The sequence below is a fragment of the Lepidochelys olivacea genome (assembly GCF_965140295.1).
Source record: "Lepidochelys olivacea isolate rLepOli2 genome assembly, chromosome: 14".
NCBI lineage: Eukaryota > Metazoa > Chordata > Testudines > Cheloniidae > Lepidochelys > Lepidochelys olivacea.
Window position 1 is genome coordinate 35,209,302 of NC_140424.1, and position 59,103 is coordinate 35,268,404.

At 47.8% G+C, this 59,103-nt stretch overlaps 2 protein-coding genes and 1 pseudogene across 6 annotated transcripts; all 3 read left to right on the forward strand.

Moving 5' to 3' along the window:
- Window positions 1–15,263: 15,263 nt before the first annotated feature.
- On the forward strand, window positions 15,264–16,219 carry LOC311530607 (olfactory receptor 14A16-like; annotated as a pseudogene). The gene has a single exon. The product of its transcript is annotated as an olfactory receptor 14A16-like (transcript).
- A 16,508-nt stretch (window positions 16,220–32,727) lies between these two features.
- On the forward strand, window positions 32,728–33,687 carry LOC311530599 (olfactory receptor 14A16-like; the record flags this gene model as incomplete). The annotated part of the gene is made up of 1 exon (XM_084647416.1): window positions 32,728–33,687. One exon carries the CDS (start codon window positions 32,728–32,730, stop codon window positions 33,685–33,687), a length of 960 nt encoding a protein of 319 aa, XP_084503542.1.
- An 861-nt stretch (window positions 33,688–34,548) lies between these two features.
- Window positions 34,549–57,136, forward strand: LOC311530608 (olfactory receptor 14A16-like). Of its 4 annotated transcripts, none has more exons than XM_084647427.1 (2): window positions 34,549–34,598; window positions 56,152–57,136. In XM_084647427.1, exon 2 carries the CDS (start codon window positions 56,179–56,181, stop codon window positions 57,130–57,132), a length of 954 nt encoding a protein of 317 aa, XP_084503553.1. In that variant the 5' UTR covers window positions 34,549–34,598; window positions 56,152–56,178; the 3' UTR covers window positions 57,133–57,136. The 4 variants fall into 4 exon arrangements, with proteins under 4 accessions (XP_084503553.1, XP_084503552.1, XP_084503550.1 ...); XM_084647426.1 differs by having other exon boundaries at window positions 34,588–34,602; XM_084647424.1 differs by lacking the exon at window positions 34,549–34,598 and adding an exon at window positions 36,898–37,371.
- The last annotated feature ends 1,967 nt before the right edge of the window (window positions 57,137–59,103 follow it).

A 59,103-nucleotide genomic window follows, 5' to 3' on the forward strand; every position in this document is an offset into this window, starting at 1 on the left:
CAATAGCCAGGAAGTCTCATCCTTTTCGAGCAATGGGGTCAGTCCCAAAGACCATCGGATACTCTGGACAATCAGCCCCCTCCTGTCTTCCCAGGCCACACTCCCACCCAGGCTAGAGAATGTACAGAAGCCAGGAGTGCGGACTTCTCCTGGGAAACCATTCCCCACATCAAAGTCACAAAGACCCTAGGCACAGGAAGACCAGGGCCCTCCTCGTTCCCCATTGATTTCCAGGCTCAGCAGCTCACAGGGTTTGGCCCAGCTCAGAGACTCTCAGCCTGGGGAACAGTGTCCCACAAGGGAAGGGCTGGGAGCCCCATTGCTGGACCCTTTCCAAACACACTGGAGATGGCTCTGGAGAAGCTCCTGCCCAGTCTAAGAGTGAGGGGCTCTTGGGGGCTGTTTGCAAATGAAATCCCCCTTTGGAGATATTCTCTCCCCCTGTTTCTGCCTCTCCCCACACAGACAGGGGAAGACACCAAGGAACCTGAATGCCACTCACTTGCTCTCAGTGATGGGATGATGGATGGCGGATGTTCAGGGTCAGCAGACGTCCCTCACCCTCCTCCTCACTCTCCAAGCCCAAGGCAGGCTGCAGAGGGTGGTGACCTCAGGAGTTACCCTGCCCAGCCAGCAGGCAGGGTGATGACACGAGGGCGATCGACTGGCTGTGAAAACAAGAGTCTGTCTGATTGCCAAGGGACGGAGAATCTCAGCCAGCAGCAGGGGGGTGCAGAACACTGCCCTAGAGCGGAGGTGACAGCGCCTCCAGTATCCTGACATCCCAGCACTTTACACACCTTCCTGGAGCCTCCCAACCTCGCTGGGCTGTAGCGATGGGACCCCAACCCTACTGATGGCAAACGGGCCTCAGCTGCGAGCACAGGGTCACACTGTGTGTCAGAGCCATGGATGGACCCCTTCACTAACCACTGCCGCACACTCCCTCCCACAGCTGGCAATTGCAACCAGGCCCTAATGTCTGGTCCCCCTGCCTTTGAGAGGGAGGGTCACTCCTGCTTCCATTGCTGCCTACTGAACTGTGGGACTTTGGGCAAGTTGATCCCCCTCTCTATGGCTCTCTGGGACTCACATCCCTGAATGGGCTTTAAAAAAGACAATGGTTAAAGTTTGGCCCCAACTAGTTCTTGTTTCTTGAGACGAGCCATTTTATGAAAGTTTAGAATTCTTGACATTCAACACCTGGAAACATCCCTTTCTCCTTTGCAGACGGCCTTAACATCCCTTATCTCACCCAGGCTCACTGCTGCCTGGAGTTAGAGAATTGACCTTATTCCCATTGGACCTACCCAAGGTGTCACACAGCAAAGTGGTGATGGAGCCAGAAAGAGAAGACAACAGTCCTGACTCTTGTTCTGACTAACAGACAACAACCCCCCAGAGGCAGGGATAGAGCCCAGGAAATCAGGTGTGAACATTTTCATCAAACCATTTTCTGTCAGAAAATCTATTCAGGCAAAACCACTTTGTTTCTTGAAATCATAACAAGTGGGATGAAAATTCTTTGCAAAAATGTTTGTTTGCAAAACAAGAGCATCTCCTGTCTGTCACAGTGCATTAAACTCTCTCGTCGTACACAAAGGGGAGACACTATGACCTAGAAAATTAGATGAGATGCTTCAGTCTGAGCTAAGTAGTTGCTGCTCTTCACAATTTCAAAAGAATAAAATACAAATCCAATTGAATATTAGGTCATAATCTGCTATGGCTCAGTGTGATAGGACACCCCCTAGTCTGTGTTAGAGAGCTTATTCCTTCACCCACTTACTTCCCTGGTCCTTCTCGCATGAACAGAGAGCAACAATACCCGAAGTCCGAAGGTGCAAACAATTCGATGTTTATTGGGGTGAACTTCCAGCAAGCTTAAATACAAGTTCCTTTTTCCTTATTTTCGAATCCCTACTTACTTCCTGTTTGCCCCTAATTTATATAGTAATATTCTTAGCTATACCTTAACCAATCATTCTACTGAAATTTAACTAACCAATCCTAACATACTGTAACATGATTAGCTAACCAATTATATCCCACCACAATAATTAGATTACACCCAGCAAAATTAATTATACAGCAGACAGAAACAATCACAGAACAAGACAGAGATTATACAGACAAACAATAGCAAAGTGGGAACTATAATGACAAAACAATACAGAAGTGAGGATTTCACATCCCAGCTATTGATAAGTGAGTTCTTGCCAGACAGGATGCTATCAAACTAAGTTTCCTTTTACATTTTCTAGGCACTTCCCTTTCTCTGGAGGTGATAGGAATACAATCCTGTCCTGATAGTGCCTGACACCCAATAGCACCTTATTTCAATGTGACTAGTTTGGAATGTGAGGATGTGACTGTTCGCTTCCTAGCTTATGGCTGCCTCTGCTGCTTAGCCAAAGGCCTTAGCCTAAGAACAGGGCCTCAGACTGTCACAGTAAGAGAAGGACCTTACACTGGCAGACAGTGATTTTGATTCTTTCTTTTATACCTCTAACTAGCCAAGTGATAAGAATACACCTAAATTCTTAAAGTACAGGCCTTTACAGATAGGCCTGAATATCTATATCCTAACAAGAATTATAACATTCATAAACCAGTCGGAGAACACTTCAATCTCTCTGGTCACGCAATCACAGACATGAAGGTCGCTATCTTAAAACAAAAAAACTTCAAATCCAGACTCCAGCGAGAAACTGCTGAATTGGAATTCATTTGCAAATTGGATACTATTAATTTAGGCTTAAATAGAGACTGGGAGTGGCTAAGTCATTATGCAAGGTAGCCTATTTCCTCTTGTTTTTTCCTACCCCCCCCCCCCCAGATGTTCTGGTTTAACTTGGATTTAAACTTGGAGAGTGGTCAGTTTGGATGAGCTATTACCAGCAGGAGAGTGAGTTTGTGTGTGTATGGGGGTGGGGGGATGTGAGAAAACCTGGATTTGTGCTGGAAATGGCCCACCTTAATTATGCACATTGTAGGGAGAATGGTCACTTTGGATGAGCTATTACCAGCAGGATAGTGAGTTTGTGTGTGTGGATTTTGGGAGGGGGGTGAGGGGGTGAGAGAACCTGGATTTGTGCAGGAAATGGCCCAACTTTATTATCATGCACATTGTGTAAAGAGTTGTCACTTTGGATGGGCTATCACCAGCAGGAGAGTGAATTTGTGTGGGGGGGTGGAGGGTGAGAAAACCTGGATTTGTGCTGGAAATGGCCCACCTGATGATCACTTTAGATAAGCTATTACCAGCAGGACAGTGGGGTGGGAGGAGGTATTTTTTCATATTCTCTGTGTATAAATAAAGTCTGCTGCAGTTTCCACGGCATGCATCCGATGAAGTGAGCTGTAGCTCACGAAAGCTCATGCTCAAATAAATTGGTTAGTCTCTAAGGTGCCACAAGTACTCCTTTTCTTACTGCTCCAAGTGACACTCTTCAGTGGATCCCCAGCATCCACCCATGGTGAGGTAGGTGGGAGAGGATTGTTATTCGTCCTTGACAGAAGGAGAAACGAAGGCTGAGAAAGGAGCAGGGACTTGTCTTAGCTGATGCAGCCAGTCAGTAGCAGCGTTGCTCTCAAATGAGCTACAGACCAAAAGTTGTTCCTAGTAATTATTCAGCAAGTATTTCAGAAGAATTGGAATGTTCAAGAGGATCATGAACTGCTCCGAGACAATGAATGGAGAGCAGCATCCACATTGGTCAGACATATAACTGGTTGTGACTTATTTGCTTGGTCATAAAAGAGAACAACAAAGACCAGAGTTGCCTCCCTGTCAATAGCCCCCTCCTCAGCCAATCAAGGTTGAGACTTTGAGGGGTGGGAGGCTAAGGGTTCTCCTCAAATAGCCCAAAGAATGACCCTGGTCACCACCGAGGGGATCACTCTCAGAGCACTATTCCAATCTCACCTCTCTGTGAGGGCCTCCCACAACCCCCCACAGCCCCCTCTGTGGAGAAGAGCAGAGGAAAAGGACAAAGGAAGCAAGAAGAGAAAGGTAGGAGGGAGAGAGGAAAAAGGAAAACAAAAAAGAGAAACCCCAATGTCCCCAGTAATTCTAAGGGACAAAGTCCTAGGTCGGGAATAAAATACTGCCCCCACAATCTAATGTTTTCCTTTCCTAAAAATCAGCCGGCACCTGGTGGATCAGACTGAACAGGTTCCAAACCTCTCTGAGGCTCTTACTTTCTCTACAGGAACGTCTGTTTTCGAGCAAAACCACTAAAAGAAAAGGAGAAAACTCCGAAGTGGATCCTCCTTTTGCTCACGTACGTGAAAGTGAATGCTTTCTCAGTCCTCCAGGAGAGACCTCGAGAAGGGGACATGCTGAAGCAAAGCCACAGGGATCTCCGAGCTTGCCCCTGTCCTGCACCCGTGTCCTGCCTGGCTGATGTCAAGATCTCTCTGTGAGGTCATCGCCTCCCCACCACCTTTGTCCAATAGGCTGAGGTCCTGCCAAAGGCCCTTGTGATGTCACTGCCACACACACTCCTCCCTTGCAGTGCTGACGTCCTGCCGCTGTCCAGCCACGTTGGATGTTTGAGCTGCTTCCCCTGGATCACCCCACGCAATGACTCTTCCTTGTGGGGATGACACCGACTACACAGTAGAACACAGAGGTTCTTCCCCAGGCTGCAATTAGGTTTTCACAAGTTAGTCGACTTTATGGCCAGAAGGAACCGTTAGAGCATTTAATCTGATCCCCTGCGTATCCTAAGGCCTCCTGTATGTCAGAAGAGCTGGGCTTTTCTTTTACTCAGACATTTTCCAGAAAGGCTTCTCGTCTTTATTCAAAGAGATCAAGAGATGGAGAAGCCATATTTTCTCTTGGTACTTTGTGCTAATGACGAACCACCCTCTTACAAATCTGGGTCTTATTGTCATTATACTTTTTCTGATTTCTGTTTCCATCCATGGGGTCTTGTCATGTCTTTCTCTGCTACATAAAAGAGCCCTTTTATACTCAACATTTTCTCTCCATGAAGTCAAGCAACTCACTTCTCATTCTTCTCTTGTATATACTAAACAGATTGAGGTTTTTCAATGTCTCATTATAGGGCATCATTCCCATCACTCAGTTATGAATCTTTTCTGTACCCTCTCCAATTGTTTTAACATAATATTCAAAATGTGGACACAAAAACTGGATTCAACTTTCCAACACCAGTCTCACCAATGCTGTTTCACTTCCCTTTCCATACTCACCACTCTATCCATCCAAGAATGGCTTTAACCTTTTTTAACACAGTTTCACACTGACAGACCATGCTGAGCAGCTCGTCCACTATGGCCCCAAAATCCTTTTCAGGGTCACGGCTTTCCAGTGGATTGTCCCCCATTCTGTAGCGTGCCGCCTGACTCCTTTGTTACTGGAGTTATGGGGTTGCATTTGGCTTTATTAAAACCTAATTATTTAGTAAGTATTTTAGAAGAACTAGCCCATTAGAGGGAGAATCATGAATTACTCCAAGACAATGAATGGAGAAAAGCGGCAAGAACAGTCAAATACATGTTTGGTTATGGCCTATTTCCTTGGTCTTAAAAGAAGGTAACAAGGACCTGAGCCTCTTCTCTCACAATAGCCCCCAGCTCCCCCAATCAGTATTGAGACTCTGAGAAGCGGAAAGCTGAGAGTTCTCACCACATGAGAGGGAGTCCCTCTTAGAGCACCATTCCAGCCACATGTCTTTGGGAGGGCCTCCCGCAATGAGAGTTGGAATGCAAACCTCCCCCCGCCCAGCCCCGTCCCCAACTCCACAACTCCACACGCACAGACAGATCCTGGTGGTGAAAGGAAAGCAGGGGAAAAGGACAAAGATGCAAGAGAAGACGAGAAAGGAGGGAGAGACAGGAAAAGGGAAAACAAAAAGGAGAAACCCCAGTGTCCCCAGTAATTCTAAGGGACAAAGTCCTAGGTCGGAAATAAAATGCTGCCCCCACAATCTAGTGTTTTTCTTTCCCAAAAATCAACCAGCATCTGATCGATCAGACTGAACAGGTTCCAAACCTCTCCGAGGCTCTTACCTTCTATACAGGGACGTCTGTTTTCGAGCAAAACCACTAAAAGAAAAGGAGAAAACTCCGAAGAGGGTCCTCCTTGCGCTCACGAATGTGAAAGTGAATGCTCTCTCAGTCCTCCAGGAGAGACCTCGAGAAGGAGACGTGCTGAAGCAAAGCCACAGGGATCTCCGAGGTGTCCCCTGTCCTGCACCCCTGTCCTGCCTGGCTGATGTCAAGATCTCTCTGTGAGGTCATCGCCTCCCCACCACCTTTGTCCAATCGGCTGAGGTCCTGCCAAAGGCCCTTGTGATGTCACTGCCACACCCACCCCTCCCTTGCAGTGCTGATGTCCTGTCCCTGTCCAGCCACATTGGATGTTTCAGCCTCTTCCCCTGGATCACCCCAAGCAATGAGCATTCATTGTGGGCTCAAGCCGAACACAGTAAAACATCAGAGGCTTCTCCCCATGCTATGCTCAGTTTTTCATAAATTAGCAGACTTTATAGACAGAAGAGACAATTGGAGCATGTCATCTGACCCCCTGCATATCACATGCTTTCGGTAGAGCACAGTAGCTAGTTTTTGACTACACACGTTCCAGAAAGTCATCTCATCTTCATTAGAAGACATCAAGAGTTGGGGAATTCCCACCACTTCCCTTTCTAGTTTGTTCCTTTGGTGATTCATCCTCACTGTTGAATATGCGTGCCCTCTTTCGAATATGAATTGGTCTCTTTTGAGTTTCCAGCCACTGGGTCTTGTTGTGCTTTTCTCTGCTAGATTAATGAGCCCTATCCTACCCGATATTTTCTCTCCATGAAGTCACTTCAACACTTCAGTGATGTCACCTCCCAATCTTTTTTATCATCTAAACAGGCTGAGCTCTTTCAATAGCTCACTAGCAGGCACTTTTCTCCAGCCCTCAAAATGTTTCATTGCTTTTTGCTGCCCCATCTCCAATATTTCAAAATCTTTTTTCAAAGATGGACACCAAAACTGGATGCAGTATTCCAAGATCAGTCTTCCTCATGGTGTGTCACCTCCCTGTGCTCCTCACTGCTCTTTTCATACATCTAATGATGGCTTTAGCCCTGTTTACTACAGCATCACCCGGGGTGCTCATGTTGAATGTCTTGCCTAGCATGGCCCTGAAATCCTCTTCAGTCAGTGCTTTCCTGGATACACTTCCCCATTCTGTAGCTGTGGCCTGCATGCTTTGTCGCTAGCTATAGGACTCTTTATTTGGTTCTTTTCCAACTTGTTTTCTTTGAATGGGTCCAACTTATCAAGGGATCTGATTGCTCTGTGTCACTGCCCTCTCCTCAACATTAATTACCACTCTGCTACTATTTTATCACCCACCAATGTTAGCAGAAGTGATTTTTTTATTTGGGTTGCAGTTCATTGATATTTATTTTCAAGAATTAATCTCTGAGAGCCTCTTCATATCCCTAGTGCCCAGAACCTGCTCCACACAGCACAGCGAAAAAAGGCCGCCCTGCCCAGCTGTGCCCTCGCGACTAAGCACAGAACAAACGTAGGAGCTTGTGTCATCCATAGCTTCTGAACAACATGTGGGGGTCATCAGCTTACAAAGACACTCTAGACCGATAGCGTAGACAGGTCCCAAATGTATCTAAGTGTCCTGCATTGAAAAACAGGAGAGAAAAAAACAGAACCTTGAGTAGCTTTATTTTATAGTGGTGGAAACTGAGGCACACAGAAGCAAAGAGATTCGCTCATGGTCAAAAAGCCAGGAATAGAAAATGGCAGATCTGTTGATAGTCAGTCCTGGGCCCTAGCTGTGTTTGTCCTGGCCTCTCTGCTTCAGCTCCAGTAACAACCCGAGCCGAGGTTTTCTTCTTCTCCGTGTCCTTTAACTTCATGTCACTGGAGAAGAAAGATTTTTTCTGACCAACTGGATCGAACGCATGGAGATGTCTTTCCAGAAGATGTGATCTGGCTCAGTCCCATGTAGTAGGTTTTCTGGAGGAAGCACTCGGTGCCATTCTTGGGCCTGTGTTACACAGAAGATGGACAGAATGGTCCTTTCGGACCTTAATTTTTTTCTTTTGCTAGGAGGATAACGCTGGACATTTTCTCTCATTCACTTTCCTTTGGAATAATTTCAATCCAGTCCAAAGGATTTCCTCTTCCATTGTGTCTTCAGCACCTTTCCTAGCAAACAGTTACCGTTCGAGCACAGGTTTCCAGTTTCAGGCTGTCCCAGGGTGAGATGGCCATGAAAGGGGGAGTAGCTCAACTGAACCTATCCCCCGGGGAAGGGAATAAGTGCAGGCAGTCACATGAGAAGGAGTAGCATGTAACTAGGATCCAGGCCTGCTGGGCGATATAAGGACAGCCTGTGCTCAGCCAGGAGAGAGACCGGCAATGGGAGCAGGCCTGGGAGGGGCTTGGATAGTCCTTTCAAGGCAGTTTGGGTATAGAGTAGGGGATGGAAGAGCCAAGCTGCTAGGGTTGGGAGCTGGGCCTCCTGGCAGTGTCCAGGAACGAAAGCATAGCATCTGCCAGGAAGGGAGTCCCCACAGAGGGACACCGTAATCTCCCAAGGAGGGAAAAGGCTCTCCCTGCCATTTCTTAACCTCATGGGGTGTTCTCCTGCTCCGCCAACCCCAGCCCTATTTCACCATCTCCAGGTGCCTGAGGGAGCATGAACCAGAGACCATCCTGCAGCTGGGACAGAGAGGTTCATGACCTACCTGCCCATGGTGACCATGGTGCAGGACAGCCCTCAGGACATGCGAATGCAGCTCCAGATCTGGGAGCAGCTTCCCTTTGCTGGCACAAGACCTTGCAGGTTGCGGGGGGTGAGACAGGCACTAACTTTTGGTAACCCTCAGTGGGATCAGAGGGTAATGGTTTGTAGAAAGTGGTGTTGGAGAGCTTTACAAAAACTAGGCAAGCCATTTACAACACACACTTTGCTTCTCTACAAAAGAAAAAGGACACTAAACGATCTAAACTACTACATGCCACAAAGGGCCACAACAGTGGTTCCCTTAACCCACCCAGCAATATTGTTAATCTATCCAACTATACTCTTAGCCCAGCAGAAGAATCTGTCCTATCTCGGGGCCTCTCCTTCTGCCCCTCCACCTCCACGAACACGATACCGTTCTGTGGTGACCTAGTATCCTATGTTCGACATCTCCGACTCAAGGAATATAACACACCTCTGAACAACATACTAACCCACAGAGACCTTCCTACCAGCACTACAAAAAGAAGGATTCTGGGTGGACTCCTCCTGAAGGTCGAAACAACAGACTGGACTTCTACCGAGAGTGCTTCTGCCAACGTGCATCGGCTGAAATTGTGCAAAAGCAACATCACTTACCCCATAACCTCAGCTGTGCAGAACACAATGCCATCCACAGCCTCAGAAACAGCTCAGACATCATAATCAAAAAGGCTGACGAAGGAGGTGCTGTCGTCATCATGAATAGGTCGGAATATGAACAAGAGGCTGCTGGGCAGCTCTCCAACACCACTTTCTGCAAGCCATTACCCTCTGATCCCACTGCGGGTTACCAAAAGAAACTACACCATCTGCTCAAGAAACTCCCTGAAAAAGCACAAGAACAAATCCGCACAGACACACCCCTAGAACACTGACCAGGGGTCTTCTGTCTGCTACCCAAGATCCATAAACCTGGAAATCCTGGACGCCCCATCATCTCAGGCATTGGCACCCTAACAGAAGGATTGTCTGCTTATGTAGACTCTGTCCTCAGGCCCTACGCTACCAGCACTCCCAACTATCTTCCAGACACCACTGACTTCCTGAGGAAACTACAATCCATCGGTGATCTTCCTGAAAACACCATCCTGGCCACTATGGATGTAGAAGCCCTCTACACCAACATTCCACACAAAGATGGACTACAAACCATCAGGAACAGTATCCCCGATAATGTCACGGCAAACCTGGTGGCTGAACTTTGTGACTTTGTCCTCACCCATAACTATTTCACATTTGGGGACAATGTATGTTAGGGGGCTTATTCCTTCACCCACTTACTTCCCTGGTCCTTCTCGCATGAACAGAGAGCAACAATACCCGAAGTCCAAAGGTGCAAACAATTCGATGTTTATTGGGTTGAACTTCCAGCAAGCATGATTCCAGTTTCCTTCCTTAGTATCCTCCTTCCCAGCTCTGACACCACAAAGCCTTACACCTGTGTCCCTGTTCCCATTCCTGCCCTTAGCCAAACATGATTCCAACTTCCTTACTCCCATTCCCTGTTCCCATTTCCCCCTTTAGCAAAACATGATTTCAATTTTCTTACCCCCATTCCCTGTTCCCATCTCCCCCTTTAGCAAAACATGATTCCAATTTTCTTACCCCCATTCCCTGTTTCCATCTCACACACCCACATGCCCACCCCCACCCACACCCAGTCACTTCCTCATTGACTACAGATTATATAGTAAAACTTGAGTTCTGCTTAGCTATACCTTAACCAATCATTTTCCTGAAATTTAACTAACCAATCCTAACATATTGTAACATGATTATGTAACCAATTATATCCCACCACCTTAATTAGTTTACACCCAGCAAAATTAATTATACAGCAGATAGGAACAATCACAGAACCAGACAGAGATTATACAGACAAACAACAGCAAAGTGGGAACTATAATGACAAGACAATACAGAAGTGAGGATTTCACATCCCAGCTATTGATAAGTGAGTTCTTGCCAGACAGGATGCTATCAAACTAAGTTTCCTTTTACATTTTCTAGGCACTTCCCTTTCTCTGGAGGTGATAGGAATACAATCCTGTCCTGATAGTGCCTAACAGCCCAATAGCACCTTATTTCAATGTGACTAGTTTGGAATGTGAGGATGTGACCGTTCGCTTCCCAGCTTATGGCTGCCTCTGCTGCTTAGCCAAAGGCCTGAGCCTAACTGTCACAAACTGTCACAGTAAGAGAAGGCCCTTACACTGGCAGACAGTGGTTTTGATTCTTTCTTTTATACCTCTATCACTAGCCAAGTGATAAGAATACACCTAAATTCTTAGAGTATAGGCCTTTACAGACAGGCCTGAATATCTATATCCTAACAATGTATACCTTCAAATCAGCGGCACTGCTATGGGTACCCACATGGCCCCACAGTATGCCAACATTTTTATGGCTGACTTAGAACAACGCTTCCTCAGCTCTCGTCCCCTAACGCCCCTACTCTACTTGCGCTACATTGATGACATCTTCAACATCTGGACCCATGGAAAAGAATCCCTTGAGGAATTCCACCATGATTTCAACAATTTCCATCCCACCATCAACCTCAGCCTGGACCAGTCCACACAAGAAATCCACTTCCTGACTCTACGGTGCTAATAAGCAACGGTCACATAAACACCACCCTATACTGGAAACATATTGACCGCTATACTATTGGCCTTGATAGAACTACCTGCCCATGGTGACCATGGTACAGGACAGCCCTCAGGACATACAAAGGCAGCTCCAGATCCGGGAGCAGCTTCCCTTTGCTGGCAGGAGACCTTGCAAGTTGAGGGGGGTGAGACGGGCACTAACATGGGCATGGAAATTTGGGGAACAGGACAGAGGCCGGGGCGGGGCATGGAGGGCAGGGACCTGGGAAGAAAGAGAGAAGATCAACTACTTTCTGAATGTGGGTCAGAATTATCTCCACTCTAGAGAGTGGGAAATTGAGGTGCCACGTGGGAGCGGGATTGACATTTGGCCGAGCTTCTGAAGAATCGCTACAGCCAAAATAGAAAAGCTATTAAGTATCAGAAGAAGATGAATCATGGAATTCAGAGTTCAGGGCTGACCAGCAAAGATGTCGTATATGTCATAAACCAGTCTGCGCTCTGCCACCTCCTTGGTCTTGGAGACAGGGGTCCATCCCTTGGACAGGGGTTAAAGAATCTTTCTCTCAGACACACAACTGTGAATAGTTTGGAAAACAAACCCTCCTTATAATGTTGTTCACTGGCCCTGCTAGAAACTCCACCCTCCAACCATTGTGAACCAGGACCAGGGACACCATTCCACTCTCCTGTCTACAGGTACCTGTGCACCCGCAGACATTGCAGCTGGCACATGCATTGGTGCAGGCTCTGTCACGGAGCTGGATGAATCACCCTGCTGGCCCACATACCCAGCATTCTCTCCCTGAGCAATCCGTCCCGCTGTCTGCTCCACCTCTCTTCATCCAGGAACCTCTAGAGCAGTCTCTCTTGATGGATTGTGTCCTTCTCCTCCTTGGCTCTTTTGGAAGCCAGGTGCTTTTGGCTTCTCTTTGCCTCTATTGGCAAACCTCCTGCACGGTCCTCATTCTTCTGGCCCACTGCTGGCCACTTGTAGCACCCGCAGTCCCACGCAGCAGTCTTGGCCCAGCAGGTGTGCAAGTGTCTTCCAGTGGAAGGAAACAGAGGCTATATTCATTGTACTGCCTGGGGTGGGGGGAAGAATCCCGCACTTTGCTTTCTGTCTGTCCACACTGTGGAATGCTTCTAGATCACTCTTTCATAAATTCTCGTGTACTCTCCATCTCACTTCCGTGCCTGGAAGATTCACAGAGGCACAAGCAACCTGTCTTCCGACAAAAAGAAAAGGAGTACTTGTGGCACCTTAGAGACTAACCAATTTATTTGAGCATGAGCTTTCGTGAGCTACAGCTCACTTCATCGGATTCATACCGTGGAAACTGCAGAATTATCAAATCACTTTTGATAAGCTACTACCAGCAGGAGAGCGAGTCCATGTGTGTATGGGGTGGGGGGGGGGGTGAGAAAACCAATTTTGCGAATACAGACTAACACGGCTGTTTCTCTGAAACCTGTCTTCCGACAGTGGCCAATGCCAGGTTCTCCAGAGGGAATGAACAGAACAGGTATTCATCAAGTGATCCATCTCCCGTTGACCATTTCCAGCTTCTGGCAAACAGAGGCTAAGGACACCATTCCTGCCCATACTGGTTAATAGCCATTGATGGACCTTTCCTTCATCAATTTCTAGAGTTATTTTTTGAACCCTGTTATAGTCTTGGCGTTCACAACATCCCCTGGCAAAGAGTTTCACGGGTTGACTGAGCATCAACCTCTTGTTTTATTTTAAATCAATTACAGATAATTAAGACGCTGGATCTGGCTGACGCAGAGTAGGCTGAAGTTGTGTTTTGGGGACCTTTACCAATCCTGGCTCTGACTTTGGGGAATCCCTTAATATTTTAGAACTATCAGAAAACCAAGTAATTTTCCAGGCATGTGATAGGATCACATCAAAGTACACGGAGGAGCTATTGAGGGCAATGGTGTGTGAACAGCACATCAGTGAGTGCAATGGTTTTATGAGATACCGGGGACAAGGGGAGGGTGACCTACAAAAGCTCTCTCTACCCAAACATTTGAAAAAGTCATCCAGAATTCATGCTTCAAAAAAAATTTCCAACTATCACCTTCCAGGAGCGGAAGGAAATCAGGACAAAAAGTAACAAACTTTTGAATTAGAATTCAGTCTTCTGCAGACTGCAGAGTGGATTCTCTCTAACCCTCCTCCCGAGCCCAGCAACAGAGATGCCAGGATGACACAGGGCAAAAGAATGTCTGCTACATGAAGCATCATCTAAAGTCACCTTCCAAGGAGTTCAAGAGAAACCAGGATAAAATCAAGGATTCAAAATTCCTATTGTTACTGCTAGGTGGGGTAATAATTTGCTACCCAAAGAATACATCTGAAGAATTAGATAAAAGTACCAATAGAACAAAAAGCTCTACTTGCAGAAATAGCCCCTCAGGCCTGCTAGGCTTGTTAGCCGTTAACAGTATGGAATGCTGTACCTTCAAGGGTTTCCCCCCTCTGTTTGGACTTGTGATGAGGAATACAAATCCCACACTGGGCAAGAAGGGGTTAAGGAACTGCTCTGGCCTCAGCCAGACCCACCCCAACACATCTGCAGGGTAGGCACAGACCGGAGGGAGGATTTAAAAGGGAGCAGAACAGCTCACTTGTGGGCAGACCTGGCAAGAGGAAGGTCCTTTATCTGGCAGATCCTGAGGGAAGGCTGGCTCTGTCCCTCAGCAACAGCCTGAAGGTCCCTCCCTGACATGGGCGGCGAGTTCTATGGGCCTGTGGAGCCCGGGCACCAGGAATATTCCTGTCCCAGGGGTCCGGCTCCACCAAAGTTTCCAACTTCCCCCCCCCAACACACACACTCCCCCCACACTTCCCCCGGCCCCACCTGCTGCCCCCGGGCAATTTAAAACAGCCCGGGGGCTCCCGCCGCCACCCACAGCGCAGCAGGGCTGAGCGGCTTCCTGCGCGCTCGTTGGAACTTTTGCACCGAGTTTTCAGTTTCTTTAAAAAAGAATCCCAAAATGTTTGAGGGAAACAGACAGGTTCTAAGATGTTGTTGCTGGCGGTATTGTTTAGCTGAAAAAACAATCTCCATTAAAAAGAACCCAGCTAAAAATTTCCAACCAGCAGTAAATGTTAAATAAACTGAGGAACATTAATAGTGCCTGACAAGAGCCTGATTTCAAACTCATTGATTCGATCTCATCTCTGTGATTTCTCTTTCAAGGGGATAGTTGTGTGGAGGTAACAATTGAATAAGCAGTAAAGTTGGCAGCACACAGAATGTTTTTTACAGAAGAGCCCCTTTAAACCCTGGGTTAGAGTTGAACCAAGCAGCCAAAGCCTGTCTATCCTGACCCCGTTCAAGGACACACGGGAGCTGATTGGGAGTAGAACCTAGAGTTCCTGGACTAGCTCCACACTGCTGCTGGCTGAGTATAAATGGTGTAAATGGGTGTACAGAACTTACACAGAAGACACGGGGCTGTGTTGGCATTTTATTCTATTAGATTCATGCCCAAGTGGTAAGCTTGGTGTTGGTCGCAATGGAGGAACCTTCTTTGCAAGACCTGTTAGATTTGGAGCGTGCTTTGTTCCATCCTTCATTCTGCATTTTATCAAGCCACACCTTGTGCCGAATCCTCAGATTGGGTAAAGTGATGAAGGAGGTTACACAAGTGTGATAATATTACTGATTGATTGTCAGAGGTGAGGAGCACTAACAACACCTAGTCATTGTAAGTGATGAGCTCTATGTACCTTTGACATTCCTAGAATGAGATATTAGGGAAAGGAGAAACAGGGCCATTCCCTCTGTCACTTTAGTCCTGATCATTGTCCTTCTCATTCCCTCCACAGCCATCACAGTGTACTGAGGAAGAAAATGTCCAACCAAACCTCCATGATCGAATCCTTTCTCCTGGGATTCTCTGATGTTCGGGAGCTGCAGATTTTACAAAGCAGTGGTGTTTCTACTGCTTTACCTGATATCCCTGCTGGGGAACCTTCTCATCATCACAGCCATAGCCCGCAACCACCACCTTCACAACCCCATGTACTTCTTCCTGATGAATCTGTCCATCCTAGACTGTGGTTCCATCTCTGTCACCATTCCCAAATCTATGGCCAATTCCCTCATGAACACAAAATCGATTTCTTATTCTGGATGAGAAACCCAAATCATTTTTTCTTATTCTTTGCTTCAGCAAATTTTCCCTTACTAACCATCATGCCGTACGATCAATACATTGCCATCTGCCAACCATTGCACTGGAGACAGTAATGAACAGAAGAGCTTTCGTACAAATGGCAGCCAGTGCCTGGATCAGTGTTATTCTCTACTCTGCAGTGCACACCGGGAACACGTTTGCAATATCCTTCTGTGGAGGCAACGTGGTGGACCAGTTCTTATGTGAAATCCCCCAGCTCCTCTACCTCGCCTGCTCTGACTTGTATCTCAGGGAAATTGTTGTTATTTCTTTTCATGTGCTTTTAGGTTTAATCTGCTTTGCTTTTATAATTGTGTTGTATGTTCAGATCTACAAAACAGTGCTGAAAATCCCTTCGGAGCAGGGCCAGCATAAAGCCCTCTCCACCTGCCTCCCTCACCTCACTGTGGTCTCCTTATTCCTTTTCACGGGCACCTTTGCCTTCCTGAGACCAACCTCCAACTTGACCTCAGATCTGAATCTCTTGGTGGCTGTTCTCTATTCTGGGTTGCCCCCAATGATGAATCCGATAATCTACAGCATGAGAAACAAGGAAATGAAAGGTGCACTGAGTAAACTGATAGGTTGGAGGTTATTCGGCAAGAATATAATGTCTATATTTCTCCACTGATCACAAGATCATTCTGTGTTTCTTTATAAATAGAATCATCTGATGACATTATTGCCTTCATGAGAACATACTTTGCAATCTTTTTATGCAGAATTGGGTATTTGCATTCATAAAAATCCAGACAAATTTAACCCAAGAAAATTGGAGTTACTCTAGGTTTACATCAATGTAATTAAGATTGGAATCTATCTATCTATGTACCGCTAGACATCACCATTCTATGTGATAATCAGTAGCCATAGCAAAGTTCCTAGTGGGTTCTCTGGCTCTTCTTTGTCAGGATAATAACTCTGATGGAGGTATCAACACATTTGTTCTTTGGTTTTTGTTTATTTGTCAGTTTTTTAGTTTAATTTTGTTGAGTTGTTTGTTGTTTTTATTTGTTTCTTTGTTCCAGGTGGGTTTGCAGGTGGGAAGGCCTGTTGAGACGGTGAGAGTTTAGCCTGACAGGATTTTCAATGTTTGCCTTCTCTTGAGAGTGTTCATATGTCATCTCTTTGATGGGATTTTCTGAGTGAGCTGAAGGTTTGCTCCCCACAATGATAAAAGGGTGCAAAAGAAGTTTCTGCATGGCTAAGTTCCTCCTGACTCGATTATGTATATACTGTTGGGATATTGTTGTATTATGAATGATGTGTTAGGGGAGAAAGAGCCTCAGGTAGCTGTCTTTTATTATTTTAACCTGAAGAAGAGCTCTGTGTAACTCAAAAGCTTGTCCCTCTCACCAACAGAAGATCTTCCAATTAAAGTTATTACCTCACCCATCTTCTCTGTGTAAGAGCTGTGCCATTCTTGCTATGGTGCAAAGACTGTTTTGAAGAGAAACTTTTTCCAATGTTTTCTAAAGAAAATCCAACTTGGGAGAATGAGGCCAAGTTTGGATCCCATTGAAGTCACTGAGGTTTAGCCCCTCACTTCAAAGAAATTAGGATTTGGCCAAGAGCCTGTCTACACAAGGATCCAGAATTGGCTGACAGACCCCTGGAGAAAGTGAGTGTGACAGAAATGTAAGGGTCTGATATCCCAGCTCATCTGAACCAGCACCAATGTAGAGTAAACACATTCACATCACCAATTTAATACTTCTGAGGTTCTGGCCCAAAGTCTCTGGGCTACACTCAGCAGCGACATGAACACTGGCGTAAGTTACTTGGTTGGGATCATTTTGTTCTAGCCTTGATGTAAGTGGAAAAGTGCCGTCACATGCACTTATCTGGTGTTCCATACGCTATCCCATGTAGATCTAATTCATTTCCAAGCTGAGAAAGGATCTCAGAAGTTGTTACTATTAGAATACCATCTTTGTGCATGGTTCTGTACACTACATATATGACGGACAAAAACAGATCATGTGATTAGATAGAGAGACAGACAGATAGGATCATTTATTCTCCTAACACACAACCTCATTTAGTTATAATGACAGATTTCTCTTTAATTGTGAATTATGTTAGCTAGCTAGCTAGATAACAAATCATGGATGAAAATTATTGTGCTTCTTCCTGTTAATGATCGTCTTTGTCCACTTCATGATTCTCTTATAAGTACTCATTATTAAACATTATTTAGCAAAGATTGTTTATGACTCTGTCTTACTCCATTGCTCATTTACAAAGAGCTCATCAAAAGTACTCGGTGTTTAGACTTCCAGGTGTTTTGACTGGATACATTTTAAACATGCTGGTTTTTGTTTCTCTGAATAAATGAACATATCACACATGGGTTCCTGAAAAACCAGGGCTCTAATTCTCAGCTGGTTTAAATTGTCATCGCTCTGTTGAAGTCAATAGATCTCTGAGAATTTACACCAGCTGAGGCTCTGGTCCAAACACATGAGTGGCCCCATTGAAGGTTTAAAGAAAAACTTATACTTAAGTCCCTGTTGGTTATGGGATAGGGCTATGGATACGGCTGACGGATAACCCCAAACGGGTGTCAGACCCTGACACTGTGCAAGGTACTCTCCTTTCCCAGTCAAATAAAGCCCTGCAATTGGTGCACTGGAATTATTCTCCCTTTCTGGGTTCTGGATGATTAACATGAAATAACAGTTTATCCCAAAGCCAGAATCTCTGGGTCTTCTTCTCCAGACTCACCAGTACAGTGTGCTGCTTCCTCACCAACCTCTCCCTCCTGGACGTCCTGCTCACCAGCATGGTCATCCCCATGGTGAGCAATCAGGAGACGAGTTCCTTCCCTAGCTACCATGCCCAGGCCTACTTCCACTGCCTGATGGACTGCATGGAGTTCTTCTTCTTTGATATCATGTCCTCAGACTTCGAAATGGCATCTCATACCTGCTGCAATACCTCACTATCATGAGCAATCGGATCTGCCTCTGCCTGATGGCTGCCTCATGGCGAGGGGTAACATTTGCAAAAGCACTTCTGTGACAAGTGCAACATGCCTTAGTCACTCAGGCCAGATTTTTAAAGGTATTTAGGTGCGTTGTGAGATCTTCAAAAACATCTTATCACTTAACACCCATTGATTTCTATAGGTATTAAGCATCTAGGTTCTTTAGGTAATCCTCCACAGGCACCTAAATATCGTTAAAAATATGGCCGTATTATATGTAGAAGTGCCAAAGTCATGTTTGAAAATAAAACTTTGGTACCTAAATAAGTGGGTGAGGGATGATAATTTTACCCAGTGGCTGTAAATGAAGGAGAATCTGTGTGTGTGTAAGTGTGTGTGTGTTTATATGAGAAGAAGAGGGAGAATGTCTAGCGAGACAAGGTAGAGCCAGGTCTACACTGGAAAAGTTTTGCTGATATAGCAATACAAACAAACTCTCCTACTGTAAATGGACTAGTAGTTTTGCTGCTATTACTTTCACTGGTTCTCTGAGGGTATGTCTACACTACGGAATTAGGTCGAATTTATAGAAGTCGGTTGTTTAGAAATCGGTTTTATATATTCGAGTGTGTGTCCCCCCACAGAAAATGCTCTAAGTGCATTAAGTGCATTAACTCGGCGGAGTGCTTCCACAGTACCGAGGCTAGAGTCGACTTCCGGAGCATTGCACTGTGGGTAGCTATCCCACAGTTCCCGCAGTCTCCGCTGCCCATTGGAATTCTGGGTTGAGATTCCAATGCCTGATGGGGCTAAAACATTGTTGTGGGTGGTTCTGGGTACGTATCGTCAGCCCCCGTTCCCTCCCTCCCTCCATGAAAGCAAGGGCAGACAATCGTTTCGCGCCTTTTTTCCTGAGTTACCTGTGCAGACGCCATACCACGGCAAGCATGGAGCCCGCTCAGGTAACCGTCACCCTATGTCTCCTGGGTGCTGGCAGACACGGTACGGCTTTGCTACACAGTAGCAGCAACCCCTTGCCTTGTGGCAGCAGACGGTACAGTACGACTGGTAGCCGTCATTGTCGTGTCTGAGGTGCTCCTGGCCACGTCGTCTGGGAGCACCTGGACAGACATGGACGCAGGGACTAAATTTGGAGTGACTTGACCAGGTCATTCTCTTTAGTCCTGCAGTCAGTCCTATTGAACCGTCTTATGGTGAGCAGGCAGGTGATATGGATTGCTAGCAGTCGTACTGCACCATTTTCTGCTGGGCAGGCAAGAGATGAGGATGGCTAGCAGTCCTTCTGCACCGTCTGCTGCCAGCCAAAGATGTAAAAGATAGATGGAGTGGATCAAAACAAGAAATAGACCAGATTTGTTTTGTACTCATTTGCCTCCTCCCCTGTCTAGGGGACTCATTCCTCTAGGTCACACTGCAGTCACTCACAGAGAAGGTGCAGCGAGGTAAATCTAGCCATGTATCAATCAGAGGCCAGGCTAACCTCCTTGTTCCAATAAGAACAATAATTTAGGTGCACCATTTCTTATTGGAACCCTCCGTGAAGTCCTGCCTGAAATACTCCTTGATGTAAAGACACCCCCTTTGTTGATTTTAGCTCCCTGAAGCCAACCCTGTAAGCTGTGTCGTCAGTCGCGCCTCCATCCGTCAGAGCAACGGCAGACAATCATTCCGCGCCTTTTTTCTGTGCGGACGCCATACCAAGGCAAGCAAGGAGACCGCTCAGCTCACTTTGGCAATTAGGAGCACATTAAACACCACACGCATTATCCAGCAGTATATGCAGCACCAGAACCTGGCAAAGCGATACCGGGCGAGGAGGCGACGTCAGCGCGGTCACGTGAGTGATCAGGACATGGACACAGATTTCTCTGAAAGCATGGGCCCTGCCAATGCATGCATCATGGTGCTAATGGGGCAGGTTCATGCTGTGGAACGCCGATTCTGGGCTCGGGAAACAAGCACAGGCTGGTGGGAGTGCATAGTGTTGCAGGTCTGGGACGATTCCCAGTGGCTGCGAAACTTTCGCATGTGTAAGGGCACTTGCTTTCCCCTGCCCTGAGGTGCATGAATACCAAGATGAGAGCAGCCCTCACAATTGAGAAGTGAGTGGCGATAGCCCTGTGGAAGCTTGCAACGCCAGACAGCTACCGGTCAGTTGGGAATCAATTTGGAGTGAGCAAATCTACTGTTGGGGCTGCTGTGATGCAAGTAGCCCACGCAATCAAAGATCTGCTGATATCAAATGTGCAGGTCATAGTGGATGGCTTTGCTGCAATGGGATTCCCTAACTGTGGTGGGGCCATAGACGGAACCCATATCCCTATCTTGGCACCGGAGCACCAAGCTGCCGAGTACATAAACCGCAAGGGGTACTTTTCAATAGTGCTGCAAGCTCTGGTGGATCACAAGGGACGTTTCACCAACATCAACGTGGGATGGCCGGGAAAGGTACATGACGCTCGCATCTTCAGGAATTCTGGTCTGTTTCAAAAGCTGCAGGAAGGGACTTTATTCCCAGACCAGAAAATATCTGTTGGGGATGTTGAAATGCCTATAGTTATCCTTGGGGACCCAGCTTACCCCTTAATGCCATGGCTCATGAAGCCGTACACAGGCAGCCTGGACAGTAGTCAGGAGCTGTTCAACTACAGGCTGAGCAAGTGCAGAATGGTGGTAGAATGTGCATTTGGACGTTTAAAGGCGCGCTGGCGCAGTTTACTGACTCGCTTAGACCTCAGCGAAACCAATATTTCCACTGTTATTACTGCTTGCTGTGTGCTCCACAATATCTGTGAGAGTAAGGGGGAGATGTTTATGGCGGGGTGGGAGGTTGAGGCAAATCGTCTGGCTACTGGTTACACGCAGCCAGACACCAGGGAGGTTAGAAGAGCACAGGAGGGCGCGGTACGCATCAGAGAAGCTTTGAAAACCAGTTTCATGACTGGCCAGGCTACAGTGTGAAAGTTCTGTTTGTTTCTCCTTGATGAAACCCCCCGCCCCTTGGTTCACTCTACTTCCCTGTAAGCTAACCACCCTCCCCTCCTCCCTTCAATCACTGCTTGCAGAGGCAATAAAGTCATTGTTGCTTCATATTCATGCATTCTTTATTCATTCATCACACAAATAGGGGGATGACTACCAAGGTAGTCCAGGAGGGGTGGTGGAGGAGGGAAGGAAAATGCCACACAGCACTTTAAGCACAGCACTTTAAAAGTTTACAACTTTAAAATTTATTGAATGACAGCCTTCTTTTTTTTGGGCAATCCTCTGTGGTGGAGTGGCTGGTTGGCCGGAGACCCCCCCACCGCGTTCTTGGGCGTCTGGGTGTGGAGGCTATGGAACTTGGGGAGGAGGGCGGTTGGTTACACAGGGGCTGTAGTGGCAGTCTGTGCTCCAGCTGCCTTTGCTGCAGCTCAGCCATACACTGGAGCATACTGGTTTGGTCCTCCAGCAGCCTCAGCATTGAATCCTGCCTCCTCTCATCACGCTGCCGCCACATTTGAGCTTCAGCCCTGTCTTCAGCCCGCCACTTACTCTCTTCAGCCCGCCACCTCTCCTCCCGGTCATTTTGTGCTTTCCTGCGCTCTGACATTATTTGCCTCCACGCATTCGTCTGTGCTATGTCAGTGTGGGAGGACAGCATGAGCTCGGAGAACATGTCATCGCGAGTGCGTTTTTTTTTCTTCCTAAGCTTCACTAGCCTCTGGGAAGGAGAAGATCCTGTGATCATTGAAACACATGCAGCTGATGGAGAAAAAAAAAGGGACAGCGGTATTTAAAAAGACACATTTTATAAAACAGTGGCTACACTCTTTCAGGGTAAACCTTGCTGTTAACATTACATACATAGCACATGTGCTTTCGTTACAAGGTCGCATTTTGCCTCCCCGCACCGCGTGGCTACCCCCTCAACCTTCCCCCCTCCCTGTGGCTAACAGCGGGGAACATTTCTGTTTAGCCACAGGCAAACAGCCCAGCAGGAATGGGCTCCTCTGAGTGTCCCCTGAAGAAAAGCACTCTATTTCAACCAGGTGACCATGAATTATATCTCACTCTCCTGAGGATAACACAAAGAGATAAAGAACGGATGTTGTTTGAATGCCAGCAAACATACACTGCAATGCTTTGTTGTACAATGATTCCCTAGTGCGTGTTACTGGCCTGGAGTGGTAAAGTGTCCTACCATGAAGGACGCAATAAGGCTGCCCTCCCCAGAAACCTTTTGCAAAGGCTTTGGGAGTACATCTTGGAGAACCGCAAATGCCAGGGCAAAGTAATCCTTTCACATGCTTTCTTTTAAACCATGTATAGTATTTTAAAAGGTACACTCACCAGAGGTCCCTTCTCCACCTGCTGGGTCCAGGAGGCAGCCTTGGGTGGGTTCGGGGGGTACTGGCTCCAGGTCCAGGGTGAGAAACAGTTCCTGGCTGTCGGGAAAACCGGTTTCTCCACTTGCTTGCTGTGAGATATCTACAACCTCCTCCTCATCATCATCTTCTTCGTCCCCAAAACCTGCTTCCGTATTGCCTCCATCTCCATAGCTCCCGGAGGACAAGACCGTCGAATTGTGTCCACAGTACCCCAAATTCGACCCGGCAAGGCCGATTTAAGCGCTAATCCACTTGTCAGGGGTGGAGTAAGGAAATCAATTTTAAGAGCCCTTTAAGTCGAAATAAAGAGCTTCATCGTGTGGACGGGTGCAGGTTTACATCGATTTAATGCTGCTAAATTCGACCTAAAGTCCTAGTGTAGACCAGGGCTGAGAGAAACAAGCCACACCGCAGTAGCATTTGTAAGCTGGTTTAACCATGTTTACACGAGGGGTTTTACCAGTATAGAAATGTTGCCCAAAAAATCGCACTTCCAAGCAGACATTGCTATGATGGTGAAAATTTCTAGTGTCGATTTGGCTTATGTGTTTCTTTTTGTGAGATTACATGATAAGTTCAATGTACTGAGACATTGCTTTCAGTGTGTGTTTGCTAGTCAAGTACACTGCTCACATGTGTGGTGTTGTCAGTGTACATTATTGTGAGTGTATACCTGAGCTGAAATCAAAGTGCATGTGAGTTTTCTGTTCGTGTGTGTCCATGAGAATGTACAATATCATGTGTTTATTATGAAAAATATTGCGTAACTTTTGTATGTGTTGTCAGTGCTTCTTCTGGTGTGCAAGTGTGCATTATTGTTGTGTTTGTGAATACACAATATTGTGTGTTTATTAGTGAAAAATATTGTGTGACTACATGAGAGTTATGACTGTGGATTATTGTGCGTGTGTTTCTACGGGTACATGATTGCATATTTATGGGAAAATATGATTTTGTGCGTGTGTGTTTGGAAGTGAACATTAATAAGGACTTACCGCTGAGCCTGGTATAAAGATCAAAAGCTGCTGTCTTCCTGCAGCTCCTAAGATAGTGAGATTTGAGTCTGTTCAAAGGTGATGCCTCAAAATGCATAATTTCCTCCCATTCCAAGTGCAGCTCATTTCAGGAGTCCTTCAACTTTTGTATTTGCTGTCTTGTTAATTTTAAAACAAAATTTGCAAGAATTATTTTGAGCCACATTTTCAAATGTCACTTTTATTCTGCATCCTGAAAGGACTCCAGAATGGTGCAAAAAATTCCATATTTGGGCTTTTATTTTCAAGGGAATCTAAAGAAGTTAGTGCAGTAGATAGGAGTTCGGAACTTGTTCCAGGCCCAGGTCCTCCAAGGTATTATGCACCCAGCTCTCATAACACTTGGTTTTTGGTTTTGCCACTGACATAGTTGGTGGCTCTGGGCAATAGCCAATACTTGGTGCTTCACAGCAGGTGAAAAATCAACTCATCCAGTGCTGAACATGAAATGTAACTTATTTTTTATGCCCAGAGGCAAGCTCAGAAGAACTCAGTTCCCATTCAGGCATCAAATTAAATGGTGCCCATGGATGAATTTAATCTGAGAACGACATCAGCCTCATGATAGCTTCAAATGGACGGAACTGTTATAATTCAACTCTATAGATGATGTGAAAGTAGAATGAAATATATTGAAATTATAATTCATTGAAGAAATGCTGCTTGAAGGGTTTGTTGAAATATAGTTGTCAGGAAGAGAAACATTAAAGAGTGTGAGACAATGGGTCCTCAAACTAATTAACTTAGAGCTCCTACTGAGGTAGGAGATTGATAAACGTTAATATGCAAATAAGATATGTACGTATATTTGTCAGTTTCTGCTTCCTTTTGTCTCTTATGTTAAATTGGCTTTGGCTTATCTGTTTAAATAAGTTAGCTTGAGCTTTTGCAAGAGACACACATATCTGGATGCATTGGCAAAGCGCTTTGCTAATAAACAGAGTGGTCTGACAAACCTTCTGAGTCTTGAATCTGAGTTTGACAATGATCAGGAAAAAAAGTTCCATTATTCACTGCTCTGTCTATCTAAAGTGTCTGTATGGCTGCCATGACTGCATTCCATCATGATGTTTTCCAATGTATAAATTGCAGGTTTCACCAAACAAAATTTTCACAGAAAGTCTTCACTTTCCTTGAACATTTTCTGTTTTTCATTTAAAGAAATGAAAACTGGAAAAACAAATAGCTTTGCCTTAAAATTGTATTTTTAATTTAATTTAATTTAGTTTAGTTTAATTTAATGTTTTTTGACAGTTTTCAGACAAAAAAGTTCAGATTTGAGAAATGTTGGGGATTTTATTTAACAAAAAAACCATAAAAGTTTCATGAGGAAACAAAGCTTCCAACCACCTCTGTTTTAATCATTAACTTTTTAATATATTTATCCTCACCCCAACCCTACAAGGCAGGGCAGTACTATTATATCAATGCTATAGATGAGAACTGTTGTCCGGACAGAATGACGTGCCCAAGATCACACAGGAAACTCATGGCAAAGCAGGTAGCTGAGCTGGGTCTCTCAGGTTCCAGGTTAGCATCCAAACCACCTGGACCTCAATTCCTGCTGTCACGCTGTCTGGAACGGCTCAGAACCATGAGTGCCAATCTCAGGTCAGACGGTCAGAACACAGGGCAGACACCCCAAACTGGTGGTATATTCGATAATTAGATTTCACCAAGCCAGTAATAAATGTGAACTCCTGGATGACTATATTAGTATTACCATGGAGTCACAGACAGTCCCCTAGGATCTCCAGCCAATCTTATCAATCAGATAAACTGGACTTTGTGATAAAAGGTTATTAAAACAAAGAATCACATTCTATTGGGTTACTCCCAACCCCAAAGGGTCAGTCACTTATCCCAGGTCAATGGATACTCTTGATCTCACAGCAAAGGCAATGCTGGCAGCAAATTTCTCTAGTAAACTAACTAAAGTTTTGTTAGCTAAGAAAAGAAATGAAAGTTATTGAGAGTTTAAAGCAGGTAAAATACATGAACAGGTTTGAACAGTCCAAGTTTGTCAGTCCAAAGTGACAGCAGAGATGTGGTATCTGCTAGTTTTCCATAAGTCTCTCAGGGTTACCCAAGATAACTTTGGGGATCTCTGTCTTGCATCTTTTCAGGTTTCAGAGTAGCAGCCGTGTTAGTCTGTATTCGCAAAAAGAAGAGGAGTACTGGTGGCACCTTAGAGACTAACCAATTTATTTGAGCATAAACTTTCGTGAGCTACAGCTCACTTCATCGGATGCATTTAGTGGAAAATACAGTGAGGACATATATATATACACACAGAGAACATGAGAAAAAAACCAAACCAAAAAACCAAACCTGTAAGGAAAGTGATCAATTAAGATGAGCTATTACCAGCAGGAGAGTGGGGTGGGGGGAGGGAGGGGGGAAACTTTTTGTAGTGATAATCAAGGTGAGCCATTTCCAGCAGTTAACAAGAAGGGGGAAAACTTTTTGTAGTGATAATCAAGGTGGGCCATCTCAAGCAGTTAACAGGAACAACTGAGGAACAGCGTGGCGGTGGGGGGGGGGGGAGGGAAGAAATAAACAAACATGGGGAAATAGTTTTACTTTGTGTAATGACCCATCCATTCTAAGTCTCTATTCAAGCCTAAGTTAATTGTATCCAGTTTGCAAATTAATTCCAATTCGGCAGTCTCTCGTTGGAGTCTGTTTTTGAAGTTTTTTTGTTGTAATATAGTGACTTTCATGTCTGTAATCGCATGACCAGAGAGATTGAAGTGTTCTCCAACTGGTTTATGAATGTTATAATTCTTGACACCTGATTTGTGTTCATTTATTCTTTTACGTAGAGACTGTCCAGTTTGACCAATGTACATGGCAGAGGGGCATTGCTGGCACATTGCTTGCATCTGGAATGTTCCCTGAAAGTGTCCAAACAGCTCAGAAAGACAGAACCATTCCCTGGATCCATTCTCACATCTGTCTTCCCCAGAAAGCAATCTGGCAAGTGTTTCCATCACAGCATGGGTTTTTCCTCTGATGACTAAACGCAGACTGGGTCTGTGGATTTCTCTTTGTCCAACACAATGACCCTTGCTTTGAAGGTAGCATGTTCTTCATTTACATTTCCAAGGCTCCAATTGCATTTGATGGGCAAACGTAATTACCGGGATACAGGCAATGTAAATTGCAATGTAACAGCATACAACAATCCTTCCTTAGTTTTCATGAAGTTCACACATCAGATAAATTCACACTTTTGATCTAGGGTTAATTAAGTAGAGGGATATACATAATTTAAAGGGATAGCATACAACGGGTTACAGATAAGTGAAGGCAATATCATTCCCATTTCCTTTGAAATAAATTAACACTTGAGTGAATTAGTACACTTAACATTTCTTTGATAGTCACACGTTAGTGATGGTAATATAGTATGTAGTCCTGTTTATTTGCCTGAGATAGAATTTTGGGTTTTGTTTGCCCACTTGAATTTTGAGGTTTTTAAAATAGAATTGTTTGTGTCTTATACCCTTATCAACATATGTGAACAAGGGGGGGGGGGGATGGGACACCTTTGTGTGTTGCTTCTGCCTACAGATGGGGGTTTTTCAATACAAAGAGGAAAGATAAGAAATAGGGTTCCAGTGTTGCTGGATATGGCGGGAGTTTGATATACGAGTGTATAATTGACGGCTGCCTGACTCCTCTCCCAAGACAAGGTCAAGTAACCAGTTGGGAGGGGCCAGGGAGATGGGGGGAAGCTGTAAGGAACACTAAAAACCAATGAAAAAGGTAACCTTGACCGGTGCATAACTTCACTCCCTACCCCTCCCATAGGGTACAAAAAGGGTGGTACCGAAGCCCCCACACTCAAGACCCTCCAAAACGGAATACGACCATAAATTGCAAGGGTGGTACCAGGGTTCAGGGTACCGGGGCATACACTACAGGTATAATTAAGCCCACTACAAAGGAGGAAGGAGAGGAAGCTCTGTTGGTGTAAAGAGCTGTGGTTATGCATTGTCAGCAGTTTGGACACTGGCTACCTGCTTTCTGTCTGCATAACAAGAACCAAGGGAGGGTAGGGGAAGCCCTAACAACACACAAATGAATTGGCCTATTGCTCTGACCTGAGCTGGCCTGTCAGTGTCACAATTGCTACGTGACCAGAGGGAGTGACATTATTCAGGTATGTCACCACAGGGATTAATAAACCCATGGCTGGCCTGGATCCGCCGACTCGAGCTCATGGGGCTTGGGCTCTGGGGCTGAAAAATTGCTGTGTAGACATTCGGACCCAGGCTGGAGCCCGAGCTCTAGGATCCTACACAGCAATTCTAAGCCCCACAGTCCAAGCTCTGCAACCCCGAGTCAGATGACCCAGGCTTGCCGAAGCCATGCCACAGGGCTTTTATCCCCGTGTAGACATACCTGAAGGCCCTGGGACTCATGACACCCGGGTTATTTTCCTCAGAGCTGCTGTGTGACCTCTGGCCAGTCACTTCCCCTCTCTGTACACTCTGAAAAATGAGGATGATGATACTGACCCGGCGTGATAAATCACTTTGAGATCTACAGCTAAGTTGTATTGTTATCTCGATCTACAGGGTAACCAGGCACAGAGCAGGGAAGAATACCTGAAGAATGCAGCTGGGTGGGAAATGGGTTTCCCATCCTGCAAGACTTTTCAAGATTTTGAGAGAGACAAAGATAGTGAGGTATCATTTTTTATTGGACCAACTTCTGTTGGTGGATGGGACAAGCTTTCGTGCTTCACAGAGCTCTTCCTCTGGTCTGGAGAAGAGAACCATAGTGTCCAAGATCAGTACAAGGTGGGACAGATTGTTATGCATAAGGGGATCACACATATCGTAGGAGACCACTTAACATGAAGTGGGCGATTAACACTCTGCAGAATAGGCAGCAGGGCCCATTGACTCCAAAGGAGCTACAGCCAATTTACACCTGCTGGGCGACCAATGTGAAATAAATATTTTTTAAAAGTCATGCAGCGTTGCATCGGCAGCCCATTGAGCTTTTTAGTTTAGTGCTGTCTGTAGTAAGAGAAAAATTAATGTAATGGCTGAGAAAGAAAGAAAGAAAGAAAGAAAGAAAGAAAGAAAGAAAGAAAGAAAGAAAGAAAGAAAGAAAGAAAGAAAGAAAGAAAGATTCTGGGCCATTCATCCCAACAGAAGTTGAAGATGATATACTTGAAAACTGTGCAACACTGAATTCCTCCAAAGTTCTATCCCTAGAGGGACTGAACCATTCTTCGCCACCAATAAAAGTTACACTTGTAATTAAACCCATGGGACAAAGAGCTAAGAAAGTGCAGACGGGTTCAGAACTTTTGAATCCGCTTCGGATCACATTGGCAGGCAAAAAATATGGATTTATAACTGTGTAATGGGCTAGATCCCCAGCTGATGTAAATTGACATCGCTCGACGGAAATCCAAGGCCCAGATTCCCAGTTGGCGTAAATAGGTCAAACTACCATGAACTCAATGGAAGTGTAACAATTTACACAAGCCCATGACCTGGACCTTAGTTTTTAGTCTTCACCTCTGGGTACCTCTTGGTGACTGACTTCAGTCAGACAAGGCAGCCTGAGCTGTGGGTTCCTTTAGCAGAGGCATCCCAAGAGCTGCTGATACAATGCAGGAGGAAAAAAAAGTCTCTGCTCCCCCAGAAGTGATTACGTGATGTTAATGAAGGAACAGGCTATTCCAGGCCAGCTGAGATTCTGGTGCGACAAGGCTCTTCGCTATTGTGGATCATGTGTCTCTGTTAGAAATTGCTGTTTTATCCCTTCCAACCCTGAGATTCTATGATTCATTCATTCTATGATTCATTCTACAAACACCTTGGGACATGCTTTGGGCCTCTGCCCTGCCTTGTTTTTAGCCAAGGGTCCTTCCAGGGATGTTGCCATCAAGTGAGATAAAGGGCGGGTACTGTTCTCCCTCTGTGGGGTTAGAGTTGGGCAGGTTGTCAGGGTGGTTTGCTCCAGAGGTGAGATCAGAGCTGGGCGTAAAGCCTTGGAGACCGGATTCAACTATTTAGCCCCAGAGTAGGGACATCCTGGGCTGTGACAATATCTGAACCCTGCACAAGACAGGATCAGCTCTAGAGCTGGGAGGAGTTTTCAGTCTCTGATCCCATTTAGTCCTTCGTCTCCCAGCCAAGCCTGTCCAAGGAGGGGAGCAGGGAGCGCCCCTCTGTGGAGTGGATCCCTGTCTACTAGGAACTGCAGAGAGACTCAGGAAATCCAGCGAAGGGACATGAAAACTGCTGCTGGATAATACAGTGATGGGGCATGAGAGAGAGATGACCAAAGAATCCTGGCACTGGAGGATCAAAAGCATCGCACTTTGGGAAAAAAATCCACAAAGACCAACAGACTACATTTTTGCTTTCAATTCTACATGTGAAGGTATTAATATACAGACAAATTTAATAATAGAGATATGAATTGCAATTGGAACTTTTAAAGACTTTTATTATCAAACAGCTAGAACCTGTCAGATTTCTTTTCAGCAGAATGTAAGAACCGAAATATAAGTTACAATTTGAACTCTTTAAGGAGTTAACTTTCAGTCTAGTCAGACATCTAGATCCAGTCAGAGAAAAAGAAGGTGGACAATGACTTTGCATCAGAAATCAGAAACGTTTGCAGGGTTTAGCAACCAACAACTAATTTCTTTTCAGCTAAGAACTACTACAAACTGGAAATTGCACATTGCAAACCAAAGAATATTGGGATTTGCAGATTTCAAAAAAACAAAACCAAATATCTGAGTATAGGGGATACTTTCCCTGAACATTTTTGTTTAGTTCAAAAACTCGTTTTCCTACAAAAAACTCATTTTCCTACTACTACAAAAAAAATCTAAATTTCCAAACATCTCTAATTTGGAATGGAACTTTAAACAAGGGAGGGGAACACTAATACTGTTCAATAATACCATAATTTCAAAACCATTTTTTCTCTTGAAACTGGGTTTGTTTCTGTGTCAAAGGGATAATTACTGGAAGGTCAAAATTGAATAAGCAGCAGAGCTGATAGCCACAGTTGATATGTTATGCACACCAGCACCTTTAGACTCAGAGTTGAACCACCAGTTAAAGCCAGTCTATTTCAATGTTGCCAAAGGACATACAGGAGGTAAATGGGACTAGAACCCATATTTCCAGGATTTCCTTGGAAGTTAACAAGATCGACACAGGACCAGGATTACAAAGGGTTTAAGCACCTAAAGAAGGAGAAAGGCGCCTTTGGGGATTTACAATAGCATCTGAGCAGGTTAGGTGCTATCTTTTAATCCTGACCCACAGATAACACAGAAGCTTGGCTGGAATCAGGGAACCCCGGTGGCGACTGTACGCCCTGTGTTATGCTGGGGTCAGACTAGAGGGTCTGAATGGCCCTTTTGGCGTTCTCACCTTTGTTTCTGTGCCCTTGCCTCTGAATCTCTGCTTCTGAGCTGTGCAGGACTCCAGGGCGTGAGTCCTGCTAGCCCTCAGGAAATAGATATGGATAAATCACCTTCCCACAGCATCAGTCCTTTAATGTCAGTGCAGCTCAATGCCAGCTACTCACAGCTCGTCTGCAGAGAGCAATCGGTTTGAGTCTAGTTCAATCGCAGAATGAGGCTGAAAGGATTCTCAGATACCTGTGCCATTAGCTTCTAGATTCTGCTATATAGATAGATAGTGACCAAAAAATCCTAGTGCTGGATGACTGAATGTGTCTTCCATTGGGAAAAAATCCACAAAGACTAGCACAGGAAGTTTGCTATGTCAATTAAATGTGTTAGGGAATCAACATACAGGGAAGAATTAAGATGATAAATATGAATTACAATACGAACTGGTTAAGACCTTTCCCATCAGTTTAATCAAATACCTACTGCTGACTGGAATTTTTCTCCCATCAGGAAAATTTTTACTTTTCACTGAACACCCTAAATCCATTTCTCCCCCCCCCCTCCCCCCCAGTTTTTGGCAACTGAAAACTTTCTGCTGAAAACTGATTTTTTTTATTCCAAAACCAATATAGTTTGTTTTTTTAAGTTTTCATTTTTTTTTATAAAACAATCCCAAAATGTTTGAGAAAAGCAGACAGATTCTGAGATGTGTTGTTATTTAGCTTAAAAACCAATCTCCATTAAAAAGAACACAGCTGAAAATTTCCAACGAGCCTCTATGCACAGAGTTTGGGGTGGAAAAATGACAGATGAGCTGCTATTTACGATGCTGGGTGAGTCAACATCATATTGCCCTGCAAAGTGAGAATCAGGCTGTGTTAGAATTTTAGTTTATCAGTTTCATACCCAAGTTGTGAGAATTGTTGGGTTTGGAGTGTGCTTTGTTCCATCCTTCATATTGCATTTTATCAAGCCACACCTTGGGCCAAATCCTCAGATAAGATAAAGTGACGAAGCTCCATTGACTTTAAAGGAGCTGACCTAATTTACACTAGTGTGGTAACATGACTCATTGATTGTGAGAGGCGAGGAGCACTAACAACACCTACTCATTGTAAGTGATGAGTTCTGTGCACCTTTGACATTCATTTAACTGGGATTTAACTGGGAATTGGTCCTGCTTCGAGCAGGGGGTTGGACTAGATGACCTTCTGGGGTCACTTCCAACCCTGATATTCTATGATTCTATGATTCTATGATTCATAGAATGAGATATTAGGGAAAGGGGAATCAGGGCCATTTCCTCTGTCGCTCTAATCCTGACCATTTTCTTTCTCATTCCCTCCACAGACATCGCACAGTGTAGTGCGGAAGAAAATGTCCAACCAAACTGCTGTGACCGAGTTCCTTCTCCTGGGATTCTCTGACATTCGGGAGCTGCAGATTTTACACTTTGTGGTGTTTCTACTGCTTTACCTGATATCCCTGCTGGGGAACCTTCTCATCATCACAGCCATAGCCCTTGACCGCCACCTTCACACTCCCATGTACTTCTTCCTGATGAATCTGTCCATCCTAGACCTCGGCTCCATCTCTGTCATCATCCCCAAATCCATGGCCAGTTCCCTCACGAACACCAGATTGATTTCTTATTCTGGATGTGTTGCCCAAGTCTTTCTCGTCATCTTCTTCGCTTCAGCAGATTTTGCCTTACTGACCAGCATGGCATACGACCGATACGTCGCCATCTGCCAACCACTGCACTATGAGACAGTGATGAACAGGACAGCATGTGTCCAAATGGCAGCCAGTGCCTGGATCATTGGAATTCTCTACTCTGCACTGCACACTGGGATCACGTTTAAAATCTCCTTCTGTGGAGGCAACGTGGTGGATCAGTTCTTCTGTGAAATCCCCCAGCTCCTCAATCTCGCCTGCTCTGACTTGTACCTCATTGAAGTTGGGTTTCTCATCTTTAGTTCATTCTTAGGCTTAAGCTGCTTTCTTTTCATAATTGTGTCATATGTTCAGATCTTCAAAGCAGTGCTGAGAATCCCCTCTAAGCAGGGTGAGCATAAAGCCTTCTCCACCTGCCTCCCTCACCTCACCGTGGTGTCCTTGTTCTTTAGTACTGCAACCTTTGCCTACCTGAAACCCACCTCCAGCTCAACCTCACGTCTGAATCTCATAGTGGCTGTTCTCTATTCTGTGCTGCCACCGATGATGAATCCGATCATCTACAGCATGAGAAACAAAGAGATCAAATGTGCACTGAGTAAACAGATAGGTTGGAGGTTATTCACTAAGAACAAAATGTCCATATGTCTCCTTCGGTAGCAATTTCATTCTGTATTTCTTTATAAATAAAATCTGATGACATTATTGCCTCCATGAGAAAATACTGTGCACTCTGTTTATGCGGAATTGGGTATTTGCACTAGTAAAGATAGAGACAAACATGACTCTGGAAAAAAAGGAGTTTCTATAGGTTTACACCAATGTAAATAAGATTGGAATATATCATATACTGCTACCGATCACCATACTACCTGAGACCCTTGCCTATAAAATCAGTAGCCATAGCAGAGTCCCTGGTGAGGTCTTTGGCTCTTCTTATATTTTGGGATAAAAACTCAGATGGAGGTATCGATGCATTTGTTCGTTGTGTTTTTTGTTTGTTTGTTTGTCAGATTTTTAGCTTATTTTTGCTTAACTGGTTGATTGGTGGTTTGGTTTGTTTGTTTGTTTTAGGAGGTTTTGGCGGTGGAAAGGCCTGAGAAGATGGTGAGTGTTTGGTGAGATGGGATTTTCAATGTTTGTCCCTTCTTGGGAGTATCCATATGTCATCTCTTTGATGGAGTTTTCTGAGCGAACTGAAGGTTTGCTCCCCACAATGACAAAAGAGTGCAAAAGAGGATTATACATGGCTTAGTTCCTACTGACATGATTATGTGTAGATTGTTGGGATATTATTGTATTATTAATTATATGTGTCATAAATATAAAGGGAAGGGTAACCACCTTTTTCTCCACAGTGCTGTAAAATCCCTCCTGGCCAGAAGCAAAACCCTTTCACCTGTAAAGGGTTAAGAAGCTAAGATAACCTCGCTGGCACCTGACCAAAATGACCAATGAGGAGACAAGATACTTTCAAAGCTGGAGGAGGAGGGGGAACAAAGGGTATGTCTGTCTGTGTGACGCTTTTGCCAGGAAGAGATCAGGAATGCAGCTCAGAACTCCTGTAAAAAGTTAGTAAGTAATCTAGCTAGAAATGCATTAGATTTCTTTTGTTTAATGGCTGGTAAAATAGCTGTGCTGAATGGAATGTATATTCCTGGTTTTGTATCTTTTTGTAACTTAAGGTTTTGCCTAGAGGGATGCGCTATGTTTTGAATCTGATTACCCTGTAAGGTATTTACCATCCTGATTTTTACAGAGGTCATTCTTTTACCTTTTCTTTCATTAAAATTCTTCTTTTAAGAACCTGATTGCTTTTTCTTTGTTCTTAAGATCCAAGGGTTTGTGTTCACCTGTACAAATTGGTGAGGATTTTGATCAAGCCTTTCCCAGGAAAGGGGGTGTAGGGCTTGGGGGGATATTTTGGGGGAAGACGTCTCCAAGTGGGCTCATTCGCTGTTCTTTGTGTAACACACTTGGTGGTGGCAGCATAGGGTGCAAGGACAAGGCAAAGTTTGTACCATGAGGAAGTTTTTAACCTAAGCTGGTAAGAATAAGCTTAGGGGGTCTTTCATGCAGGTCCCCACATCTGTACCCTAGAGTTCAGAGTGGGGAAGGAACCTTGACAATACGTTAGGCATCTTTTTATGATTTTAACCTAAATGAGTATAGCATCATAGAATATTAGGGTTGGAAGAGACCTCGGGAGGTCATCTAGTCCAATCCTCTGCTCAAAGCAGGACCAACGCCGACTAAATCACCCCAGTCAAGGTTTTGTCAAGCCAGGCCTTAAAAACCTCTAAGGATGGAGATTCCACCACCTCCCTAGGTAACCCTCCTAGTGAAATAGTGTTTCCTAATATCCCACCTAGACCTCCCCCACTGTAACTTGAGACCACTGCTCTTTGTTCTGTCATCTGCCACCACTGCTATCAAATCCCCCCTCTCTCTTCTCTTCTGCAGACTAAATAACCCCAGTTCCCTCAGTCTCTCCTCATAAGTCATGTGCCCCAGCCCACTAATCATTTTCGTTGCTCTCCACTGGACTCTCTCCAATTTGTCCACATCCGTTCTGTTGTGGGGATGTAAAAACAGTGTCATTCTTGCTATGGTGGAAAGACTGTTTTAAAGTAAGTGACATGAACACTGGTGTCTGGGGTCTTCTTGTCTTTTTGTCTGGGGTCATTTTGTTCTAGCCCTGGTGTAAGTGGACAAGTGCCATCATGTGCACTGATCTGGTGTTCCATACGCCTTCCCGTGTAGATGTACTCACACCTAAGCTGAGAAAGGATCTCAGAAGTTGGCCTGTTAGTAGTATTAGAATATCATCTTTGTGCATGGTTGAGTACACTTCGTATATGACAGACAAAAGCAGAGTATGTGATTAGCTAGAGAGACAGACAGACAGGACCATTCCTTGTCTTAACTCACAACCTCATTTAGTGATAATGATAGATTTCTATTTGATTGTGAATTACGTGAGCTAGCTAGCTAGTGTGACAAAGTTTCTCCTCTACCTTGGTGGGTCTTGCGCTTATTGGCGGATTTGTTCGCCTTGGAGCTTCACGGCAGCCCTCAGTTTGGCCATTTTCGTGAACCCACAGTCCAGGTCAACTCCTCCTGTGTCTGACCAGGAGTTGGCAGTTTGGCCATTTTCGTGAACCCACAGTCCAGGTCAACTCCTCCTGTGTCTGACCAGGAGTTGGGAGGTTTGGGGGGAACTCGGGCTCGCCCTCGACTCCGGATTCCAGCCCAGGGCCCTGTGGAATGCAGCTGTCTAGAGTGCCTCCTGGAACAGCTGTGCGACAGCTACAACTCCCTGGGCTACTTCCCCATGGCCTCCTCCCAACACCTTCTTTATCCTCACCATAGGACCTTCCTCCTGGTGTCTGATAATGCTTGTATTCCTCAGTCCTCCCACAGTCCACATTCTCACTCCTAGCGCCTCTTGCTCCCAGCTCCTTACACGTGCACCACAAACTGAAGTGAGCTCCTTTTTACACCCAGGTACCCTGATTAGCCTGCCTTAATTGATTCTAGCAGCTTCTTGATTAGAACACCTGCAGCCAATCAGCCTGTCTGTCTTAATTGTCTCCAGAAGGTTCCTGATTGTTCTGGACCCTTCCCTGTTAAGGAGCCGGAATCGTTCTTCACTCGCTCCTGAGCTATTTGCTTTCCTTTCTTTTCTAAGGCCCCCCGGCCCGGATTTTTCACACTTTTCCTTTTGCTTAGTTTCCCCCCCCGCGTTTGGGCCGGACGCTTTGTTTTTTTGGTTTCGTTTTTTCCCGTTTTTTTGAGCTGTGTCAGTGTGCTGGCCGGTCGCCAGCACCCCCCCCCCCCCCGGTGCCTGCTTTTGGACTTTGCTCCTTGCTTACTTGAAACCCCCGGAGGAGGGGGGGAGGACTGCCAACCTGCTGTCCGGGGAGGGGAGTGGACCCCCCCAGACCCAGCTGTTTTGTTTTTTGCCTGGACCTTTTCCGAGAGCCTTGGGACAGAGCCAACAGCTGTAGCAGACGCCAGAGGCCGGAGAACTCCCGGGCAGCTATGAATCATCGTGGAGAGAGGCCGTAAGACTGAGGGATTTCTTTTGAATTTCTACCCTCGGGGGGGGGAGTTGACTGCATTTCAGCTGCGCCTGCGGCGGCACAGGGGTGTAGCAGGGAGCTACCCCCAGATCCATCGGTGCCCCCAACCCCCCCACCACTATTACAACTATCACGGCCCCCGCTGCTTCGTCCCTGCTGGCAATCTGCCATCTGCCTTCGGATCCAGCTGTTTGCTTTGGACTTTGCCTTTTGGCCCAGGCATAATAACCAACCAAGCGAGACTCTTTGGACACTTGTGGTGGGTTGTCCTCCCCCCACCCCCCACCCCGGATTGTTTACCCCACAGCCTACCCCTACTACCGGACCCCGATTTTTGCCCCCCCCCCTCCCAGTGTCTCCCTGTCTCTCCCTGCTCACAATGGCAGAGAAGGAGGGACGCAAGGCCCCTCCACCGAAATTGGTTGCCCCTTCCCCATCTACCCTCCTGCCCACCCCTCAAGATTTCCCCACCGCCCACATTGTTAGAACCCCTGCCACCGCCCCCGCTGGGGCATCGGCAGTGGGAGGCACCGGGGCGATTACTACTGCTGCTCTGGTTCCTGCCCCACTAGATTCTAGGAACCCCCCCCCCAGTTAGACGGAAAAATCGAAGCGGGCCAAAAGGGAAGGGCCCCGCTAATGCCGCTGGACCCTCCGTGGCAGAGGCCGCCCCCACCACAGTGGCCTCGTCATCGATCGCGGCACCCCTCCCAGCTGTTCCCTCCACCAGCTCTGCGACCATCCCTCCCCCGGCCCCCAGGACGTATGCCCGGGTGGCGACAGGCCCCCCCTCACCTGCCGCCTCCTCATCTCGCCCTCCCACTGCCTCCGCTGCCATTACTAGTAGTCGGGGCCCTCTTCCCGCCCTGACCAGGAAGCACGGTGTCCGTTGCCTCCTAGTACCCGCCTCGCCCCACGTGGAGGCATACGTGCAGGCGTTGGCGAAAGTGGTAGGACCCATGGCCATTGTGGCGGCCTCCAAGATGTATGGGAAGGTCGTTCTCTTTCTGGCCTCGGAGACTGCCGCCCAGGAGGCGGTGGAGAAGGGCCTAGTGGTGGGGGGGGTGTTTCTCCCCCTAGAACCGCTAGAAGATCTGGGCGTTCGCTTCGTCCTCACCTCCGTTCCTCCCTTTTTACCTAATGTTGCCCTGTTACCTGCTCTTTCTGCCCTGGGGAAGCTTGTTTCTGTTATTAGCCCTCTCCCGTTAGGCTGCAAGGACCCCGCCCTCCGTCACGTCCTATCGTTCCGCCGGCAAGTGCAGATTTTACTGCCGGCGGGGGTGCGTGACGGAGAGGCGCTCGAGGGGTCCTTCCTAGTTCCCTACCAGGGAGCCCGCTATAGGGTCTTTTATTCCACCGGAGAGGCCCGGTGCTACCTCTGCCGCTCGGCAGGGCATGTCCGCAGGGACTGCCCTTTGGCCCGGGGGAGAGGGGCACCTGAGACCCCCGAGACCCGGCGGGATATCGGCCCTGTTGTTGCCGACACCCCTGGCCACCCGGCACCCGACACCACCCCCCCTCCCACCCGATCCACCGCTGCCCCCGTCCGGGCCCAAGAGGCACCCCTCCAACAACGCCCGGGCGACCACGGGAGTCCCACTCTTGCCGTAACCACCTCGGCAGAGCCTATGGAGGGGGGTGTGGCAAAGCTTTTACCGGGTGCAGGAGAGGGCTCGCCCCTAGGAGAACCCCCCGCCCCTAATGCTGCCTTACCGCTACCCCCCCAAACCCCTGAACCTCTGCCTCCGCGCCCCGCTCCGTCCCCTGCTACTCAACCCCCGGACGACGCCATGGAGGGCTGGACTGTAGTCCAGGGGAAGCGAGGCAAGCGGAGGGCTCGAGCTCCGCTGCATTCATCTGACGCGGAAGCCCCCCGGAAGACCAGGAAGGGAGGTACCGACCCTGAGCCTCCCGCCTCGGCCACGAGTGAGATCCATTCGCTGGTGTCGGGAGGTGAAGATAGACCAGCATTGGAGGGTGGAATCCCCCCTCCGCGGGGGACCCTCCCCTCCGAAGCCCCGGGGGAAGCCCCTTCTAACCAGATACCACCTGAACTCCCAACGAACCCCGATGTGACCGCCGAGGCGGGCCCTAGCGGAGAGGCCCCTGGGGTGGTGGGAGTTGGCCTCTCCTCTGTGTACGCAGAGATTGAAGCCCTGGATTTGACCCCGGTCACCCAGGGAGGGGATGATTTACTGCCGGCCGGCCTCGATTTGGGCAATCTCACCCCAGGCCCCCTCTCCCCCTGCCCTTTCCCCCTGACTGCCTTTCCGGGTGAGCACCCCACGGAAAGTGGTTTACCGCCTGGGGCCATGGCTGCCACGACCACCCCGGAGCCAGTACCTAGCATTCCTCGGAGCCCCCTCCCTTGCCCCTTCACCCCCGACCCTGCTCGGGAGGCGCCTTCTTTTCGCTGTGCGCCTCCTGAAGCCCAGGGCCTTACCTCTGCCCCTGCCCCCACCCCTATTCCGGTTCAGTCTCCCTCCTCCTGCAAAGCTACCGCCGCCCCTGGGGTTATTTCTTTTCCGCCTTTTGCAGATTCCCCCCAGGGAGCAGTCTTTATGTTTTCTAGTTGCGACTCCCCAGGAGTTGCACCTTTCCCCCTGCCATCCCCGTCCGCCCCAAGGCACGAGATGGAGTTAATAACCCCAGCCTGTCAGACACCCCGTCGGCGGTCCGCACCCTGCCTACCCGCCTTAGCGGACCACGAAGCTGCATCAAAAGCCCCACCAGGGACTGCTCTGGGAGTTGTAACCCTACCCCCCCATGAGCTGCAGCATGCATTACGGGAGTTCTTGAAACGATGCCGTGGTGCCCGCGATAGGGCACAGCTGGCTCTCCAGCAATGGGGGGACTTTGATCGACTCCTTCGGGCCGCGAGAGCCCTTATGAGGGAGGGTAGAGGGCAAGGGAAGGGCGGTGCCGCGGCCTACGAGCGGGCCCGCAGCTTCCGGAAAGAGTTACTTACTCACGGGATGGGACACGGGTTGCTACGCGACCCGCCGGGGGCCATGAGTACCCCCACCCCTGAGAACTCCCCACCCCCCCAGCCCTCCGCATGACACCTCTCATCATTGTAACCCTGAACACCAGGGGCTGTAGGATGGCTCTCCGCAGGTCCCAGGTGCTCTCCTACCTTCGGGAGGGGAGGTACTCTGTGGTTTTCCTGCAGGAGACCCACACGGACCCAACCGCCGAGGATAGGTGGCGGCTGGAATGGGGGGACGGGGTATACTTTAGCCACTGCACGGCTTGGCAAGCTGGAGTGGCGACCCTGTTCTCCCCCACCCTGCGGCCCGAGGTGCTCGGAGTCACTGAGGCCGTGCCGGGCCACTTGTTGCACCTCCGAGTTCGTTTGGAGGGGCTCGTGGTCAATTTTGTTAATATCTATGCCCCGCAAGTGAGCTCACAGCGGCCGCAATTTTACCAGCAGGTGTCCGAATTTCTCGACACCCTGGATTCACACGAGTGCCTGATCCTGGGAGGGGACTTTAACACCACCCTCGAGGAACGGGACCGCTCGGGGGCCGAGCCGAGCCCGGCCGCCGCGACCATTCTTCGAGACATAGTCGACTATCACTCCCTAGTGGACGTCTGGCGTGACCATCACCCAGATGATACTTCCACGTTCACCTTCGTTCGGGTGGAGGCCCGTCGGTCGCACCGCTCTCGGTTAGACCGTATTTATCTATCCCGTCTCCATCTTTCACAGGCCCACTCCTCCACCATTCGGCCGGCCCCTTTTTCCGACCATCATTTGGTTGCCGTCACGGTCTCCCTCCGTGCAGAGGGACCGGGGCCGGCTTACTGGCACTTTAATAACAGCCTGTTGGAGGACGAGAGCTTTGTGATGTCCTTCCGGGAGTTTTGGCTGGCCTGGCGAGAGCAGTGGCGTGCCTTTCCCTCGGTGCGGCGATGGTGGGATTTAGGGAAGGTGCGCGCCAAGCTCTTCTGCCGCAACTACACTCGGGGCACCAGCCGACGGAGAAATGCGGCGATAGAGCAGTTGGAACGGGAGGTCTTAGAGCTGGAGAGGCGCCTGGCCGCCAGCCCCGGGGACCCGTCCCTCTGCGGAGCGTGCCGGGAGAAGCGGGAGGAACTTCGAGCCCTCGAGGACCACCGGGCCCGAGGTGCCTTTGTCCGGTCCCGCATCCGCCTCCTTCAGGAGATGGATCGCGGCTCCCGCTTCTTGTACGCCCTGGAGAAAACGAGGGGGGCCAAAAAACACGTCACCTGCCTTCTAGCGGAAGACGGCACCCCCCTCACGGATCCGGAGGAGATGTGTGGGAGGGCCCGTGACTTCTACGCAAACCTTTTCTCCCCGGATCCGACCGATCCTGGCGCTTGCGGGGTGCTCTGGGAGGAACTCCCCACGGTCAGCGTGGGCGACCGAGACCGGCTAGAGCTGCCTCTCACCCTGGCCGAGTTCTCGGAAGCCCTCCGTCGCATGCCCACCAATAAATCTCCGGGCATGGACGGGCTGACCGTGGAGTTTTACCGCGCGTTCTGGGACATCCTTGGCCCAGACCTAGTCACTGTCTGGGCTGAGTCCTTGCAGGGCGGGGTCCTCCCTCTCTCGTGCAGACGAGCGGTGCTCGCCTTGCTGCCGAAGAAGGGGGACCTCCGCGACTTACGAAACTGGCGTCCCCTCTCACTCCTTAGCACGGATTATAAAATCGTAGCGAAAGCAATCTCGCTGCGGCTAGGGTCCGTGATGGCGGACGTGATTCACCCAGACCAGACCTATACTGTCCCGGGTCGCAGCATTTTTGACAACCTCTTTTTAGTCCGAGACCTTTTGGAACTCGGGCGGAGAGACGGTCTGTCGTTCGCCCTCCTGTCTCTCGATCAAGAGAAGGCGTTCGATAGGGTAGATCATGGGTACCTCCTGAGCACCCTGCGAGCGTTTGGATTCGGACCTCAGTTTGTGAGTTTTCTCCGGGTGCTGTACGCCTCCGCGGAGTGTCTGGTTAGGCTCAACTGGACCCTGACCGAACCGGTCAGCTTCGGGCGAGGGGTGCGGCAGGGGTGTCCCCTCTCAGGCCAGCTGTACGCTCTGGCGATCGAGCCTTTCCTCTGTCTCCTCCGCAGGAGGTTGACGGGGTTGGTGCTGCGGGAGCCGGAGCTGCGGCTGGTCCTGTCGGCGTACGCCGATGACGTCCTCCTCGTGGTCCAGGACCCGGGCGACTTGGCGCGAGTGGAGGCATGCCAAGCCATCTTTTCGGCAGCCTCCTCCGCCCGAGTCAACTGGGTCAAGAGCTCTGGCTTGGCGGTGGGGGGCTGGCGGCAGGTAAGCCCCCTCCCACCCGCGCTTCAGACCATCCGGTGGAGTGCCGGCCCTCTGCTCTATCTCGGCGTTTACCTTTCTGCCACGCACCCTTCTCCGCCGGAGAACTGGCAAAATTTGGAAGGCGGCGTGATTGAGCGGATCAGGAAATGGACGAGGCTACTCCGATGTCTCTCCCTTCGGGGGAGAGCACTGGTGCTTAACCAACTAGTCCTGTCCACGCTCTGGTACCGGCTCAACACCCTAGCCCCGGCCCCGGGTTTCCTGTCCCACCTCCGGAGATTGATTCTGGAGTTCTTTTGGTCAGGATTGCACTGGGCCCCTGTTGGAGTTCTCCACTTGCCCCTGAAGGAAGGAGGGCAGGGCCTGAAGTGTCTGTACACTCAGGTCCGCGTTTTCCGCCTCCAGGCCCTGCAGAGGCTCCTTTATAGTGCAGGTAGTTCGCCGTGGAGCATATTGGCGCATGCCTTTTTACGCCGCTTCCATGGGCTCCGCTATGACCGACAGCTCTTTTATCTTTGTCCGAGAGGTTTTCCGCGAGACCTCTCCGGGCTGCCGGATTTCTACCAGGACCTCCTCCGGGCCTGGAAACTGTTTTCAACGACCAGGTCCGTGGCGGCCATCGTGGGGGCAGATCTCCTCACGGAACCCCTGCTACACAACCCCCAACTTTGTGTGCAGGCGGCGGAGTCCCGCACGGTGCGCCAGAGGTTGGTCCTGGCGGGAGTTACGAGGGTCGGGGACCTCCTGGACTACGACCGGGGGGACTGGCTGGATCCCCTGACGCTCGCTCGACGCATGGGGCTCTCCAGCCTTCGCACCCCCCGGCGCGTGCTTCAGGAGGTGGAGGCCGCTCTGACCCCCGCCGCTCGGGCTTATGTTAGCCGAGCCTTGTGCGAGGGCGCGCCCCGCCCATCCCTTACCCCAGGCCCGCCGGACCTTTCCATCGGGCCCCTACTCTGTCGATCCCAACACACCCCTCATCCTTTCACTGCGAGCCGGCTGCATGAACTGCAACCGGTCGGTTTTCAAGTTGCATCACGGAAATATTTATATACACTCACGCTCCATACCCTTCATGCCCGCACCCTGGTGTCCCGCCCCGATACAAAGTGGCGAGATCTCTTACCACCTTTGGAGGGTGAGCAACCTCGGTGGGCCAGCCTGTACTCCACCTTGGTCCCGAGGCCCGTCGGGGACATCAGTTGGCGGCTCCTTCACGGGGCTGTGAGCACGGGCGTGTTTTTGACACGTTTTACCTCCCTTCCGGAGACTTGCCCTTTTTGCAACGTGAGGGAAACCCTGGCGCACGTCTATTTAGAGTGTGCCAGATTGCAGCCTCTTTTTCGGCTCCTCACAAATATTCTTTTGCGCTTTTGGCTTCATTTTTCTCCCCACCTCTTTATCTATACACTCCCCATCCGTGGCCCCACCAAGTCGCGGGATCTCCTGGTTAGCCTCCTCCTAGCCTTGGCTAAAACAGCCATTTATAAGACCAGAGAGCGGAGGTTGGCTCATGAGGCGTCCTGCGATTGTGAGGCCGTTTTCCGACTCTCAGTACATTCACGTATCCGGGCGGAGTTCCTCTGGGCAGCGTCCACCGACTCCCTTGACACCTTCGAGGAGCGGTGGGCGCTGTCCGGGGTTCTCTGCTCGGTGACCCCGTCCGGTTCCCTCCGTCTGACCCTCTGATTGAGGGAAAGAGCGAGAGCCGCCAGTCACAGCCGTTAGTTGCTGTGAATACCATCATTATTGTCTTCTAGGAGGGGTCCTATAATACATGGGTGTACCCCCCTCCCTCCCAACCACCCACCCCGCAGCCGTGCCCATCTTGTCGGGCACTCTCAGGAGAGGGAGGGTCGGTGACCCTGGGCGCGGCACTAGGTAACTCGAGAGGGTGGAAGACCACGAGTGTCGAGGAAGCCCCCCCGCTCTAGGCCACCAGGTAACTCAGGAGGGTGGAAGACCACGAGTGTCGAGGAAGCCCCCCCGCTCTGGGCCTGGGCTAACCTGAACACCTCTCCCTCCTGAAAGCTGTTGTGTTATACCTTTTGATTGCGTTGTTTTGTTGCTAAGTTTTTTTTTTATTCTTTTGTATTCTTTGTAACTGTTACGAATAAATTTCCTTTCTGTTTAAAAAAAAAAAAAAAAAAAACCTTCCCTGTTACCTTACCCAGAGGAAAGGGACCTACTTAACCTGGGACTAATATATCTGCCTTCTACTACTCTCCTGTAACCATCTGGCCTGACCCTGTCACACTAGATAATGAATAATCTATGGAAATTATTGTGCAAATTATTGTGCTTCTTTTCCTGTTAATGAATGTCCAGATCATGATTTTCTTATAAGTACTCCTTATTACACATTATTTCGCAAATATTTTGTATGACTATATCTTACTCCATCGCTCATTTACAAACAGCTCATCCTAATGCACTTAGTGTTTGAACTTTGAGCTGTTTTGACCGGATACATTTTTAACATACTCTGGTTTGCTTGGAAGTATCACAGACAGGTTGGAAGAGACCTCAGGAGGCCATCTAGTCCAATCCCCTGCTCAAAGCAGGACCAACACCAACTAAATCATCCCAGACAAGGCTGAGTCAAGCCGGGCCTCAGGCCAGTGCTCAGCTGATTTAAATTGGCATAGCTCTATTGAAGTCAATAGATCTCTGAGAATTTACACCAGCTGAGGATCTGCTCCAAACACTCATGATTATGAATTTAAAACTCATTTCCTTTGAATATTCTGTACAATGGTCCTGATTCCGCAGCCACTTCAGCACGTTCTTATCTTCAACCATATGAGTGGCCCCATTGAAGGTTTAAAGGTAAACTCATGTTTAAGTCCCTGTTGAATATGGGTTAGGGATATGGATAGGGCTTAAGGATAACCCCAAACTGGTGTCAGACCCTGACACTCTTTCCATTTCTCTCCTTTCCAGTCAAATAAAGCCCTGCAATTGGTGCATTGGAATTACTCTCCCCGTCTGGCTTCTTTCAAAAATTAGGATTGTGGGACCTGACGTGTCAGTGACTTTCGGCACCACACCGATGAATGGAGTAGAGAGAGAGAGAGCAACATTGACAAGGACTTGCACAGAGAAAGGATGCTGTGCCACTGTCCATGTCGTCAGTGTTAGGGGTATTCTGATGTGAGGCTCCCACAGTCACTCCAGTTGAAGCTGTTCCAGTCTGGAAAAATAATTAAAGAGTTATTGGAGCAGGGGGTCTGGACACGGGGTCTCCCAGGTGAGTGCTTTGACCACCAGGCTACAGGGTAATTCTCATATGCTCTCTCTCCCTCTCTGACCAATGATTCTTTAATGATTTAATCCAAAGTGGAACAGCTTGAACAGGAGAGGTTGAGGGAGCCCCACGTCGGAATATCCCACAGCCCAGTGATTAGGACACTCACCCAAAAGGTGGCAGATCCCCTTTCAAATCCCTTCTCCTCCTCAGGCAGAGGGGGACTTGAACTGGGGGTTTCCCCATGGCCAGGTAAGTACCCTAACCACTGGGCTAACAGTTAAACAGGAGGGCCTTCTCCTTCTCACACAAAACACCGGAGGGGCCTGACCCAAGGAGAGGGTTCCCAGGTATGCATCACAAGCAGGGATAGGCGCCACCCAACAGTTCGACATAGGCAACTATCTCTGTGAGGGGGCGGAGCGTGGCACACCCGAGTCTAGTCATCATCTCCCAGTGGTCAGGTTAGGCACCTCCCCACCGCATGCTGGCAACTGTGGATCCCATTTAGGTGTTTACCTCTCCCCATTCATTGAACAGGGAGCCTGGGCTCCAAATACAGGCTTTAGGAATCATGGGGATTTTCTAAGTGCCTAAATGTTAGGTGCTGCAATGCTCATCGTTAGAATACCTAAAAGCAAGATTTTTAAAGGTATTTAGGTGCCTGGTGGGATTTTCAAAAGCATTTAGGTACCTAAATCCAATTGAAATCAAAGGGTGTTTTGAAAGTCCTACTAGATGCTTAAATACCTTAAAAAAATCAGGCCCTAATTCCTTCTGTGAATCTAGCCCTGAGTGTCTGATAGTCCCGAAGAGGCTTTAACAATATCATCCCAGAAGACTGAAGACAGATCCAAAAACCATATTTTTGAGCCCTTCCTAACACTGAAGGGCTTTGTAAACTGCAGCCGTATCCAGACACGGGTTCTACAAATGGCCCTGTCCCTTTAAAATGAGCCAGACACAGACCCCAGGACCAAAGACTCATGAGTTTGAGGTTTTAAAATATAAGGCTGCTCCCATCTCAGCTGAGATAGGGACCACCTCACCTCTAGATCATGCAGAACAATCTGGTCCCAGCAGGGTACACGAGAAAGGCTGATAGTCATTGGATAGCTGACAGGCAGTGGTAGCTGGGTAGCTTTGAAAATGAGGCCTCTTTGAAAATGCCAGCTGAGGGCTTTGTCAAGTGGAAAATGATCTATTGTCAGATTTTACAAATGGCCCCTCTCTTCATCATTGGCCAGACAGAAACATCCATCCCTGAGCTGTGCAGTGTTCAACATCCAGCCTTGCCTTCATCACTGCCTAGGGGTGCACAGGGACCATTTCCCCGCTAGGCCGCGAGTGACTATGTTGGCATAAGCATCGAAGTTTGTGCCTTGTGATGGCTTCATGGTGGCCTTAAGAAATGGACTGGGGGTCTTTGTGCGGTTTCTAGAAGACATGCCTCCAACACACAAACGTAGGCATCACTGGAAATAGATTTGCACTCTTGTGCTCCATTACTATAGAGAGGTTCAGAAGTATGCAGAAAGGAATCTTCTGTCCTATATAGCAAGGGTCCCTCCAGGGCAGGGGAGAAGCACACGAGCGGGAAGTGGGGAGTGAGGGAAAATCGCACAGCTGCCACCTGGGCTTCTATATGTACTACTAAAAAATGTCAGACTTCAGAACCTTGGGCTAATCATCTGGCCGGTTAGGGTTAGGGTGGTGCAAAGAAAATTAGGATACAAGGGGACAAGACAGAAATCTCTGTATATTAAGTCTGGGATATTCAAAAGGGTTTAAGGACATTAGTTGCCTTTGTGCAGTCAATGGGAGTTGGGCATGTAATTCCCTGAAGCCACTCTGAAAATCTCTGTCACCGCTCATGGCCCGCAGTGAAAGTTCACTGTACGGTTCCAGATTCTGCAGCACCCACAGCCCCTTGTGTCTGCTCTAATTGCACAGGATGCTGGAGAGTCGGTCACTGGTTCCTCCAGAGGGCCAAGCCCATTCCTGGGGTCTCTCCAGGGAAATCAGTGATTTTGCACCCAGGATACAATGATAGGTTTCAGAGTAACAGCCATGTTAGTCTGTATTTGCAAAAAGAAAAGGAGTACTTGTGGCACCTTAGAGACTAACCAATTTATTTGAGCATGAGCTTTCGTGAGCTACAGCTCACTTCATTGGATGCATACCGTGGAAACTGCAGCAGACATTATATACACACAGAGATCATGAAACAATGGGTCCCTTCTGCTGAGCTGTTTTCTACTCTCTCCCCTGCTAATGCCCCCTGGGGATAATCACAGCTCTGTGCTCCTCACAGGGGTTTCCTAGGGGATGCCCCACTTGGTCTGAATGCTTTGGTTGCTCTCAGTAACTGAATCCCTGGGCTGATGTTATGTCCCTGGCACACCGTGCTGTGTGCACCACGCTGTGGCAGGGTCTGGGAATAGATTGTGCCCCAATAAGGCAACTTGAGAGAGCAGGACTGTCCCTCGCCTTCGGCCCCTGAACATTTGAGAGGAGCTGAGGTCTCAGTTCACACCCCATTTCCACGTGGATGCTACAAACATTGTCGAGCAGGATGGGGCAGGCTGGCTTGGGAGATAAGAGATGAAGTTGCTGCTTTCACCTCTAAGTCACCTGTCCAAACCCAGCCCCAATGAACAGGAGCCGAGGGCTAAATACGCAAAAGCATTTCGGTGCCCAAGTCCAAAATTTACATCCTCAAAAGCTCTGCGCAGCGACTGCCTAACCCTGTAAGCACCTACATTTCCCTGGAAAAGGTCCACTGTGGTCGCTATTGCAGAGGGATGCAGATGGTGGTGTATCAGTTGTAGAAACCCAAGGTTTGCTCCAATAGACTCTTTTGCAAATGATAGGGGTAATGTTTCTGAAGTTCAGGTGAAGCCCAGGCCTTAAAACTTGAGAAGATAGACACAGGGCTAGGATTATAAAGGGATTTAGGCACCTACCTTTTCTAATAGGTGCCCAGTGGGATTTACAAGAGCACCTAAGCAGGTTAGGTGCCTCACTCCCATTGAACGTCCATGGGATTTAGCCACCTGGGCTTACTTAGGAGCTTTGATTAATTTCCGTAGGTGCCTGTCTCCATCGGTAGGTGCCTAAATGCCTTGAGCAGTGCAAGACGGTATATTCCTGAGGTACAAGGCTGGGAGCTGGGGGGATCTGGCTGGTGCCTTTCTTTGTGTGATTCACAAGTGGCTCTGGGAGCATTCATGCAATCTAGCTGGGTGTGGGGCTTCACATGCTTCTGGACTGAGTGATAGCACCTGGACGGGTTTGCTGTTAGTCGCTAGCAGAGCACAGTGAAAGACACACCAGGCTAGTGAATTCAGGAGCCACAGCCATCCCACAGCCCCAGGTTGCAGCCCGGGGAACACCATCACACACTCCCTCTCTGCCTAGGCACACAGCATGATGGGAATGCTTTGCCCGAATGATGACTTTTGGCTGGTGTTGGATCACAAGACACTTTGTTATTGGGGCAGGGGTAATAAAGGGTTGTGTATCCTTCTTGTGTGAATCAAAGGCAGCAGAACTGTGCTTGACATGCCCTGACTGAGGAACTCACCCTCAAGTTAACTGCACTTGCTAAGCAGGGGACATGGGTGCCAAAGGCCAGTGGAGTTGTGGGTGGCTGGCTGGCTGGGTGGGGCGGAGCGGAAGAGGCCAGAGCAAATGCCTGGACAGCGGAGAGAGCAAGGTGCCTTTCTTTCCGTCCACCAGGGTGGGCGGTGAACTCCACAGATGCACCTCTGAACTCTGGGTCTTTGCTAACCAAGGACAACAGCTGTGAGTGGGGTGCGGTGAAGGGAAGGGCACGTTACAGGAACTTTTGGTTGCTGGACTTAAGAACCTGAGGCAAAAGGACACTGCCCAACATACTCTGGGGTGGGTGTTTTGCTCATGGTTTATGTTATGAATCCTGCTTGCAGTGTTTTCCCAAATGAATGGCAGCTTACTTTCCCCCTGTTTATTAAAAGTTTCTTTTCTACTTTCGGACTCTGTGCTTGTGAGAGGGGAAGTGTTACCTCTAGAGGTGCCCAACGGGAGATGTGTAATTGTCCCAGGTTACTAGTTGGGGACTCAAGTCGGTGTTGTGTTGCATTGTTGAAAAGGACCCCCTAGATATTGAACCCGGCCCTTGTTGCTGCCGACTCCAACTGGCAGAAGGGTTACACAGGTTTCTTAAAAGTGAAGGGGCAGGTTCTCAGTTGGTCTAAATCATTATAGCTGGGTAGGTGCGACCACGCGGTGCTGCTGGCTGGGAGAGCAGCCTGAGGCAGAAGCCTCCAGCTGTCATGATATTCCAGGCAGGACTGAATCTCCATGAGATGAAACTTAAAGAAGAGAATGACCTGGAGTCTCTGGCTCACATTCAGTGCTCTAAGAGGATGAGCGCCATGTCTGTCCAGGCGCCCCGATCGATCTCACCGAGGTCTGCCAGGAGCACCCAGGAGACGTACGCCGGCTATCAGCCCTACTGCACCGTCTGCCGTGAAGGCAAGGGGCTGCTGCTGTGTAGCAATTCAGTACCGCGTCTGCCAGCAGCACCCAGGAGATGTACGGTGAGCTGAGCAGGCTCCAGGCTTGCCGTGGTATGGCATCTGCACGGGTAACCCAGAGAAAAAGGCGCGAAATGATTCTCTGCCGTTGCTTTCACAGAAGGAGGGATGGAGGGAAGGGGGGTCCTGACGACATGTACCCAGAATCACGTGCGACAATGTTTTTGCCCCATCAGGCATTGGGAGCTTAACCCAGAATTCCAATGGGCAGCGGAAACTGCGGGAACTGTGGGATAGCTACTCAAAGTGCACCGCTCTGTAAGTCGACGCAAGCCACAGTATTGAGGACGCACTCTGCCGACTTAATGCGCTTAGTGGGGATATACGCGATCGATTGAATAAAATCAGTTTCTAAAAATTGACTTCTATAAAATCGACCTTATTTCGTAGTGTAGGCATACCCTAAGAAAGTTAAGCATCTAACTTCCATTGTGCAGACAATGGGCATTGGGCACCTGTTTCCCTGAAACCACTCTGAAAATCCCTGTCATAGCTCGCATCCTCGAGCAAGTGTCCACTGTATTGTTCCAGATTCTGCAGCACCCACACCCCCTTGCTTCTGCTCTAATTACACAGGATGCTGCAGAGTCGGTTACAGGTCCCCCCAGAGGGCCAAGCCCATTCCTGGGGCCTCTCCATGGAAATCAACAATTAGTACCCGGGATACATGGTGCCCACTCTATTGAGCTGTTTTCTACTCACTAGATATTACCTCACTCATCTTGTCTCTCTGTTCCCGGAAAAGCCATCTTTAGAGAGCAGGACAGTCCCTGGTCTTCGCTTCCAGCACTGGACATATGAAAGGAGAGGAGGTCTCAGTTCACACCGCATGTCCACATGAATGCTATAGCCATCTCGGCGCAGGATGGGACATGCTGGCTTGGGAAATAACAGATGAAGCAGCTGCTTTCATGTCTAGGTCACCTATTCAACCCAGCCCCAGTGAGCAGTGCCCCAATGTCCTCTCCTTCTGAGCTCTGTGAAAAATTGGTTTTGTGCCTCATTTCCTTGGACACGTCATGAAAGCACTCACCAAACATCTCATCCATCCAAACTAGAATGTGTTAATCCCCTGTGAGCAGCCTCAGCAGAGACCATGGACCAGCGCGGACTTGAAGAGATCATCTCAAAATGGGAGAGGGTAGATCGGGCTCCCAGTCCCCTTCACTACATGGTCTCGCCATGGAGATTGCGATAGCCATCAAAGGAGCCAATTGTTGCCAGTCAAAGTAAAGGTGGATTCTGTAGGGATGGGCTTTAGTGTGGAACCAGAACCTCAGATCCTAAGCCCCTTCGCCTGAGTGTTGGGGAAGTGAGGATCCCAAGAAAGAGCCCAGTGTCTGAGCTGGGCCCATCTCAAATTAATTTGCAATTTCCTGATAGAAATAGTCTTTTTCTGTCAGTCACACAACCCTCAGCTCTGACATAGCAGGGAAGGCCTGGTCCTGATCCCACTGCCGTCACTAGCAATGCTCCCACTGACTTCAGCAGTTCCAGGGGTTGATCATAGAGGTGCACGCCGTGTGTTAATTAGAGCAAATTTCTTCAATGAAATTTCTTCACTTCACAGGTTTTTGTTTCATTTTCTCCCATTCCATGGAGAGGTGGCCACATCAAGCAAAGGACATTTGTATGGATGGAAATGTAGGTGGGGAAGGAAATGAAGTGACCTAGTCCAGGGTTGCACAGTTAGGAACGGAGAGAGCTACAAACATGGGCTGGGGCTTCCAAGCTGACTTACCCTAGTTCAAACAGAGAGACTTTAATGGCATCCCTGTGTGTTCCCACACTGGTCATTGGTGCGGATACGCTCCCCCCATGCAAACCAGGAGTGATTCCACTGGACTCAGGGAGACTCATTCTGCTCGCCTTCAGCCTGGTGTAAATAAAGAGTAACTCTAGTCGAGTAAATGGAGTTGTTTCTCCTCTTACTCACCCAGTGAGTAACTCAATAGAGTTAGGCCATGTCAACACTATGGACCTTACAGCTTTTACCTTTACTGCCGTGTCTACCCTTCGGATCTTTCTTCCCTTATCGCTTGGGTCGGTCAAACTTTTGTCGGTCGGGGTGGTTTTTTCACATCCCGACCGACAAAACTGGTAGTGTAGACAAAGCATAAGGTGGGGGTTTTTGGTTAACTTATTGTTAGTTATGTTAATTGAAGGATGAATTCACAGCCGTCAATCTCAATGAGGTCTGTGATCGATCCCATCATTCGTACCTCGCAGTTTAACAGTACAAGGCAACAGAAGGAAACTGGAAGTTATGGAGGGGCTTATAACTCCAGAAGCCCTTGGTCAAATGACAACAAATTTGGAACTCGAATGCTACCCCGTGCCTGCCTGAGGCACCCAAATTTCAAAGCTATCCAAGTAACCATTCAGCTTCTAGTGCACTTCCAGAAACTGAGCTTTAAACCATACAAAATGTCGGGAATGGAAATCCGCTAGCCCTCCTTCTGTATTGGCACAAGAGCACAATCAAACACGCAGACTTTCTTAAATTCCATTCTCATTTTGGGTCCCCCAAGATTTAGTTGGGGCCATGCACTACCTTGGGTAAAATGAGACAGATTGAGACCAGTTTGACCTGCATCACATCAATAGTTTGATCTCTAGCTTTGAGCAAAATAAACAAACCTAGAAACTTGTAACTGGGCTCATATCTCCACAACCCTTCACTCAAATGACCCCACATTTAAGTCACTAATCCAACCCTGCACCCTCCTAAGGCACATTAAATTTCAAAAGAATCTGACTAAGCTTATCTTCTGTTTTTTCCTTTTTCTTTTTTTTTTAAGAAAGGAGGACCTTTAAACAGAAGTCATGATGCAACCTTAACTAGAAGGGCATTGCTGTGATGGTAATAATATTCATCAGTTCATTTACTGGTTGGGTACCCATCTTGCAGGTTTCTATGAACCCTGCTATTGGAATATTCCAGGAGCATTGAGATGGGATTGTGAAGTTCAGCAATGAGAATCTCAGAGACAGGAACAAACAAAAAACTCGACATCATGGCACAGATATTTAGCTCATGTAACCTGGCCGAGTTCCATAGCACTCTGTCAATTTACATTCGCTGAGGAACTGGTCTAATTGACTTCAGTGGGGCTGGGGCTGATTTACACAACAGCTGTTTGGGGATCTGGACCCTCTGAGTCCAACGCAGCTAGAGGTGATTTACAGAAACTGGGGCATTGACCCATTCACTCCAGTGGAGCTACCCTGATTTGAACTTGCTGAGGATCAGAACCATTGATTCCAATAGGTCTCGGGCTGATTTCTACTCTCTGGCTCTTTGTATTTCATCAGTTTCTCTGACATGAATGTCTCGTGTAAATTACACATTTTTAAACAGTGCATCTGCAGCCAAAGGAGCCTTTTATTTTAATGTTGTCTGCCGGAAGGAAAAAAATGTTACTACTGAGAAAGAAAGAAAGAAAGAAAGAAAGAAAGAAAGAAAGAAAGAAAGAAAGAAAGAAAGAAAGAAAGGAAAAGACCTGGGCTATTCATCCCAATAAAAGTTGAAGATCAGATGCCCACGCTACTCTGAAGTCAATGGAAGTGTATCAATTTACACCAGCTCAGGACCTGGTCCTTAGTTTTTAGTGTTTGTCTCTTAGTGAGGAACTTCAAGCAGCCAGGGCAGCCTGAGCTGTCTGTTCCTCTGGTGGCTGCATCCCAAGAGCTGCTGGTGCAATGCAGGAGAAAAACACCTCTGCTCCCCTAGAGGTGACTACGTGGAGTTAATGAAGGAACAGGCTATTCCAGGCCATCTGAGACTCTGATGCCAAGCGGTTCTTAGCTATTGTAGATCCCATGTCTGTGCTACAAATATATGTTTTATTTTGCCATCCTGTGGGGACCCCCTTTGTGATCCAGCCCTGCCTTGTTTTTAGCTAAAGGTCCTTCAAGAGATGCTCTCATCATGTGAGATGCAGGGCAGGTGCTGTTCCCCCTCTGGGGGGTTAGGGTCAGCTAGGGCAGGTTGTCAGGATGGTTTGCTCCTGAGGTGAGAGCAGAGCTGGGCTCACAGCCCTGGAGATCAGATTCAGCTATTTAGCCCCAGAGCAGGGATATCTTGGGCTGTGCCCTTGTTTGAAGCTGGCACAAACCAGGATCAGCTCGAGAGCTGGGACTGACTTTCAGTCCCTGATCCCATTTAGTCCATCACTTTCACCCAAGCCTGCCCTAGGAGGGAAGCAGGGAGCGCCCATCTGTGCTAGGAACTGCAGAGAGACCCCCTGCAACTCAGGACATCCAGCGAAGGGATGCGACAACAGCTGGTGGATACTACAGTGATGGGGGCATGAGAGAGAGAGAGAGAACCAAACAATCCTGGCAGTGGGTGAATAGATAGATAGATAATGACCAATGATTCCTAACACAGTCGGATCAAATGCAACGCAAATTGGAATAAAGACCAACAAAGTAAGTTTTCTATTTCAATTAAATATGTTAGAGTATTAATATATGGGGCAAATATAATATCAGAAATATGAATTGCAATTAGAACTCTTTAAGACTTTTACTATCAAATTATGCAGATATGTAGAGATGATCAGATTTTTTTTTCCACCAGAAAAAATTGATTTTTCATTGAGGTTGTGAGAACCAAACAGCTTCAGCCTAAAACTGTTGGAACCTGAAAATTTTTAGGCATAATCAAAAAAAGTTTTCATTTTTATGGATATCAGAGACTTTCCATGAAAATATATTCAACTGAAAATTGAATTTTCCTTTGAAGTAAAGTAGAAATTGTCTGACTACTCCTACCTGGAAACTTAGCTTTTTGGCAGGGTGGGGAACATGAATATTGTCCAATAACACCATAATTTCCAACCCCATTCCCTCTATTGCAACCGTGTTTGTCTGTTTCAAAGGGGTAGCTGCAGGATGGTAAAACTGAGTAAGTAGCAAAGTTGGTAGCCCAGAGAATGTGTTTTAAACATACTAACCTCTCTAAACTAAAGCCCTGAGAGTCGAAGCTCCCAGACAAAGGCTGTCTCTCTTTATCCTACCCAAGGACAGGCAGGAGGTTGATGGAACTAGAACCCAGATCTCCACTTCTACCATCATAGCCTCTGTCCCACACTGCTGCCTGCTAAACAAAAATACTGTCAACATGTGCACAGAACATGCACACAGGAAGACACAATCCATCCCCAAAAGAGTTCACATTCAAAGTACACGAGACAGACAAAGGGAAGGGGAGGAAAGAGAGGCAGCGGTGACTGCTCCATGGTCACAAAGTGACAGAGGGAAGACTAGAACCGAAGTCTCCTGACTCACACAGCACAGAAATAAAGTCACAGGGGGGAACCACACAACCTAGCAATGCGACCAGCCCAGCATCACCCAGCAATGGGAGTGCAGCTGGGATCTGGTGCCATAAATCAACGTGTAAGTAGGCATCAGGCGGTATGTGGGATGTTGGGGTGGAATCATCACAGAAAAGCTGCCATGTGGGAAGCTGGGTGATTCTGTGCTGTATTTCTCAGTTAAGTGGGAATCAGACTGTGCTGGCATTTTAGTAGTTGAGTTGGCCAAGTTGTGAGCCTGCTGTCTGTAGCAATAGGGGCATAATTTTGGCTCAGATTGTTGGATTTGGGTTGTACTTTGTTCCATCTTTCATCCTGCATTTGATCAAGCCACATCTTGGGCCAGATCCTCAGATGGTGTAAAACTGACCCAGCTCCAGTGACTTTAAGGGAGCGATGCCAATTTACACTCCTGTGATAACGCACCAGAGTAGTGCTCTGGTTGTGAGCGGTGAGGAGCCCTCACTACTCCAGTCAATGGAAGTGACAAGTGCTGTGTCCCTTTGACATTCACACCATGAGAAATCATGGAGAGGGGAATCAGTCACTCCCTCTCTCACTATACCCCTGACCATTGCTCTTGTCCTTTCCTCCACAGCCATCACACCATGAACTAAGAAAGAAAATGTCCAACCAAACCACCGTGACCGAGTTCCTTCTCCTGGGATTCTCTGATGTTCGAGAGCTGCAGATTTTGCACTTCATGGTGTTTCTAGTGCTTTACCTGGCAGCCCTGACAGGGAATCTTCTCATCATCATAGCCATAGCTCTTGACCACCACCTTCACACCCCCATGTACTTCTTCCTGATGAGTTTGTCCATCCTAGACCTCGGCTCCATCTCTGTCACCATCCCCAAATCTATGGCCAATTCCCTTATGAACACCAGGTCCATTTCCTATGCTGGATGTGTCACCCAAGTCTTTTTCCTCATCTTCTTTGCTGGAGCCAACTTCGCCTTACTCACCATCATGGCATATGATCGATACGTTGCCATCTGCAAACCACTGAACTATAAGACTATAGTGAACAGGACAGCTTGTGTCCAAATGGCAGCCAGTGCCGGGATCAGTGTAATTCTCTATTCTTCATTGCATACCGGGAACACGTTTTTGATAACCTTCTGTGGAGGCAACATGGTGGATCAGTTCTTCTGTGAAATCCCCCAGCTACTCAAGCTCGCCTGCTCTAACTCGTACCTCAGTGAAGTTGGGGTTATTGAATTTGGTGTGTGTTTAACCCTAAGTTGCTTTGTTTTTATAATTGTGACATATGTTCAGATCTTCACCACGGTATTGAGAATCCCCTCTGAGCAGGGCCGACATAAAACCTTCTCCACATGCCTTCCTCACCTCATTGTAATTTCCATGTTTCTTTCCACTGTTGTCTTTGCCCACATGAAACCCATCTCCAGCTCTCCGTCAGCTCTGGATCTCGTGGTGGCTGTTCTCTATTCCGTGCTGCCGCCAGTGATGAATCCGATCATCTACAGCATAAGGAACAAGGAAATCAAAGCTTCCCTGAGGAAACTGACTGGGTGGAGGTTATTCAACAAGAATAAAATGTCTGCGTTTCTCTGATGAACATGGTTTTATCTGTGTTTTTTTAGCAAATACAATCAACTGATGACATTACTGTCCCCATAAGAATATGGCGTGTGATTTTTTTATGCAAAATGCTGTATGTATAGTGGTAAATCCACACTAACTCCACTAAGTCAGTGGAGTTCTTCCAGGTTTATACCGGTATAAGTAAGATGAAAATCTATCTATCTCATGCTTTTATACTGCCACCCCTCACCATGTTATCTGAGTACCTTCCACATTAAATCAGTAGCCATTAGAAAGTACCCAGTGGACTTCATGGTGTCTCTGGTTCTTCTCCTTTTTGGGGGTCAAAACTTTGCTTGGGGTATGATGGCTTTTGGGTTTCTGTTTGCTGGTGTGACAGAGTGGGATATGGCAGCATCAGATCATGAACTCTGTGTTTTGCTATCTGGGTAAATATTGACATGGTGACTGCAGAAGTCTGGGCTTGCTCAATAGCAGTCTATCGCTCTTTGTTCATGGCAGCTCTCCTCCTACCTGAGAAAGGTGCCTGTTACTTTGCTGAAGGACTATCACTCAGACAAATCAAGACTGAAGTCTGGGGCCTTTGACTTTTGTTGCCTTTCACCTACAGGCCCTGCTGCATGGAACAAGTCTTTTGCTGTATAGGGAGTCTGGAAGTGATGGGGGGGAGAGGGGGAGCATGGCTGGTGGGTCTGGAAGTCTTAATTTTAGCACATGACAAAGAGACAAGGTACCTATTTAAGTGCAGAGTCCTACCCTGTGTCAGGTGCCAGCCATAATCCCATGTAAGAAGGACTTGCAGGAGTTTGTTCTATTTAATCTAATCTATCTATCTATCGTAGGATTCCACACTGTCACCCATCACCATGCTATCTGAGCACCTTCCACGTAAAATCAGGAGCCATAGCAAAGCCCCTAGTAGACCCTGAGGAGCCAGAGACTCCATTCCTTTTTTTGTTCTTCCCCTCAGGATAAAAATATGATTGTGGTATCAGTGCAGTTGTTTGGTTCTTGCTTCTTTCTCAGATTTTTTAAATTTTATTTTAGGGGTTTTTTTTGTTTTCTTTTTACTGGTGGATTGTTTTGTTTCTTTATGAGGTGGGAGTGCCTAGGGACAGGAGCGCTAGAAGCTCCCTAGAAGTCGGGGGGGGGGGCACCGACACCTGAACCAAGGCCCCACCCCCACACGGCCTCTTCCCCTGAGGCCCCACCCTCATGCTGCCTCTTCCCCCCAAGGCCCTTCCCCACACTTGCTCCTCTCTGCCCCCTCCCCGCCATCGCTCACCCTTAAGGCCAGTAAAAAGTGGGAGAACATAGCCCTCCCACTTTTAAAAGTGATGGGGCCATGGCCCCCTGGCCCCCCCCCCCCCATCTCCATTCTGGTTCCTCTGCCTGGGGAGATGCTGAGTGTTTGGGTAGACAGTATTGTCAGTGTTTTCTCATTTATTGGGCGTGCCCATATGTCATCTCCTTGCTGGGGTTTTCCGAGCAATGGGTGAAGTAACATCTTGTATTGGCCCAATTTCTGTTGTTGGGAGAGACAAATTTCCAAGCTTACACAGAGCTCTTCTTCGGGTCTGGGGAAGGTGTTCAGAATGTCACAGCTAAATACAAGTTTCAGAGCGGTAGCCGTATTAGTCTGTATCAGCTCGTTTTAAATTTTCATCCAGATTTGGGATAAAAACCAAATTCAAACTATTGAAATTTCCTCTACAATGAAAATTCCAACCAGCTCTAATTATGGCTGGGACTTCCAAAGATGTCAAAGGGACATAGGTTCAAAAATTCTATTAAAACTCTCTCAGGTTCCTTTGGTAAACCCAGCCTACATCTTTACCTCCTTTGAAATCCCCAGCCTTAATAAGTAAAACACTTTCCAAAAGGTAGGGGGATACAAAGGTAAAAGTTAAAGTTTATTTACACTCTGATGATAAGAGTGGTCTAGATACAAATATACAAAAATACAAATAAGTCAGGCAT

Coding starts and splice junctions, on each gene's coding strand:
- LOC311530608 (XM_084647427.1), top strand. CDS start 56,179: ATGTCCAACCAAACCACCGTGACCGAGTTCCTTCTCCTGGGATTCTCT.